This window comes from Akebia trifoliata, chromosome 5 (genome assembly GCF_017979445.1).
Source record: "Akebia trifoliata isolate Shusen 1 chromosome 5, ASM1797944v1, whole genome shotgun sequence".
Lineage (NCBI taxonomy): Eukaryota > Viridiplantae > Streptophyta > Magnoliopsida > Ranunculales > Lardizabalaceae > Akebia > Akebia trifoliata.
The window spans coordinates 30,677,925-30,750,013 of record NC_141379.1 but is presented as its reverse complement, the minus strand read 5'-3'; the positions used below and the strand labels follow the sequence as shown (position 1 = coordinate 30,750,013).

Sequence of the window (72,089 nt, the reverse complement as noted above, 5' to 3'; positions counted from 1 at the left end):
ACCAAGTCAGGTTCATGAAGTCATAAAATTCCCTCAAAACAGAGGTATCAATCAAGATAATAAAAGGGCACGGTAAAACTTTCATTTTGATAGGTGGTTGGTTAAGTGTAAGATGAGGTTTTGATCCCAGGTCTGGAATTGCTGCACACAGTTTCAGATCAATATGACCCATACCTGTAGCTGGAAAGCTAGCTCTAGCCCTTTCTCTTGCGAGGACTCCCCTTGTTGAATGCAATTCCTATTTTACATATTTCAATAGAACCGGTTCAATACGAATCAAAACTAAAACAATATGAGCTACTAATTCAAACCTAGTTACAAGAAGGGCAGATAAGAATGTGAACAGTGGCACACCTTTTGAGTATCATCCATAACTGCCTTGAGGAAAGCCACATCATGTTCAAGTCGTACATTGTCAGAGTGAACGATATTTGATAGGCTGTTGGCCTTTTCTTGTGTAAGCTCTACGCTTGCCATCTTCTCTTTCAGCAACTCCATTTCCTTCACTGGTCATACTTCCAGCAATATCAGTATGAATTCATCTAGTGATTTCGTTCTCTGCTCCATTGCTTGAAAATATCAAATTTGGTTTTACTAGCAGAGACGATATAACCCATGTCATTATACATTGGTATATCCCGAGGTAATTCAACAATGGTTTCACACATGCTCAATATATATATTTTTTGTTAAATTTTCTAAACAATCACTGATTCAACTTATGACAGCAGAAATACTCAGCCCGCACATAGTTTTAGAATCAGGGTCAAGTAAGGTGTGTCCTGTTCCTATAGAATAGGAACAGTGTCTATGTGGCACATCTTGGTTGGAGTTTAAAGCACATCGGCTCCTAACCAAACCATTTTCTACTTTGCACGCAGCCCTATGTGTTTTATCTATATATATATATAAAGAGTTCCTCGAGTAGGTGAAAGAATTTAAAGACTGCTTTGGAAATAAATAGTTCCAAACACGCGCAAGCAAACAGAGAAACAGATTTATAAGCATTTTTTTAGCATGGGAACACTCCAAACTGTTACATAAAACACGAAGACAGGCAGAAGAACTCAAAGGATGCATCATGACTACCCATGCCCTTTGAAAAATATTCCTTATAAACAAGGAAACAATTTACACTTTACACGCATTTTTTCACGAAATAGAAGTTCACAAAATCAACCATAAATAAAAAATTTGATCTCAAAGTTCACAAAATCTAGAGTGTTTTGGGGCATCAATCATGCATCCATTGAAATTGATGCAGCTTCCCATTCAATAGAAAATTTTATAATCAGATTAGGCACTTAAGAAGTGAATTGAGTTTACTAAAGGATATCAAACTTGCAAGAATAAGTTGTATTCCAATATTCCCAGGTTTACAATAACAGCTGTTGCTTCTGTCCAATTGAGAAGGACAGCATATGTTTATGGAAGGCACATTATTTTTGCACCTAAATTACGTTCAAGTATCAGTAAGTGAAAGTAGATATGGACACTTGATTTAATAGGAGCCATGACTTCAAGTAGAATTGAATGAAGGGACCCAAATTTTTGGGGGATGATGGTGGTGATGATTTAAGCATGTGTTGCTTCACAAATCTCCAAGCCCATTTGACAGGCATGGCCTGGTTGGGGTAATGGAATTTTGCATCCCAACCAAAGAAGAGTTGATTGGAAAATTGGTACTCACCAAATTAACTACATGCAAGATCCATCCAGCCGTCTATAATTCCCAAGTTTGACCTCAGCCATTACTTCACCCACACCACCGAACACTGAAAAATCACGAGCTTTAACGACACGAACATACAAATACTGCATTTGTTCAACCAAATCATAAGTCGAACTGGTTTTATCTTTGTTCATTGGTCCACCGCCAAGGTGGGGATTAGTTTCTTTAAGTAAAAACTCATTAGAACCACTAAACCCATTAAACCCAGCACCATAACACCAGAAACAGAAACAGAACCAGAACCAGTCAAGGATCATATCTATGAATTGTTATAAAAGGAATTTCATAGAGATTCGGTAGAGATGATTAATCTAGCGAATCTCTATTTATAACTTTCACCAGCGAGTTAGGGCATATCTACGAATTCAAAGATATTAAAATGGAGGAAGCAACAAATGAATCAAATAAACTGCATATTACATTCAAGGATCCAACCAACCTACCAGTGGAATCCAGAAGCAAAGCCCTAATGTTATCTGTATGTCCTCTTAGCTTCATAGTTTTTGAACAAGTTCTTGGATCCCAAACACGAACAACCTACAGAGTGATTTTCGAAACCATTAACAACTCTTCTAACCAAAAGCTATAGTCGAGCAAAGCCAACCTGAATATAAAAACAATTATAGTTTGACTAATACATATAATAATACACAAATATAGAAAGGTTGGACATAGGAAACTAAACGTAAGCATCACATTATACCTTCTCAGTTCCACCAGAAACAAGTAAAGCGTTACTATCATTCATTGCCAACACATATACTGATTCTTTATGACGTTTGGCAGCAATGGTGCTACATCCGTGTGGCCGTGGTGTGTGCGGAGAAATACTGCTGCTTGAACTAATAGAGTTTAGACCTGTATTGGGCAACCCAGAGTTGCTAGAACTAATTGTACCATTTTAGCTATCACCCTCCATCACATCAGCTGGCTTTGAAACTGGAACAAGAGCAATGAAGTGTACGTTTTACAAGTATACATAGCATACTAACCTGAATCTTTAGCAATGAAATGCAATACTCGATTAATAAAATTGCCCAAGTTATAGAGCAACTTGCTGTTATGTTTTGCTTGCAAGTCTACCAATGTAAATAATGTGTCTGATACCTAAGTTGCACAAAAAAAAAAAAAAATTACAAATCGAACTCCATCTAAAGAGTGTCTTCAAATAAAACCCCAACTGTATGCAATTCATATGTTACAAATTTACAAATACACTTGTATGCACCACACAATATCTACACCTCAGAACAATCATAGACATTTGTGCATAAATGAGGTTTGATAATTAATAACTAAGGGAAAAAAAAGAATCAACCAAGCATTGGAAAAGGTCATAGACTAAAGAGGGTTCGCAGTGAAAAATTCTCTGTTCCCACAAGAAGCATGCTCTATAAATAAATTTCATTTGAATCCATTAAAATTAAAATGAGAAAAAAAAAACAGATTTGAAACCAAAAACTAATTATGATTATGATGCAAAGAACTGGATTGAAGTAGTTTTTCTAAAACATTTATCATCATCTAAAATGATTATGATGCAATTCCAACAAAGCAAAAACAAAAAACAAAAAACAAACAGAGGGAGTGAGATGAAAAGATATTTGTAACTTACAAGTTGTTGCCTAGTGAACTTCCAAACAAGTTTCTGAAGAAAATTGTGCAGAAAAAAGTTGTGTTAAAATAAGATAGTTAACCAAATGAAGCTAGAAACTAGAAAGAAGCCAAAATGTAACAAATGAGCATGATAAGGCATATTTACATATCATACAAGTGATTTGGTTAGGGCATTTCAATTAAACACACGATACAAACTTAATGCTCCCAAACCAACCAAATATAAAATCGCACAAGGAAACACACAATCTACACCATACTATAGAATTTAAGAGGTGCAGATGCTGGAAACCGAGTGAAAAAAATGTTAGCTTCCCTTCACAGTACTAATATGGACATAAATCAGTCCTTATATATGAGATTTCTATAGTTAGTTTGCCTAAAATAAATGAGATTGAGCCTTCACTACTAACCTGCAAGGGTAAGATGAAAATTAAGCATTATGGAAGAGGAACTCACATTCCTTCTCCTTTCTTCAACATCCAATCAGGAACAGGTCCAGTCAACAAATTGCTAGTCAGGTACGTAAGCCATCTCATTAGTTCTGTTTGATTGCCAACTTTTTGTTACATACTAACATACTAATCAGATCACTTACATGAAATCTATCTTTGACAGACTATCAAAGCTACTTGGAATTTGTCCTGCTAGCTTTTTAAAGCTGAGATCTTCGTGGAAAACATATCATCACAAAACATTTAAGGAAAAGTTTGCAGCCCAAAAGAACATGTTCAACAACAATGTTTAGTAGTACTCTATATAAGCATTCAACTCACAGGCTAGTCATGTTTAACAAGTTACTTAGTGGTGGTAAAGCATTTCTTGTGCCATTTATGTCACTAATCCTCCTACATAAAGAAATTCAACCAAGCATTAACTACTATAATGAATTGCTTAGTCAAAGATCACCAAAAAACATTTACAAAATAATTAAGAGAACATGATATACGAAAGGATTACTCACAACCTATATAATTTGGTCAAAAGAGAAATGTAGATGGGATAATTTAGTTTACAAATGTTATAAGTTCTAGTACTACCTCTAGCTTACCTCCCAAAGCCCAAGGATTATCCATTTCAACCATGGAATTGAATTTTTAAATATTTCTATAAAACATATAAGAAAAATATTTTTCATTAGAGCTCGATTAGGGTGTAAGATATGCTATATGAAATCTTAATTGACTGTAAATTTACATTGATTCACTGTTGTAAGCTAAACTCCAATCTATAACATATCTAGGGCTCAAGCTTAATAATCCATCAAAAATAAATTGAGAAAAAGAAATGAACAGCTTGAATTGGAAAAAATTACAGATTCTAGGGTTTCAAATCAAACAAAAACCACAAATTAAATTACTTGAATCAATAAAAAAACTAAAGAACTAGGGTTTATCATGATGGGATTGAAGAAAACTAATGTTTCTTCTTAAGGACTTACAAATTTGAAATTCTTTTATAGATCTTCTATCATTATCTTCCATTTGACTTCAATCGTTCTCGAAATCAACCAAAGAGAATGAAATCCCTCTACCGCCCCTTTTTCTTCTTCTTCTGGTGAAACAAAGATCAGAAGCCAGCTTTCAAAGCAAATGTGAGAGACAAATAGGGTTTTGTGAGAATAGGAGAAGCACAACTTTGAAATCGACTATGGTGAGTAACCGAGGATGGGAGACATTGTTTTAAAATTGAAGATTTGAAGAAATCGAAGATCAGAAATTGATTTACAGTCGGATATTTAGGGAAATCAGAGATGAGAGATCAATTTACAATCGAAGGTTAAGAGAAATAGATGACGAGAGATCAATTTTCAATTGAAGATTTAAACAAATCGAAGGAGAGAGATCGATTTACAATATAAAAAAATTTAGAGAAATCAAACGTTTCTTAGAGGAGGACGAGTTTTGATTTCGTAAAAAATTGATATTAGAGAAAGAGACGATTTACAGAGTAAGCAACCACGATCAAAGAGTGAGAGCCGGGAGAGAGTGAGAGCCGAGGGAGAGAGAGGAAGAGCCCTTCTTCCTTACTTCCATATATAAGGTCACATTTTTCTGTTACTACAGATGGGTATAACGAGGGTTTAAATGTGACCGTCGCTGCAAGTCGTTGCGATAGAACTAATTTCCTGTAGTGGTAGTTGTGCATCCCGAGGAAAAGATCTATGGTTCCATGCCCGTGCCACATCAATCGAGTGAAAACTTTTTTGTTAGAAAATCAACACTCCTATTATATAGATGTGTCCAAATCGTTTGCACCAAGAGTGGAGGATTGAAATCCTCCTACACATCAATACATGCCATGTAAGCCACAATCTAAGGGATGGATGCGTATAATAGAAGTGTGTATCACATGCACCTAGGGTGGAGGATTGAAGCCCTCCTCCCACACCCCAATACATACCACGTAAGCTGTAATTCAAGGAAATTTTTAAAAGGAGATATTTTATGTGTTAATTCCGTAGATTATGGCTTATGTGACATGTATTGGGGTGTAGGAGGACTTTGGTCCTTCACCCCGAGGGCATACAATCCGCACTATTATACTATCTCATTTTTAAAATTTTCTTGGATTATGACTTATGTGGCATGTGTTGAGGAGTGGGAGGAGTGTTCAATCCTCTAGAGTCCGGACTCTATCTAACTTGGCCTAATATTACGTGTAAGAAGCTATGAATTAAAGCTGACCAGGAAGGAATTAGGAAGATTGCTCTGATCATCCGTCACCGACAAGCAAAAGTTAATGATAGGTTTTAATTACCTTACGTTACGTGTAACATTGTATCTGAAACCCTTACAAATCTCCATTCCATGACAAAACATCTTAAACAAGCGTTTCAACTCCAAACTTTAATTATTTCTATAAATACCCTCATAACTTCACATCACTGTTGTCTAATTTTACGCACGCAAGTATACGTATCGAAACAAGTAATAAAGTGATAAGAAAGTATCGTTCCCACGGAGACTAAATACCAATCTATTGCTAATTACCAATTTATCTCACTCTAATTTTATCCAAACAAAAGTAAAAATAGGAATTAAAACTAAACAAGAAAACTAATAGAGAAAATAAACTTGCAGATTTAAAATCAATGAGTGATAAAATCTAGGTTTATAATTTCCCCCAAACAATCTACTTGATTTAATTCTCCTTCCCTCTATGATAAATTAATCCACTATGGTTGTCATCCAAGAACACTAAATTCTCTACAAGCCTCTTCCGATGGTCATGTAAAAATACCCTTCTAGACTAATTCCCTATATGCCTATGAGAATCAAATCAAGAAGAATTCATTAAGAATAAGTTCTCATAAGGAATGCACATGCAACCTGAGTATATTCCTATCTCAAATTAGCATATGTTAATCTATCTAGGTCATGAACACAAAATAACTCTGCCGATATTATTAGGGTTCACCAAATCAATTCAATTAATGATCAGTTAATCAAATCGCATTAAACATTAGATAGAATAAACAATCACATGTGGGATCATAGAGGAAAGAAAGAAAACTAATCAAATATCATGAATGGATTCCATTATAACCCTAGAATAGAAATTAGTTCTTCATTGAAAAGAAAACAAAATCACAAAAGTATTTAGCCATTCTTAGATTACAAAATTAAGAGAAGAGTTAAAGTTAAAGAAGATAAAACTCAAGAGCCGATCTCCAATTCCCGTCCTCCTTCTCAATCTTCTGCCTCCAAGAAAAACCCCAAAACTTCTGTCTCCAATTAAGGGTTAAACTTTCCTATTTATAGATATAGAATCATTAGGGTTTAAGAGTCCCAAAAATCCGTCTCTAATTCGGTCACCACAAATTAACGTGTAAAGCTGGAAACGTAAGCAGGCCATGGCCTCCCAATATATCATGCCGCGGCTTGTACTTTTATATTTCTGTTATGCCATTCTTGAATTCCCGTCGCGGCCTCATTTTCTATCAAGCTGCGGCTTGAAGACTTTTTAGCTTGTATGCTTAGCTTCCTTCTTCCGAGAGTGAACCAATTTGGAGTCAGAATTTCTCCTAAACGTATGCACTTATCCTAATGTTCCATATTGTTCCTAATCTGTAAAATAAGCATAAAAATCAAATAAAAACATATAATCACATAAAAAGTATAAAACTAACTAAACTTAAATAAAAACAACTAAAAGACTCTAAAATTAACAAAATATTATATTTAAAAGTGGTTAATTCGTAGGTATAAAACCTACTCATCAAATACCCCCAAACTTAACATTTTGCTAGTCCTCGAGCAAAACAAAAACAAAGAAAAACCTAACTAAGGGAAAGAAATCTAAAATAAAGAAAACGCAAGTGATGATAATAGCTTGCTTCTCCACACTTGCCTCAAAGATTGTACAAATTTCACAATTCAAAAGAAAACTTTAGAAATTGTTACAGTCTAGATTTTCAACCCAAATGTCATTCAACCTCACCTTGAACCATCCACATATGTGCAAACAACCCCTTTTCACTTAATCAGTTTTCAACTCAAATTAGTTTATGCAATCAAGAGTAAACACAGATGATCTCTAGGTATTGACATTGATGAACTCCATAGGCTTACTTTTCATGCTATTCTCCACTAATGTAGGTTGTCACTCAATCAAGAATCAAGAGGACTTTAATTCAGCTTGTAATGTGTGGCTGGGTTAAAGGTAGGATAAAAGGAAATTTTCTAGCTCAGATCACCCCTTAGACACATCAATCTCTTAGGATTCTCACAGAGCGCAAACTTACATTTCAACATCAAGTCACTCCGCATTCTCACTTTTGTTTCACTTCATTCCCTTGACAACCTTTTATTCACCATTTTTTTTTTACTTCTTTTTTTTTTTTTTTTTATAGCCCACTGCACCCCTAAACTTATCTGATTCAATGCATTCTTTTACAAGAAGGGATGTAGTAATAAGATTTTTTTTTTTTCAACATAAGTACTTTCCAAACCCTCAACTAAATATTCTTGAAACTTTGCCTTCCACATTCCATGAACTTCACCTTCAACCCTTATTTGCATAGCTCAAAATTATCCAGTAGCAATCAATATGCCTAAGAGGTGATGGGTCAAATCTTGGAAAAATTAGACAAAAAGGCTTGGTTAGAGTTGTGGGTGCCAAAGAAAATTAGAAACAAGGTTCAATGGGGAAGACTAGTGATAAAATCAACATAGGTAAGCTTAAAAGGCTCAATCGATCCAAGAATGGCCTAAATCATGTCCCTAATCAAGTGCAACCTAGGATTTCGCCTCGAGTAACAATCAAATAAGTTCTAGAGTTCATTGAGATCATGGATCACACTCAAAAGTATAAACATTCTCCAAGTGTATCAAACAACCAAGTGCATCAAGATTATAAACTCAATGTAAAAGAGTTCAAAACAAGGATGAAATTCATCAGAGTTAAACACACAGACAAGTTCAACCTCCATCATTTTCTAAGAATCATGTATGTATTCAATCAAAATCATTATCATTGGCTGCAGATTATCAAGCAAAAGTCATCACAAAACACAATTTTTTTTTTTAAATACTAACTTAAACACATCAAGACCTAAACTTAACGCATGAAAGCAAACACAAAAAATAAAAAAAAAATAGTTTTCAGAAAAATACTACTCCCACCCCCAAACTTAGTTATTGCATTGTCCCCAATGTAATCAATTAAAATTAAAGGTAGGTGAAAGAACTTCCCTGAAATATTTATTGGTGGTCAGGAGTCATCAGCATCATCCGCGCCATCTTCATTGTTGTTATCATTCAGTCCTGGTGGTAGTGATGAAATGTTGAAGTTCGTGTTCTGTTACTTTTCACAATCGGTGGTTAAAAATCACGACTCCATAATAAGTAATAGTAACCCAATCACCCACAGTCAAAGTGACAAGTATAGTAACTACACTCAATTATATCCAGCAAGCACCATGTATATCAAACAACCCCCAAAATTTGCAACAGCTTAACCTTCCCAACCTCTCTCAGTATCATTGAACTTTTCACAAACACTTGGTGTGCACAAAAAATTAATGATCTCCCCAAAATTTAGTAATACCAGCTACTGTCACAAAAGACCGTACATATTGCAGCACATAGTACTCCACCAATCAAACAATCCACACACCCATTCCAACATCAATCACTCCATCAATTACTCAACATCAATCACCGATTAAATCCATCAAACACTCTCAAACAACCACAAGTGTAATCAAAACTCGAATTTTTCAATCCAAATAATCAAATATTTATTCACAATATGCAATATAGGTTAATTGAATGTAAGACTTACAGACAAAACCTGATGGTGCTTCACTTGATTTGGTCAAATTGGCAAAGAGAGTAGTTGGAAGATCCATTCAAATTTGGTGAAGTGGTACTCATGGATTTGATCTCTCTTTAGCCACCCTTGGATATTGAGAAGGAGATATAAGAATAATGCTGGAGAAGAGAGAGAGAGATGAAGAGTTTTCTATCGTTGAGGCACGAAGAGACTGTTGGTTGTGAAATTGTGTAACAATAGAAATAGTAGGGCAGGTGTAATCCTTTTCTAAGTGGGTACGAGTTCGGGCCGAGGCCTGTTAGAATATCATGCTATGGCCCGCATTTTTATGTTTCTGATCAGTTCTGTCACGGACTCGGGCCTTAGCCTAAGAAGAGTTAAGCCATGGCCTCCATTTTAATATTTCTGATCAGTTCTACCACGGACTAATGCCTTGACCTGAAAAGAGTTAAGGCATGGCATCTTCGAACTGTGAGAACAGGACCTGCTGATTTTGTTAGATGCTACGGCTGTAAATGAATAGATGCCACGGCCTCTTCAATTTGTACTTCCACAGCCTTGCATCATGTTGCTAATGCCCTTGAATTGCTTAGAGACTCCCAACATGTTTCAACACAACATAATTAAATAAAATTAAGAAGAATTCTAAATATTTTAATAAAAGCAAACTAAATAAAAATTTTTTTTCTTTTTTTTTTAGAAATAAAAAAAAAATAACGAAGAATAATGAAAATCAACATAAACAAAGAGAGAGTTTAGAACACTTGGGTTGCCTCCCAAGAAGCGCTTGTTTTAAAGTCTTCAGCCTGACTTTCTCTGAAATCACGTCGGGTCTGCTAGAGTGATGGTGGGTTTTTGATGGTCAATTCCCCACACATCAAAGATCTCCACCTCCTTCATGATTGGGTTATGCCGACATTGGTACTCAATAAAGGGCTTATGATATTCATCCATACGGATTTTCTGCATGCTGGTAGAAGGACAAATCCCCATAATATCCGTTATGGACCATCCCAATGCTTTCTTGTAATCTCTCAACTTCCTCAAATGACTAGGAAGAAACTTGAGCTCTAATGAGGACAATTCTTGAGTTGACAACTTCAAATGAGAACTTAATGGTGGTACTTCTAATAACTCAAATTTTGGTTTAGAACGAGAGAATTTTGATGCAGTCTCCAAGGATTTTACCAACTCAAAACACTTAAAATCTTTCTCATTGTAAGTATTAATGATTGCTAATTCAAGCTGGTTAAATGGGAGTGTTTCTTCATGGTCATGTCGAACACATGTGTCCACTGCATCAATTCTATAGCAATCTTCAGGCTCTTCAGTGGGGAACTTCGTAGCTTTGAAAACATTAAACGTCACCTCTTGATCTTGAACTCTCATAGTAAGCTCCCCTTTTTGCACATCAATAAGAGTTCTACCTGTGGCTAAGAATGGTCTACCAAGAATGATTGGAACATCCTTATCTTCCTCCATATCAAGAACAATAAAATCCACAGGGAATATAAATTTGTCAACCTTAACAAGCACATCTTCAATTTTTCCCCTTGGATACTTTAGTGATCTATCCGCTAACTGGAGTGTCACAGTAGTAGGCCAAGCTTCTCCCAATCCCAATTTTTGAAATATAGACAGTGGCATTAGATTAATACTAGCCCCCAAATCACACAAAGCTCTACCAGAGAATTGGTTACCTATTGTGCATGGTATAGTGAAGCTCCCTGGATCCGTAAGTTTTGCTGGAAGTTTCCTTTGACTGATAGCACTGCACTCTTCAGTTAAACCCACTGTTTCAAATTCACTCAATTGCCTCTTTTTAGTCAAGATATCTTTCAAAAACTTGGCATTTGCTCTAAAGCTTCAGCGAATGGGATATTAATATGCAACTTCTTGAAGATATTTAAAAATTTTGCAAACTGCTCGTCATGTTTTTGTTTCTTGAAACGTTGAGGAAATGGTGGGGGTGGGTTGTAATGAGTAATATTTTCTAAGCTCGGCGTGTTATGCTCCTGGTTTGTAGTTTCTTTCTCTTGCTCACCCTTCTCTTTATAAATTGTTTCATCTGCCACTAAAACATCCGGTTCCTTAACAACATCATTCAACTCTTTTCCACTCCTCAATGTGATAGCATTGCAGTGCTCCTTACCATCTCTTTTTGGATTAGTCTCTGTATTGCTAGGCAAGGTTCCTTGAGGACGGTTGTTAATTGTTGAAGCAAGTTGACCCAATTGAATTTCCATATTGTGAATAAAAGCTGCTTGGCTTTGGAGTTGAGTTCTAGTCTCTGTCATGAACTGATTAGTGTTTGTCATGAACTGCTTAGTATCTGTCATGAACTGATTAGTGTTGGTTCCCATCTGATGTACTAGATCTTCCAAAGAAGGCTTCTTTTCTCTAGGGGGAGCTTGAGAATGATAGCCCGATTGAAACATGGGTTTTGTAGATGAAGAGGCCTCAACTTGATTGTTGTTACTCCAAGAGAAGTTCGGATGATTTTTCCAGCTCGGATTGTAGAAGTTAGAATATGGATTATTTTGTCTGTTACCAATAAAATTTAGAGACTCTGGATTATTAGGGCACATATTTCCTGAATGATTGTCTCCACAAATCTCGCATGTAACAATAGGAGTTTGAATGACATGAACTCCAAATGAATCCAACTTCTTAGATAAAGAGGCCACTTGAGCAGTCAAAGCAGTTAAAGTATCTAATTCATGCACTCCTACTGTTCTTCTTGGATTCATCATCTCTGTATGGTACTGGAAGTTGTTAGAAGCCATCTCCTCTAATAAATTATACCCATCCTCAAATGTCTTCGCCATAAGAGATCCACCTGCTGCAGCATCAACAATCGTTTTAATAGATCCAACCAATCCATTGTAGAAAATTTGGATGATCAACCATTCCGGTAAAGCATGATGAGGACATCTCCGAAGTAAATCTTTGTACCTCTCCCAAGCTTCATAGAGAGATTCACTGTCTAACTGCACGAAAGTAGTAATATCATTCCTCAACTTTGCAGTTTTTGATGGTGGAAAATATTTAGCTAGGAACTTTTTCGCTAAGTCATCCCAAGTGGTAATAGATTCCCTTGGCAATGAATTCAACCAATTCTTCGCCATGTCCCTCAATGAGAATGGAAATAGTCGCAGCCGGATGGCATCATCATCAACACCGTTATACTTAAACGTAGCACATATCTCTAGAAAATTAGCTAAATGTGCATTAGGATCTTCGACATGTGAACCCCCAAACTGAAATGCTTGTATCATCTGAATAGTAGCCGGTTTGAGTTCAAAATTGTTGGCTTGTATCGTTGGACGACGAATACTAGTGTGAATCCCATCTACCAATGGAACAACATAGTCCCGCATAGGCTTAGGACCTTCATTACCATTAGTTTGATCGGCCATTGTATGGTGTTGAGAAGCTTCTCGCTTATTCTTTCTATTTCTTCGACAAGTTTTCTCAATCTCAAGATCAAAAGGAACAAGCTCCGAATTTCCCGTACTACGCATACACTAGCCAAACACCTACAAAATAAAGAAAAGTTTGGTTTAAAATCAAATATGATTGAATTAATATTAACAAAAAGATTAATAAATTAGTCCCCGGCAGCGGCGCCAAAAACTTGTTGTCTAATTTTACGCACGCAAGTATACGTATCGAAACAAGTAATAAAGTGATAAGAAAGTATCGTTTCCACGGAGACTAAATACCAATCTATTGCTAATTACCAATTTATCTCACTCTAATTTTATCCAAACAAAAATAAAAATAGGAATTAAAACTAAACAAGAAAACTAATAGAGAAAATAAACTTGCAGATTTAAAATCAATGAGTGATAAAATCTAGGTTTATAATTTCCCCCAAACAATCCACTTGATTTAATTCTCCTTCCCTCTATGATAAATTAATCCACTATGGCTGTCATCCAAGAACACTAAATTCTCTACAAGCCTCTTCCGATGGTCATGTAAAAATACCCTTCTAGACTAATTCCCTATATGCCTATGAGAATCAAATCAAGAAGAATTCATTAAGAATAAGTTCTCATAAGGAATGCACATGCAACCTGAGTATATTCCTATCTCAAATTAGCATATGTTAATCTATCTAGGTCATGAACACAAAATAACTCTGTCGATATTATTAGGGTTCACCAAATCAATTCAATTAATGATCAGTTAATCAAATCGCATTAAACATTGGATAGAATAAACAATCACATGTGGGATCATAGAGGAAAGAAAGAAAACTAATCAAATATCATGAATGAGTTCCATTATAACCCTAGAATAGAAATTAGTTCTTCATTGAAAAGAAAACAAAATCACAAAAGTATTTAGCCATTCTTAGATTACAAAATTAAGAGAAGAGTTAAAGTTAAAGAAGATAAAACTCAAGAGCCGATCTCCAATTCCCGTCCTCCTTCTCAATCTTCTGCCTCCAAGAAAAACCCCAAAACTTCTGTCTCCAATTAAGGGTTAAACTTTCCTATTTATAGATATGGAATCATTAGGGTTTAAGAGTCCCAAAAATCCGTCTCTAATTCGATCACCACAAATTAACGTGTAAAGCTGGAAACGTAAGCCGGCCATGGCCTCCCAATATATCATGCCGCGGCTTGTACTTTTATATTTCTGTTATGCCATTCTTGAATTCCCATCGCGGCCTCATTTTCTATCAAGCTGCGGCTTGAAGACTTTTTAGCTTGTATGCTTAGCTTCCTTCTTCCGAGAGTGAACCAATTTGGAGTCAGAATTTCTCCTAAACGTATGCACTTATCCTAATGTTCCATATTGTTCCTAATCTGTAAAATAAGCATAAAAATCAAATAAAAACTTATAATCACATAAAAAGTATAAAACTAACTAAACTTAAATAAAAACAACTAAAAGACTCTAAAATTAACAAAATATTATATTTAAAAGTGGTTAATTCGTAGGTATAAAACCTACTCATCAATCACCAACCATCTCCCAACCTCAAGCTTACTTGTATTTGCTTGTAGTATGGTATTGCGATGGCTGTCTACTGTTCTGGTGATCTCTCTCTCTCTCATACACTCTATCCTATTGACCAAGCTAACTTACAAACATGTATTCTAAATTTGTGCATAAAAAAATTGGTGCACTGTTTGGTGGATCTATGCTCCAAAAATCATCCAAATTATGGTCTCTAGTCGTTGGACACATGGCTCCTTCATCAAGACCATAGAGCCACCCCATGGGCTGTTCATTAAAACCCATTCTCACAAATGACTCAAAAATCACTCAGATCCAAGAGATCAGAATCACTGATCACTCTACTTTTTTGGTGCATCAAAGGGTAGACCAAACAATTCATAGTTCAATGGGCCCTAAGTATATAACATGACATGCAAAGCAAGTTCATGAAAATAAATAAACTAAGAAAAGTAGTATTTGTTCTTTTTTTTTATATAATTGTTACTTGTTTTTTATTTTCCATTTGTTATGAAAATGATAGAGAGACTGTTTAATGGTGGGTTTTGCAGGGAAGCAAGAATGGCCTGAATTGTTGGGTGCAAAAGCTGAAGTTGCACAAAAGGTTATAGAGATACAGAATCCTGGAGTGAAAGTGCTTTTAATTAAGCGAGGCATGTACAGAATTCATGATTTTCGCTGCGATAGGGTGTGGGTTTGGACTTCTGAGTACAATTCTGGCATAGTTGTAGAAGTGCCAAGAGTTGGATAGCCAAGAAGTGCGTAAAGAAAATAATGAAAGTTTGGTAATTAAGAGAGATGGTTTATTGTTTAAATTTAATAAAATTAAGGATATCTGCAAACTTATGGACGAGTGTTTTATTGTAATATTTTATTTAGAGTCATATTATAAGGATTCGCCAAGTGGCACATTCAAAGATTTTATGACGTGGATAAATTTGGGAATAGTAGATCTTTATGCCTTGGGATACACGGATCCCTTGAGATACACTTTTTAAAAGAAGTGCAATCATGTATCCTAGGAGATTCAAATCTATAGTACCTAAACTTGTCAGGTCATAGAGTCATTTAAGTATGTCACCTGCCAAGTTATATTATCACGATTCTTTTATTTACTGTTGTAACTTGTAATCTGTGGAAGGATAAAATCGTCTTATATCTGGATCGTCCACTCACACCATCTATGCGCATCTCGAGGTGGACACGTGGCATCATATAAAGAGAATTCTATCTTATTAGGGAATATTCCATATTTAAAAGGATTATTCTCTTTTTTATGTAATTGATATTTTAAATAAGGGGCAAGGTGGTAAATTATAATTAATTAGGGTTAAGACTATAATTAGGGTTTCTCTATTTAAAGAGTTTGAGGCTATTGTAGGAGAGGGGGAGAAAATAAGGGGGGGGGGGAGAAAAAGAGAGAGGAGGCTATGTAACTAGAGATCTATAGTGAAATGGCTCCCCGAGCTCGTGGGGTAGGCACGTTTGCCAAATCACGTAAAAAATCTCTTTGTGTTCTTTCTCTTTTTCTTTATTTTTTCTATTATTTATATGATCTATAGGAATTTGATCTGGCTAAACATTAAATCTCGAGATCAATCACAAAAATGACCTTCACATAATCCACTAGCTCATGAGTGAGATTTTATTGTAACATTTAATTTAGTGCTGTGGTAATTGTTTATTTCTCTTAAAATCATAATCTAACACTAACATTTATGGTAATTTAGATGACAAAATAAGAAACTGATGTGCAGTTACATTATGAGTTTATAAAAATCAAATTGAACCAGTGGTCTAACTGGGTTATGCTAGATTTCGTAATATAGTTGGTTCAACTAATTATTGGGCAGTTTTTGAGTATTAATTTGAAATAGAGAAATTGCATTAACCCGTGATCTATTTCAGTTTCAAATTGAATTAAATCATTATTCAATTGCAACAATATATATATATGGGTCCCATTCGGCACCCAACCGTTTACCTAACAATTTGCCCAATCATTTTTGTCTTACATGGGTTAGAAGTTTTGGAAGATCCTCACCAAAAATCAGCCCATTCCAAAACTTCTAACCCCATGTTTACAAGTTGAAAAATCGTGGACCGTCCATTTTTTGTAAAGCATTTGTGATGGGGTTAGAAGTTTTGGAATGAGCTGATTTTTGGTGAGGATGATCTCCTCAACATAGAGATCATCCTCACCAAAAATCAGTCCATTCCAAAACCCATGTAAAACAAAAATGGTTGGGTGTTGAACATTTTCATATATATATATATATTCCTTTTGTCGTCATTTTATCATGTCTGAAGGTCATGTCCATTGGCTTATGATTGAAGAGTTTGTGTCATCAAAAGAAATTCTAGATTTTTTTTGTTTCAGTTTACCAATTTCAATATAATTAAACAAAACTCTAGGTTTTTCAAAACTTTTGATTTCTTGGTGAATAAATATTTTGGATTGTTGTTAAGTCTTCAATTATTGGTAATAGACAAAAAAGAAAAATTCGTTTGGATAGGTTTCATTTGGCACACAAAGGTTATGTACCTCTGAAGTATCAATCAAGGGCTTGGATTTTTTCTGATTCGACAATGCTTGTTTGAGTTCAAATCCTTGGATTTGTTATCATTGGAACGAATTGATTTTTGAAAGTTACAACAAAAAAGAAAAAGTGACTTACCAATCATGAGAAGTTTAGTTTTCAAGAAGATAATCTTAGAATTACATCAAATAATTAGCAAATAATCAAGTTTTTGAGGACTATCTATCAATAAGGCTTGATAGTTTCCTTGGTGACATGCGATAATTTTAACTCAAACATGTGCATTAAAATGTTGTTCATCAAGAAAACACTAATTAGGATTTGGTTCATCGCAACTTGGTATAAATTATCGATGATGAGAAACCCATTTACCCCTGGCCCTAGCCTCTTTGACCTTATCATTGTTGGTGGATCATAGTAGAGACTCACTTCCAAGTCGGGTGATACCTAATACCTTCAATGAGTTAATTCAATTAACTTAGTTTCGTTAATGAACAAGACAAGACGTCAAACTGAGATCTAAAATCATGATTGTAACTGGTGATGATGAGGTAGACAATCATCGTTGAAAACATGTTCTTCAAAATTAACCCTTAGTTGTGATTCGAAAACTCAGCCAATTAGTTGTTTATACTTGATTGAATTTTGAGTTGACTTGATGGTACTCAATATTTTGGACACAACTAAGCTTTTGAGATGGATTAGAAACTTTGACGAAATTACAATTTTGGCTAATTATTCATTTTAATTCCCAAAATGTGAACGCATGAAATCACAGGTTTAAAGTGACAAACTTGTTGGTTCCCCACCCCCCAGTAACTGGGTTTGTATAGTGATGATTTCACTAAAAGTAGTGAAATCTGCAAGATTGTCACTTTAAACTTGCGAAACTATTACCTTAAAAACTTTGGTATAGTTATCGTTCACGTTTTGGTTAGTAAAATGAACAGTGAGCCGGAATTGTAATTTTGTCCAAAGTTGGCCACATTTTTCTATTATAAGAAGAAGAGGAAAAGGAGTGCAATATTTCTATTATTTTTGGAGTGTAATCCTCCAAATGGAGTGCAAAGGGGAATTTTTAAGTGATGGAGTGAAATTGGTAATGGGTGGTGTGCAACTAGTCAGTCCCTTATATAATTGTAAAGTTTAAATTCTAAAATATAATTGATGAAAGTTTAATATATTTAATTGTTTGAGTTAAAAATCTAAGCTGGCCAACTTAGTAAGAAAAACTCTCTTACTAACGATCCAATATGACGATAATTTGATTCATTGAAATTCTGCATCGCTGCTTTTATGTTTATTTGATGGAGGAAGGTGAGAAACTCACAAGAAAACATATACAAGAAATAAATATAATAAGTATTATACTTCTAAAAAGTTTCCATATTATCCTGAACTTTAAAATACAACTTTACTAGTAAAATGAATTACATAATTTTTTATTTATTTTATTTATTTATTTATTTATTTTTTGGCTTTTAGCATCAATTGCAATGGGTCACAATATATAATTCAAAAAAAAAAAAAAAAAAATCAACAATAATAGTGTTCTTGAACTTTGTTCACTTTAAAATGGAGATTGAAATCATTCTACAGAGAAGATAAAGACATCAAGCAGTGTTAGAGCTAATGACGATGGTTTCGAAAAGGGCGATGATGCCACATGGGCGTGACCTGCAAAGTTCTTTGAGCCAAGTGGGCAGTGACCACCATTATTATTGGGTAAGTGAGAGCAAGGTGAGGGTCCAGAAGGAGGCACATCACCTCTTTCAAGGGATTCAATCACAATATTGTGATTTTTCTTCAACCACTGATGCCAATCCAATGGTCTTGATGCTTCAAGTGGTTCAAAACAGGACATAAAGACTACCAAAATGATGCATATTGAAACTGTGAAGAGATTTCCACTGTATGAACCCATTTGCTATGGACCAAAAAATAGCTGTTTCTTTGGTGTGGGTTTTGAGGTTTTGAAATTTTATGTAAGAAATATGTATTTTGAGTTTGGGGTCTTATAGTTATAGAGAAGAGTAGGGTTTCAGGTTTTGATGCTATAAGAAGTTTATATATAGATTTATGGAATTTTATTAAGTCGTATTTCAAACAATATAGAGTTGACCACAGAATTTGACTACTTAAAAGAAAGAAAATTTGACCGGAATGTCTTTGTCATTCGTGATACATAACGAAACTTTGGACTAGGGATTTGCTGTTATCGAATGATGGTATTTAGCTGTAATTCAATATAGCGCTACCACGTGTCCAACAAGAAGTTAATTGGTTGCCAGGAGAATTATTGGACACGTGGAAAATTTCCATTGATAACTCAGATTAAGACATTAACACCTCATTTGACTGACACGTGTTAATGTAGGCCGTTAGAGGTACATGCTCAACTCATCACGGTTTACAAGTCACGAGTCACAACTCACAACCAACATGAGGTGGATTGGCGTTTTGCTGCTGAAGGAAAACAGCAAACTTGATATTAATACCATCTAAATTCCAACATGTGACACGTATGAATTAATTTTTATGGCGCCAACTTTCGGTGAAGCAACTTCACTTTACATCAATGGATCTGCTCGCATTGGGACCCATACAATTGTAAAATTTATACTCCTCAATTGAAAAATGAATGTGAACCCTTTGAAGTAACATTAATTGAACAATTTTTATCTCAAGTGTCTTGTTTTGGAGCCGCGTGAGAAATTATGCAATCCCACGAGATGTATACGTAGTCGTGATAGTAGTTAGGTGTTAACGTGTATCATGTGTGAGTCCATCTGAACCTCTTTGTTCTTTGGTTTTGTCGGCTGAAAGCTAAACTTGATATATTTGTATGTGAAATTAAAAGTATATATGATGCGACAGAAGTTGCTAATATATATTGGTCCATGGATCTATGTGAAATTCAACCAAATCACCCATTCAAGAATCCGTTCCACATGCATCTCTATTTCAAAGAAATAGTTTAATTTCAAACTTAAATACAGTGGACCAAGTTTGATGCAAAGGTTGAACATAATAATACAGGTTATATGAAGTCATGCATGCGACATGAACATTTGAAACTATTGCTTCACAATATGAAGAATAATTGAGATACTCTAACAAAATAATGATCAAAATATCCTCCCAATTCTACTTTTAGATAAAAACTCTGATTTTTATTTTCTACATTTAAATTAATCGTCTTCAACTCTTAATTTTTCATCTTCAAAACCAGCATAGTTAGCTTTGAGAATTTGTCTACTTCAACGTTTAAAGTACAAATCTCAATGCAAGATAAGCTTTTTGGGGAATTGATAATAATAATTGGATCTCGTGTTGGAAAATGTCTAGCGTATTACACTGAATATTAAAGCTAGAATTGAAATAATGGTAGAAGAAAAAGTTGATTAGACTAAAAATAATTTACTATAGTGATCAAAGTACATTCAAAGATGATTGATTTTTAATAAAATAATGAAATAAGATTATCAAAGAAGTAGAAAATTATGAAATTATTTTATAGAATACTCAAATAAGATATTCTATGAAAGATTAAAGTTGAGTTGAAAATAATGAATTCAAGATAAAGTTGATTAGATAAAAAAGAAAAATTATAAATGATTTTGAAAATGAGGGGATTTAAGTCATTTAAATTAACATGCAGGAGAAAACCCCAAAAAGTGGCTGATGTGGCATGCATGTGTAGCTTAGCAACACGTCTTCTATGCCAAATCAAGGCATATAATTACTTGAGTAGTGCTGGAGTGATACAAACGAAGATAAAAAGGTGACAAAAATGATGTGGTGGCACCCACATAATTGTAAATGCTTTTTATCTACGATTATATGCATGCCACCACATCATTTTTTTCACTTTTGTGTCTCTATTTGTGACATTCCAGCATTTTCCTAATTACTTTCATTTCGTAATATCTTTCTTCTTTAATTTTAGGTTTCAAATTTCCTTTTAAAGCTGCATCAAAGCCACATTTAGACTTTTCTATTGGCAATTCACCTGATTTATCCAACCCAAAGTTCCTCGCACATCTTTTTAGATTTTTGCAAAAATAGTTTTCAAATAGCATAATTGCTATTGACTTTATAAGTCATGGGTAGACCCCAGGTGACATCACAGTCTGACGTTAAAAGTCAAGGGGTTAACTTGAGCCCACATGACAATGATACCCTATCATGTTTCGTCCTTGACCTCTTCGTTTTAAAACTTGAAAATTTTTATTGGACTTGGCTAAATTCGTCCTTCGAGTTCAGTCAACTTAACTCGGCCAAATTCCAAGTCATTCGATAGAGAGTTTTAGTTCTAGCCCAGTCGAAACTCCTGTCTAAATAAATTTTATAACAAACCTTGCCCATTCAACAGCTTATAAACATTATCAAATGTTAACAGCAAATCCATTCCCTTCCCTTCTCTTCAACAGTGGCCATTGTTATCTGAACACGTGGCATTCATCATTACTATTGAATGTTCAACTCAACTCTATGGACGAGTTGCCTAGTGAGTTGAACAATTTCATAAAATTTAAGGTACGTTGAAGTTGAAGTCGATTGATTTTACACTATTGGAAAGAAGGAAAATTGAGAAAAAGTTGATTACGATCTTGTCTTTCGTCATCCGTGACAACTGAGCAAATGTGCGACAATAAAACAACGTCACGCAGCAATGGACTATTGAATTATAAAGTCAACTCTCATGACCTGAGGTGCCATTTTTCTTAGGTACCGTGTCGTACAAAATTTTGTCCTCATGTATTCACAAATGGATCCGGCTTTACTTTATTATGTGTTTTAAAATTTAGTTGATCTGATTCAATTGAATGAGTTGACTCATCCATAAAATTTGAGCAACCATTCAATTCAGAAATGCAGTCTAATTAGAGATCTATATTATTTATTTTTCTTTATTTTCTATTTTTTATATCACATAATATCCCAACACCTTTTTGGGACAAGACTATAGTCCTTTCCCAACATGCAATAAGCTCAGCCATGACATCACAATTTCGAACATTCAGAGGGAGTAAATTCATGTCGCTAATTTTTATCTTTGAAACTTGATCGAAATATTTGTTTATACTTAATTTTTTTAAAAATAAAATATAAATATTACTTTTAATTTTGTACTTGATTCTTATTAATAAATAAATTAAAAATATTATTTTTAATTTTTTATATTAAAATTAATTTTAAATCTTTAATTATTAATATATTCACTTAGGGACAATGCCATCCTACATTTAATAAAGGATAAATGACCATTATGTGTGCTGAGTATGGGAGAATTTCCATTCCAATACATTGTTCATTTTAATTCTCAAAATATGTTAGTTTTTATTTTTTATTTTTTTTATAACAAGATTGTAACTTATATAAATCCATTGAGAGCGTCACTTTAGAATAAATAGCAACGATCTTGCTACCTTCCACACAATGTGAAAAAAAAACTATTATATTTAATGGTCCAAGTCTGTCGAATTTTGTGAAATTTGAAGGACCAAGGCATCACATTTTTTATTGTCATTTTTTTTTACGAACTAAAACCGTTAAATTAATGTAGGATGAGAGAAATTTGTTGGTTCTAAACTGTCAAATTGGGGAACATAAAAAATTTCAACGGCCATGGGACGTCAAAATTTGATTTCTAAAATTTGTGTGCTTTGGCCCGTCGAATTTCCTTGTCAAAATTTGTAGATCGTCATTTTTATAAACCAATGAGATTATCACTTTTCGAATAAATACCAATGATCTTGCTACCTTTTATTAGTGGGAATGTCAAACAAAAATCACTGCAAGCTTTAGAATAAAAATGAACAGTGTACTGGAACGAGAATTTAACCGAAGTTGTGCTGAAGTATGACTCCAAACATATTCGGTCTGATCTAAGTATGTTTGGTTTTAGATCAGGCCAAGATCATTTGGGTCTAGTTTGTAACATGTAAGTGACCTATTTATGTGGTGTTTCTAAAATTGGGTTTTAGTTTTCTTTTGATTGTAAGTCTAATACTATGTCTAAGTCTTTTTTTAGAGGAGAGTAAAGAAAAAAAAAACCTAAGAGAAGAGATGTTTGGGAATATTAAGATCTAGAAAAAGGTGAAGCTAAGTGATAGAGGTGATTTGTATCAATTTGCCCCATTTTCTTTATGGTGAAATCAAGCTCTTACGCTAATACCTCTGTGAACATAACCTTTAGGGGAATCACATAAAATTTCATGTTGTGGGTATTATGTTCTTACTCTTTGTTTGTGTGGTTGTTTATCTTCTTTGTATTTATTACTATTAGTTGGATTTGTCCTTCATTGTCATTACAATGGTGTGGCATATAAGGTGTTTGATAAAATACCTAATAAATGTTTAATCAAATTACTAAGTGAGTTTCACAAAGGTGTTTACATACACGATAAGTTGCCCATGTTTTTATAAATTTCTCTTTAATAAACCTACATTATTAAAACCAAATTCAACCAGCATCTTATCACGGTCCGACCCGTATTTAATTGTTAAAACATTGGTTTAATTTGAGCCTTTTCATGGATGATTTATAATCATTTGAGTTTCTAAACTATTTTTTTGGGTGCTTAGGCCACAATTCAATGGAGTTATCAATAATTCCATAAAGTGTGCTACAGAGCATTTTACAAATGGCATAAAGGATTTAATCTGTGTTCTACACCATCGGGAAAGTACAAGCTCTTCCCCACCTTTGGAATTTTTTATCATGAAGCTCTCTAAATAAATTTTTATATAATACAAGAATAAGAAGCAGCAAGAATAAATTCAATTAGCGTAAAATTCTCTTCTATACTACTGCAAAAAAAAATTGCTGGATAAACACGAGTCAGCAAGGCCGCACAACATAACATGAAAGAATTATTCTAGTCCATTCAAGGAGATGTATAATTCTAATAATTCTTGTATCTCAGGTACAAGGTACCATTTCAATAGTCACCAAAATTTATTGATTAAGAAACTTACAAATAAACCCTATACAAGAAAGCAATGGTACTTTTCATTGAATGGGTTGAAGGTACCCCTACCTTTATTTCGAACTTTCATACATTATTAATGATTTCAAGTAATTAAATACCCCTATAAAAAAAAATTACAAACCAAATATTTTATCATCAATTCCAAGGGTTCTCAACAATGGTGCAACCATTGACCAATGACAACCAATTTAAATACTGCTATTGAACTTTTTTATATTTTTGAAACAGACTGAACTCATCCCACAAAAAAGATCAAGACATCAAACAGTGCTAGAGTCGAAGTTGATGTAGGGAAAGGGTGGTGATGTAACAAGGGTGTGACCTGCAAAGTTCTTGGTGCTAAGTGATGGGCAACTACCATCACGATTGGTGTGTATGTGGGAGCACGGTGACGGTAATGAAGGTGGCACAGGACCTCTTTGGAGGGATTGAATCACAATATCATCCTTGATAGAGAAGGGTCTCGATGCTTCTAGGGTTTGGAAACATGACACAAAAATCGCAAAAATGATTGACACTGTGAAGAGATTTCTTACACAATTCAAAAAGAGAGGAAAAAAGGCTTCTTTGGTGTGGAATTTCAGGTTTTGGAATTTGATGAACGATGTATGTTTTGATGCTATAAAGCAGTGAAGGGACATATATATAGGCTTATTCTCTTTACCAAGTCATGGTTCAAAGTTCAAAGTTACAATATAAGGCTGAACATATAGTTTGACAACTAATAAACCGGGCAAAGACCCCAGACCATTGTAGCTAGAATTTCAACTTTTCCTCATATGGGAAAACTTGAATATTCAGCTTTAAAATGAAAATCAAAATTAAATGAGAAAAAAGTTTCAAAATTACAACTGTAGTTAACATTCTAATTATGCTTTTATTTATGTTAGAAAACTCTTTTTCCAAAAAAAAAATAAATAAATAAAATTTGTGTACAACAGATTTTAGATATTGACATTCTCGAATTTTGAGACAACTTGCATTGGGTTCCTGTTAAGGAACGTTGATGCTAAGTTGTTAAATTATCATCATGGGATATAGTTTTAAAATTGAATCGATGATAAGACAAAATATTTATTAAAGGGTTGGGATCCATAGACTCATGAACGTGAACTCATATGTACACACACAATCACGACCATGTATTTATGAGATCCAACGGTTGCAATGTATCTTAGAGATCCATAATATATTCTTGGGATACATCTTTTGTCCCAACAGTTGGATCTCACATATACATGGCCGGGATTATGTGTGAACATATGAGTTCACGTGTGACGCATCTATGAATCACGACCCTCTATTAAATTGGTAAAACCATATGGTCCTACTCTGGTTCAATTCAGTTGGACCAATGTATGCTTACTAAATAAAATAAAAAAAACCTAAATAATAAGTATATAGTTTCCTGAAATGCCTTTATTTATAGTCATAAAAGAATAATTACTAATCAAAAGAGGCACGGTCCATTAACTTTATGGATTTTATTATAAAATCTGGGCGGACCACCAATTCAATCTGATTTTTAGAACACTAATCATGCAACCAAGTGAACGTCCAGATACATTTTGGAACATCTTAATATTTGCATTTTAATCCTCCGAATTTATAAGAAAACTTTGATATAATTCTAATACTAAGTTTATTCCCAATTTCAACACTGGGTCTCAGTGTTTAAGAAATTTGATTGCATTTCAAAATTGATTTTAAAGAGACTGAAGTCTTAATGATGAAGCAGCAATTTAAGAAGATCGATTAATCGAATTTGGATCTATCTAAGAGGTTTTCCGATTTAGATGAATTTTTCTTCATCATCGAGAATTAGACGTAGAACCGTTGGATGCTTTTATCTCATATCTAAAGGAAAGCATTTTTGGTTCCGTTTCCGTGCACAACTCCATGTCAGCTGAGTGTCAAAAGCAGTGTTTATAGTCAACTTAGCATTTTCCTAAGACGTAAATTATGATTTTAATTTAATTTTTAAATAAAACTAAAATTAAGGAGCAATCGTCGGAATATAACTAACATTCTTTCAGTGTCTTGGTCTAACGCTTGACTTAGTAGGATGGGAAAGGGTGACCCACAGTCACGAATGCCATGTGGAGTCAACCTATGTAATCTTTTTCAAGATAGAAATTCTTATATATATATATATATATATATATATAATAAACTCATGAAAAAAAAACACTTATAAATTACACATAATCACGTATTCCTAAGTAAATTCTAATTGTTGGATTTCGTGTTTTAATTGTGGGGATTAGTTATTTCTTTATGATTTTTTTTAATCGGGAAGCCGAGGTTATGATTTTTTTTTAATTAAATATGTAACTTCCTCATTTTATCATAGATCTGTATTGGTGCCCCAACTCTTACTTATTACACCCGAATTAAAATTAAAGAAAATAAATGAATAGTTTAGAATAAGTAAAAATTGGAGTGCTAATAGAAGCTCTCTCAGGTTTTTTTTTGGGTGCTAGATTTCTCTAAAATTATTTGAATGAGTGTTATAATATTTTGTAATGTTGAGATTATAATTTGATCGCCAAACCTTTGTATTGTTTGAAGAGTGTAATTTAACGTTTAATTGAGATGTGATAAATAATTTAAGAAATTGAGGTGTAATAAGTGAAAGTTGGGATACTAATAGCAGCTCTCTTTTATCATGATGGAGTTTTATAGGAGTAGATCGGTCATACGTTCTTTTTAGTAGTTTGCTAACTTAAATTCATTATTGACTACCCAAACTTAAAATTAAAATTCAATGGCAAAAAAACAGGTTTTTTTTTTTTTTTTTAATATGATGAGTTTTTTTATAAAATCTAGAAGGCTGTGGTGTTAGATATCCTTGATGCATAATTAGTTATATTATTTTAAGTAATTTATCATATAATTCTATTTTTTTACTAGGCAAACAAGGTGGTTAGTTAACGTGAGAGTAGGTTAAATAGGCTTTGAACTTAAGTCGTGGGATAAATACTCCACACACCTTTACCATCTTAGCTGAGTGGGCTCCTTCAATTTAGCTTATAATTCATTGGACTTTTCTAGTGTTAAAATCGTTAAACCTTCTTACTTACTAGGTGAAATTAAATGCGGATGGTGCAATTAAGAGTAACCCAGGCCTCGCAGGGGCTGGGAGTATCCTAAGAGGGAGTGAAGGTGAATTCCTAACTTCGGTTTTTACTACAAGAGTTGCAGAATATTCTTATGATGAAATATGTAATTTGTACTTATTTTCATGGTTAATTTCTCGGGGGTGGCGGCCCTAATTTAGAGTTTTGGCAGATGCTTTGGAAATTTTAAACCAAATGGCCCTTATTTTTGTTGCTTGTGGCCAATGGCTTAAGGAGTGCCTCTATCCCTTCAAGTTAAGAGTTATATGGATTCAAATAATTTGTAATTCTTTAATTATAAAAAATCTCTTGGAAAGTTTAGCATTTTTGGAGAGAAAGAAATTCCTTTTGGAGTTAGAACTTAGAAGTACTGCTTCTTTTTCTCTAGAGCGAATGACCTTCTTTTGATTGAAAGAAAAAAAAAAATTACGGGCGATAGACTTCAACTACCTCGAATCAGATTTGTAATTCTTTAATATACTCATTGCCTATTTAGCTAATAAAAGAAATAATAAAGGCGTATGGTATACATTGAATCACGCTTGATGTTAAGTAGGACTCCATCAGGTTAGTAAGATAATTGTGTGCTTAGGAAATTAGATGTACCTACCCATTCTCTATTTTATGGAATCTCACTGGAGATCGTCAAGAACACCCAATGACAGTATTTAGTTTGTCACAAACTATTTCAAAATGAACTCTTATTAGAATATAAAATAGTTAGTTTAATATTTTTAAGATTAGAACATTGATGGACTTTATTCTTAGGTTTCCTTCTTATATTTCCTATTCATGAAATCTTTTCTAGGGTGATTGTAATTAGTTCTATCATTATTATATTTATTTGTTTCATACTTTTATTAACCCTTGGCAAAATCAAGTTTGAAACTCTCAATCTCTTAATAGAGGCTCTCACAATCATGTAAATATTTTATTGGTAAGTTGCCATTATAGAGAGAGAGAGAGAGTATACAAGGATGGAAACTTTAGAACTACCATCTTTGGCCTATTTAACAAACTTCTAAGTTCTAACATTCTAGTAAACAATATAAAAGAAACATATTCAATGATTTAAAAATAATACATCAAAATTTATTGCAAGGGTTGACAAGCGTGATAAATGGGGGAAAAAATAAAAATAAAAAACCTAAGCCCACCAATTGTTCGAGAAGATCAAGACATCAACCAGTGTTAGACCCAGAGATGGTGTTGGATAAGGGTGACGATGCAACATGGGAGTGACCTGCAAAGTACTTAGAGCTAGTGCAGTGACCACCATTGTTGTTGGGTAAGTTGGTGCAAGTTGACGGTCCAGATGAAGGCACTTCACCTCTATGGAGTGATTGAATCAAAATATGATCCTTCTTCGACAACAATTCCAATGATCTAGATGATGCCAGTGGTTGGAAACATAACGTAAAAACCATCCAAATGATTGAAATTGTGAAGAGATATCCTATGGAAGAACCCATTTGCTATGAAAGAAAAAACAGTTTCTTTCGTGTGGGATTGCAGATTCAGAAGTTTGATGAAAGAAGATGCGACTTGAAGTGTGGGTAATACAGAGAAGATTATGTTTTCAGGTTTTTTATACTAAAGAAGTTGATTGAAGAGGCTTATATATAGTTTTATGGGTTATGAAAGTTAGGATTCAACAAACACAAGGTTGAACAAATTAAGATTGACCACCAAGTCGTCCATGTGTTGTAAATTTCAGCAGTACACCAACATTCCACATTTGCTAAAAACACAGTGTGTGTGTGATGGCATGTTGATATATTCAAGACAGTTGAAAAGGAGTCATTTTTTTGCGCACAACTCCTCAGCGTAGTTTTGTAACTAACGAGGGTACTTTTGTAAATTATGAATGCCATTTAATATATGTGATATTTGGTGGATTCCAGATTTCAAATATTGACACGGTTTCTGAGTTTCAAAATTCCATAATATCCATGGACGCCCTGTTATTGGGCTCTGCCTACGGTTATAAATCGTTAATCACATTGACTCATCTGATATTCAAGATGACTCGTCAAATATTTAGAAAAGTATGGCCGAGTCTTACAAAATTAGGCTTCAATCAATTGTGAGTTTCTCTGATAAAAGAAGAATAGTTTTAGTGACCTTAAGATTGACTTCAGTTCACATTTTGCTGATGAGGAGTCAAAGTATCTATGGTTGGGTACACACCTCCACGTCAGCAAAGTGTGAATGAAGGTCAAACAAACATTATTCATTGTAAAATAGTCAATTTTCAAAAAAGAGTGGTGCTATATTGACTTCAATTCACACTTTGCTGATGCGGAGGAGAGCACAAAACCATAATAATTTTCACTCAAATCTCAATGCAAAGCATCTATGTACACACTTCCACGTCAGCCAAGTGTGCATTGAAGTCGATCTTGAGTCACTCCAACACTATTGTTTTAATAATTTAAGAGTCGTGCTTGGGAGACACAGTATTTACTGTGATTCTCACAATTCTGACGTGGAGATGCATATATAATCATAGATGATTTTTACTCGTATCGCAAGGAAACACATCAATGGTTATATGCACATCCCACGTCAGACTTGTGAGAATCGCAGTAAATACATTTTGTCATTTCAGCATTTTTCATAATTTAAACAATATTTATGATGAATACAAAATAGAACTCTGATTCTCTAACTCAATTTGATAGGGTAACTCAAAAACTCACTGATGTGGCAGGTGTAAGAATTCTAGATTTCTTTGGGATACATAATTGCATCTATTTTATGGGGATGTGCAATTGTGTATCCTGAGGGAAATATAAAAAAAAACAATATTAACAATAAAATATTATTTTTAATTTTATATTAAAATTAATTTTTAATTATTGATGTATTTATTTAGGGACAACGCCTTCCTACATTTAATAAAGGATAAATTACCATTTCGTGTGAGTTTTAGAATAAATAGCTATGATCTCTCTACCTTCCCGAGAGATTGGACTATTTCATAGATGATTTATATTAATTTGAGTTTTTAAACTATTTTTGGATGTTTAGGCCAGAAATCAATGGAGTAATCTACAACATCAGGAAAGTACATTAAGCTCTCCCCCGCCTTTGGAATTTATTTTCATGAATCTCTTTAGATAAAGTTTTATACAATACAAGAATAATAAGAAAGAAAGAATAAATTCAATTAACATAAAATTCTCTACTATACCATTGCAAATGTTTTAGTTGGATAAGCACATGTCAGCAACACCACACATTAACATAATTTGTAAGAATTATTCTAGTCCGTTCAACTTTTAAAGAGATGTATAATTCTAATAATTCTTGTATCTCAGGTTTAGGTTACTATCATGGATTAGTTGAGATGATAAGGGTGCTTGGGTTTACTCCCCTGATTATACCTTCGAATCTTTATATGCCCCTCCACATAAAAGTAAATACATTTAAATGTTGAACATGTGCTAGGGTGATTGGTACGTGCGGCATGCCAAAGCAAAATAATAATAATAAAAAGTTACTTGTCTCCATTTCAATAGAGTCACCAAATTTTTTGATTAAGAAACTTACAAATAAACCCTATACAAGAAAGCAATAGTACTCTTATTTTTGGATGGGGTTGAAGGAACCCCTACCTTTATTCCGAACCTTCATACATTATAAATGAGTTCAAGTAATTAAATACCCTTATAAAAATAATTACACACCAAATATTTTAGCATCAATTGCAAGGGTCCTCAACAATGGTGCAACCATTTTAGGAAGCCATTGTGTTGTTCCCATTAAATTAATGATAAAAAAAAGATCAATGACCACCAATTTAAATAGTGGTATTGAACTTTTGTTTATTTTTGAAAGAGACTGAACTCATCCCACAAAGAAGATTAAGACGTCAAGCATTCTTAGAGTTGAAGAGGATTTAGGGAAAGGGTGGTGATCCAACATGGGGGTGATCTGCAAAGTTCTTGGGTCTAGGTGATGGGCAGCTACCATCACCACTGGGGTGTTTGGGGTGGCACGGTGATGGTAATGAGGGTGGCACAGGATCTCTTTGGAGAGGGAAAGATCTTGATGCTTCTAGGGTTTGGAAACATGACACAACAATCGCAAAAATGATTGACACTGTGAAAAGATTTCTTATGCAAGAACCCATTTCAAAAGGAGGAAAAAGGGCCTTTTTGGTGCGGGATTTCAGGTTTTGGAGTTTGATGAACGAAGTGTGGTTTGATGCTATAAAGCAGTGAAGGTATATATATATATGTTTATGATCTTTACCAAGTCATGGTTCAAACGTATAATATAAGTTTGAGCATACATTTGGTTTGACCACTAATAAACGGGGCAAAGACCAAAGCATTCTAGAATTTCAACTTTTCCTCGTATGGGAAAACTTGAATATTCAGCTTTAAAATGAAAATCAAAATTAAATGAGAAAAAGGCTTACAAAATTACAAGTTTAGTTAACATTCTAATTATCCTATTGAGTCGTAATAATCTGACTACCCCACATGGCACACTGAATTGACTCTCCTGACGTGATAAGTTCGGAACCATAGAATTGTATGCCCTGGGATATATGGTTCCCTCGTGATTCACATTTTTATGGGGAAGTACAATTTTGTATCTCGACGTGTACAGAACTACGGTTCCAAAACTTGTCACATAAGGAAAGTCGATTGACTGTGCCACATGGGGTGGTCAGATTATCACCATTTTATACTTTTATTTAAGTTTGAAAACTATTTTTCCAAAACAAAAAATTTGTGCGCAACATAAACATATTTTAGATATGATCATTCTTGACTTTTGAACGCTTCAAGTTTCCAATTAAGGAACATGATTCTAAGTTTTGGTTTTGCTAATCAAGTGAACTTAATTTCCTTAATAGAAAATAAAATTTACAATTTTACAAATGTCTAGGAGATGAAAGATTCATCCGATCACCCATAAAAGCTTGTCGAGCTATAGAAAGAAGACTCTCAACATTAGAAAAAGGCTCGTTACACTTAGAGTTTGAAGCAAAGGAAGCTAAGGCAGCTACCACATGATTTGCCTCTCTAAACACTTGCTTAACTTCCAATTGAATGTCCTTCAGCAAATGTAAACTCCTTACCACCAAGTTTTTAATTCTCCAAGGGAAAGCAGTTCCTTGTAATGTTTTGAAAAAGTTGACTTGAATTTAAGAGCTATTCATTTTTTTGGTGGGGACTAGTTATTTTTTTATGAGTTTTTCTTTATTATTATCGGGAAGTTGAGGTTATGAATTTTTTCTTTATTGGATCTAGAGCTACCTCATTTTATTAGAGACCTGCTATTGGCACTTCCAACTTTTACTAATTACACCCCAATTAAAAATAAATAAAATAAAGGAATGGTTTCAAATAAGTAAAATTGGGGTGCCAATAGAAACTCTCTCGGTTTTTTTTTTTTTTTTTTGTGCTAAATTTCTATTTTTTGGGTTAGGATTTTATTTGAGTGTAATTGTAATTGCAAATATCTGCTAAAATTGTTTGGATGAATGTTATATTATTTTGTAATGTTGAGTTTATAATTTAATCGCCAAACCTTTGTAATGTTTGAAGATTGTGTTTTTATCTTTAATTGAGGTGTGATAAATAAGAGTCGTGATGAATGCACACACGGTTTTGATACGCGACTGACTTGGCAAGGGCACAAAATCATAGATCTTCTTCATCGGGATACACAAGCAAAATATGTGCAGTTCTCAGCTGCATACCAAAGCCGCATGCATTCATTATTATTTGATACATAATTTAAGAAATTAAGGTGTAATAACTAAAAGTTGAGGTTCTTAGCAGCTCTCTTTTATTGGGATGGAGTTGGAGGAGAAGATCTGTCATCTGTTTTTCCGAGTAGTTTACCAACTCAAAAACATGAGGGGTAGTTATAGTATTCTAGCTGAAAAAGACTAATTATTCTTTTGGCTTTGAGAATAGTGAAATCAGTGTGACTCCATGATTTTTTATTTGTTTTGGGTTTTTAACAAAAATTTTGATTTTTTTTTTCCGCTTTTCTCTTTTGTAAGAATCATAAATCTTCCCTGAGATACACAATTGCATCTATTTTTTTGATAGATCATTTTTTGTAAATCATTTTTGATGGGGTTAGAAGTTTTGGAATGTGCTGATTTTTGGTGATGATGATCTCCTCACCGTAAAGATCATCCTCACCAAAAATCAGGTTCAAGGGACATATGAGAAAACATATGTAAAAACAATGCAACATTAATAAAACTTCAAAATATGGGTTAGAAGTTTTTGATTGAGCTGATTTTTTGTGAGGATGATCTCTATGATGGGAAGATCATCCGAAAAAAAAAATCAGTCCAATCTGAAACTTCTAACCTATATTTTCAAAAACCATTGTTTTTTCATATGTTTTTACATATGGCCCTTGAACCGCCCCCACATATATATGTATGGGGCGGTTCAAGGGCCATATGTAAAAACATATGAAAAAACAATAATTTTTCAAAATATAGGTTAGAGGTTTTGGGTTAGAAGTTTCAGATTGGACTGATTTTTTTTTTAGATGATCCTCCCATCATAGAGATCATCCTCACAAAAAATCAGCTCAATCCAAAACTTCTAACCCATATTTTTAAAATTTATTAATGTTACATTGTTTTTACAAATGTTTTCTCATATGTCCCTTGAACCTGACCCATATATATATATGGGTCCCGTTCAGCAACAAACATTTTGACAAATATTTTGGCAAATTTTTTTTCAAAACATGGTTTAGAAGTTTTAGAATGGGCTGATTTTTTATGAGGATGATCTCTACGGTGGGGAGATCATCCTCACCAATAATCAGCTCATTCCAAAACTTCTAGCTCCAGTTTACAAGTTGAAAAATCGTGGACCTTCAATTTTTTGTAAACCATTTTTTATGGGGTTAGAAGTTTTGGAATGGGCTGATTTTTGGTGAAGATGATCTCTACGATGGGGAGATCATCGTTACCAAAAATCAGCTCATTCCAAAACTTCTAACCCATGTTTACAAGTTGAAAAATCGTGGACCGTCCATTTTTTGTAAACTATTTTTGATGCGGTTAAAAGTTTTGGAATGGGCTGATATTTGTTGATGATGATCTCCTCATCGTAGAGATCATCCTCACCAAAAATCAACCCATTCCAAAACTTCTAACTCATGTTTTGAAAAATGTTTTGCCAAAAAGTTAGCCATTGAACGGGATCCATATATATATATAGGGTCGGTTCCATAGACAAATAAAGCTACAACGTTTTTGTCTTATATGGTTAAAAAGGTTTGGAATGGGCTGATTTTTTGTGAGAATGATCTTTGTGGTGAGGGAATCATCCTTGCAAAAAATCATTCCATTCCAAAACTTCCAACCCCATCAAAAGTGATTTAAGAAAATTGGACGATCTAAAAATTTTCAACTTGTAAACATGGGGCTTAAAGTTTCATAATGGGATGATTTTTGGCAAGGATGATCTCCTCACCATAGGGATCACCCTCACAAAAATTCAGCCCATTCCAAATATTTTTGCCCATATAAGACAAAACACGTTGTAGTTTTATGAGTAGCTTTATGTGTATACGGATCCTAATCCATATATAGCTACTCATAAAACTACAACGTGTTTTATCTTATATGGGTAAAAATGTTTGGAATGGGCTATTTTTTGTGAGGGTGATCCCTATGGTGAGGAGATCATCTTTGCTAAAAATCATCCCATTATGAAACTTCTAGCCCCATGTTTACAAGTTGAAAAATTTTAGACCGTCCAATTTTTATAAATCAGTTTTGATGGGGTTAGAAGTTTTGGAATGGGATGGTTTTTTACAAGGATGATCCCCTCACCATAGAGATCATCCTCACAAAAAAATCAGCCTATTCTGAATCTTTTTAACTATATAAGACAAAAACATTGTAGCTTTATGTGTCTATGGAACCCATCCGATTTAACGTAGATTTGCGGTCCAGATCTATTGTAATTAAAATTATTTTTACATCCCTGTAAAAACAAATCTGCTCTTCTCATTCTTCGTCTTCTTCCTCATCTCTCTCTCCCCCTAACTCGCATTCCTGCTCTGTTTCTCTCGACAGCAGACGGCGACTCACTGACAATTTGTGATAGCGACGATGATTTGCTGAAAGATTTGCGTTGGAACCAGCTCTTACACTTCGTCTTCTTCCTTCCACTATTGGAAGATTTGGGCGACTACACAGAATTAAAAAAAAAATCAAATAGAGAGTTATCTTTCTCTTTCTCTGAACTCCTATCTTCTCCATGTTAATTAACGTGTTCTTTTCCACGTTAATGAATATAGATAAGGAAAAACTGGGAATTTTTTGGGTTTTTTTTCTGTCATTATAGCTATGAAATTATCACCTTTAAACATCTATTGTTTATTTTTTTCCATCATCGTTTATATTTTTAATGTATTTTCTATGCCTTTTTATTAATATTTACGATTTTATTTATGTTTATTTGAAGAAGGAAAAACAGATTTATTGTGTAGAAACTTATTCACTTTGTGTTTGAAGAAAAAGCTCAAAGGTGTTACATGTTAAGCATCTGTTGCTTACAACCCAATAAAATAAATAGGCTTGTTCACTGGATGTTTGAAGAAAATCCCCAAAGGGATTTCTTGTTAAGCCTTCCAAAGTTCTAACCATGAAGAAGGGGCTAACAAAACTTACAAAGAGATTTACGAAGTTTGTTACCCACCAAATCTTATTTTATTAAGTTGGTTACCCAACAAACCTTAGAGTGGGGATCCACGTCATAAAACTCAGCTTGATACAATTATTTTGTGATTTAACATACTGGTCTTAACTGTATCAATTGTTGACATCGAAAAACATGATCATGTCATAGGATTATAAATAAAAAAAATTCTAAGAACTCTGGAAAAAAAAATTCCAAAAAAAAATGTTAACTCTCATTGTCGAATTTTAATTTTTAATTTGGGAGTTCGACCACCATCCATTTTCAACACCTTTGATCAAAATAAAAAGGATTTTTTTTTTCCTTGAATCTGAGTATTTCCATTAAATCTAGAAGACTGTGATGTTGGATTGCCAAGTTGATAATCCATGGAGCCAACGACTCTTAGTAAGATTTGAAATCTTATTAAGTTGATATTGTTAGTCTGATTCATTAAGTAAGGTTTGCTTAGTAACAAATTTGATCAAGTAAGGGAGTTTTTGTAATAAAACTGCTATATATTGGTCTGTCCGGCAAATCTCTCTAAATTATATACGTGCCCCATGTAGGTACGTGGAGTAAGTCTGAAACAACATTTGAGACTCAACGAACATGGATTCCTAATAGAGAAATCCCATCTCAACCGTAGAATGTTTGACGAAGAGTATCAAATGTCTTTTCCAACAACACTTGTCAAAGAAGAAATTGTTGAACGATGGTTATGCTGTAGTGAAAATTATTTGAGCCAAACCTTTGTAACGTTTGAATAGTGTAATGTAATCTTTAATTGGAATGATAAATAATTCAAGAAATTGGAGTGTAATAAGTAAAAGTTGGTGTGCCAATAGCAGTTCTCTTCATTTAAGGTAGGTGGAGAATGCTTCAAATTTTCTAGAAAAAGGAAAAAAAAAAGCGAAATGTAAAGAAAGGAGTACACCTTTTGAAAGTGTAATGTAATCTTGAAACTTTTCTAGTCTCCTTCAACATGACTATTAAGATTTGAAGGAAAAATACAGGTTCTGTAGCAATCAATTTCGATGTTCTAAGTATGAACACACAATTTCTTAGGGATTCATATTTCTTAGGAATCTCTAACATCCCAATGGTCATGTTGATATGGGGAGCCTAAACCCATGGGTTGAGGCTTGCATGTTCCTTTACTCTCATGGTCAAGACTTATTCCCTACGTCCATGAGTTCCACGTGGAATGTTTTGGGTCCATGTCCATACTTAGGTGGTCTTGTTTGACGATAAGGGAATAAAAATTCAACAACTAACATTTTTTATTCCATGTTAGGTTCATAATGTACTCTGTTGAATTGATGTGTGACAGATTTTCAGTTTTTAAAAAATATTAAGATTCATATTCTATTGTAACAGATAACAAAAGTGAAAAATAAAATCCATGCCCCCGCCTAGACAAGATCCTAGCTCCATGATGTAATTCGTTGAGAGCCCAATATAAATCCAACAGTAACTGTTTTTAAATTTTATTTTGTTAAAGTTCTCAAAATTTTCTGCTCCACATCAAGTCATGTTGTTATGGGGAGACTAAAATGCATTTTTTTTTTTCTGCTTTTGTAACAAAATGCACATTTTTTTCTCTTCTACACCGGGAATTCAATTCAGTGGTTAGTGATTAGTAGGTGATCAATCAGGTTTTGCGTCTAATATCCTCTTTTGGTCTATAAACCCATATCAACCGGGAATCTTATTTTCTTTGTTTTTTTATTTTATTTTATGGACAAGAGCTTGGACTTGAACGTATGACCTCAGTTTCTTTGCAACATGTCAAATCAATTGAGCTAAGGGTCTAAGCCCAACCAATCAATTAGGGATAAGTTTGCGCATCATTTCCTATATGTTAATTTGATTGCAAAAGGGGTGGAAGAAGTTTACAAATGAACCATATCAAAGAAATTTAGCAATACAATCCTTATAAAAATTCCTAAAAGTTCTACCGTGGAACCTTCAAACATCATCCAACATATCTTTTCTTTATTGAAAAAAATAATAAAAAAATACACACATCAAATAAATTGAAAGGGATCGCAACAATGGTGCAATCCATTGGAACGCCATTGTGTTTTCCCATCAAATGCAAGGATAAAAAACAAAACCATACCCACAAATTATATAGTCCATGTTACTGAACTTGTTCACTACTTTTGAAATGGAAACTGAACTCATATATCCCACAAAGAAGATCATGAAATCAAGCAGTGCTAGAGTTGACAACGGTGTCCGAAAAGGGCGATGATGCAACATGGGCTTGACCTACAGATTTCTTTGAGCCAATTAGTGATTGGCAGGGACCATCATTGTGTTTTATGTAAGAGCATGGTGACGGTCCAGGAGGTGGCACGGGAACTCTATTGAGGGATTGAATCTCAATATCATCCTATTTCAGCAATATATCTCCATCTAATAAAGATTTTGATGACGTGGCAAAAGGTTTGAAGCTGGCAAAATATTTTGAATTAAGTGATGGACAGTTACCACCACCACTTTTGGGAATATTGGTGCACTCCGATGGTCTAGAAGGTGGCAACCCCCAAATATTGTGTCTTGGGCATGGCGAGGTATTTTAAATGAGAGAGAATTTGTTAGAAAGCACGTCCGATTTTTAATTGGAAATGGGGAAGACACGTACATATGGAAGGATCCATGGTTACAAGAAAAGAGCATTATTTCCAAATTTGGCAACCGAGTTATAAATCAGTTCGATAGTGACTTAAATGTAGTTCTTCGTAATTTTATTGTGGACGGAAGGTAGGTGTTTCCAAAACCATATAATGATCGCATGCAAACAATTATTGATATCATATCAGAGAGACCAATCCCTAAGATGTTGATGAGGGATAGAACAATTTGGAAACTTACATCAAATGGCCAATTCTCGTCTAAATCAGCTCACAAGGCGCTATGTGAAAGGCAAGAGTCAATTGGTTGGAAGAAAATTATTTGGAGTAATTGTATTCCAAGATTTTCTTTTATTGCATGATTAGTGGTTCCGAAGAGGCTTTTTACAGTGGAAAATATAAATAAGAGGGGATTCAAATGGGTGTCTCGATGCTATTTGTGTTATAGCCATCAAAAGACAAATGATCATTTGTTCTTTCGATGTCCATATACTAGATGGATCTGAATTCAGTGTTTGAAGAAGTTTGAAATTTTTCGAGTAGGAGTGGACTCAATAGAGGCAGAAATTCAGGTGATTAAGAGTGTGAGATTTTAATGCAAACAGATAAAACAATTACTTTATACTTCTTTTTGTATAGTGATTTACTACTATTGGAAGAAAAGAAATCAGAGAGTGTTTGTAGAAATTAATTACCCAAAGGAAGTTGTTTTGAAACAGATTGGAGAGGTGATACAAAATTGGTTTGATGGCTTATCGATTGAGGAAAGATTTAGTCATGTATATGGGCAGATTTTAAACAATTGGAGTTGTTGTTACTCCATTGTTAATTCAGATTTAAAGCTCATTTCTTGATCGAAACCAGAGGTGGATGTGGTGAAAATTAATACTAATGGAGCTCGATCAGTGCAAGGCTCGAGTTTGGGGTTTATTGGCAGAAATAGCGATGCTACATTACTTTTTGTAGGCTGGAGAAATATTTCTGCGGATGACATTATCCAAATTGAGTTGCAAGCAATTTTAGAAGCTATGAGATATACAAAGGCGAGGGGACTAAATCGTATTCTGATTTCCTCCGATTCGTTATATTCTATTAAATGCATAAAGAATGAAATCGTTTCATCATGAAAATATGAGAAAATCTGCTGGAAATTGCAGAACAGAGCGAAAATTTTGTGAGTTATTAGTTTGATTTTTTGTGGAGAGAAACAAATCGGACAACGGATTATTTATCAAAATTGAGTACTTATTCAGAGGGTTTTTTCGTTATTGAAGATATATGTAATGTTCCTCATGAACTTTTGAGAATTGTTGAGAAAGACTTAATCTATACCTACACTCGCTAGTAGTGTTTTAGGGTGGGATCCCTTTAACCCCAGTTTATCAATAAATAAATAAATAAATAAAACTTCATTATTCATCAACCATTGATCTCCATCGAAACTAAAAGGCCTTGAAGACACAAGTGGTTGGAAAAATAACATAACAATCGTCAAAATGATTGAAACTGTAAAGGGAATTCTTCTGCAAGAACCCATTTTGTTATCGAATAAAGAAAGATCGTTTCTTTGGTGTGGTGATTTCTAGTTTTGAAGTTTGATGAGAGATGATGTGTTTATGAATATGGGGTTTCAAAGAGAAGAGTAAGGTTTCAAGGTTTGATGCTAAAGAAGTTGAGCGAAGAGACTTATATATAAATTTACGAAAGAATGAATTACCAAAAGGGATATAAAGTTTCATGAATTGACATATCTAAATTCCAAAAACCTTCATTTTATTTACTGAAAATGACAACTCATCCCTTTACAAAAATTAAGCAACACGTGGGAAATGTCTTGAATTCAAGCCCTTTAGTTGGCCACTCTTAGGGATTTATCACCCCTTACTTGGCATATGTGGTTTGTGGGCTTTGTACGGTGCTCTAACATGCCAGTTGTCTTGTCCCTGCTAGTCAATCCTACCGGTATGGACACCTCTATAATCAAATAAGGACAATAATAAGAGTAAAAATGGTAATAATTTACAAAATGAAACTAAATCATAGTTTATAATTCTACACCAAAATAATTTAAATTAAAAATAAATAAATAAAAAACATCATATTAGATGAATACCTTTACTCTAGCCTTTAACAATTACCATTATTTATCAAATAATTATGAGAATACTAGTGTAAATGATATTTTTTTTAATTTAAAATTAAAATAATAATCATTTACCCGAATATTCTAATTATACCAAAGGAGTATAAAAACAAATTTATATTTATTGCATCCAATCTATATTTGTTTTTCGTCAATAATTTATTTCCCAAAATACATAAATGCCTTATTTTGTAAATAATTTCATGAGGGATAATTCCTCTTTATTTTTAACAACTATATCGTTTGTGGTTAAAGTTTATACACCCTTTATTTTTTAAGTCACAATTCAAAGTTGAAACTATAGAAGGATGAAGTTTGACTTCTGAAATACGAGACATGTAGTCTCTTAAAGGCCGTGTTGATTGATTTTACACAGTCGTAAAGAAGGAAAATTTAAGGTAATTTGACAAAGATCTTCTCTTGTCATCTTCAAAGCAGAGGCAAATTTTTTACAAGAAAACGGTGGGCCCCACTATGAACTCATAGGGTTTATTCTAGGGGTGCAACTCGGTTTAGTTTGGTTCGGTTTGTGGCTAAATTGGAATCGAACCAACATAAGTTGGTTCCACTAAATAAGAATCAGAACCTAACTAAAATGCCAATAGAACCGAACCAATCCAAACCAAATTAAAGTCGGTTTGGCTTGGTTCGATTCCATGGGTTGTCAATATCCTATAACTTTAATTGAAAATGACATATTTCTAATAGAAAATATAAACAATAAAAAAAATTATATAAAAAAATTTACGTTTCCGTGCACAACTCCATGTCAGCTGAGTGTCAAAAGCAGTGTTTATAGTCAACTTAGTATTTTCCTTAAGACGTAAATTATGATTTTAATTAATTTTTAAATAAAACTAAAATTAAGGAGCAATCGTCCAAATATAACTAACATTCTTTCAGTGTCTTGGTCTAACGCTTGACTTTAGTAGGATGGGAAAGGGTGACCCACAGTCACGAATGCCATGTGGAGTCAACCTATGTAACCTTTTTCAAGATAGAAATTCTTTTATATATATATATATAAATAAATGTTCAAATACCCTACACTTTACCAAACGTGTTTTGTCCTACATGAGTTCGAAGTTTTGGAATGGGCTGATTTTTGGTGAGAATGATCTCTATTGTTAGAAGATCCTCCTCTCGCCAAAAATCAGCCCATTCCAAAATTTCTAACCTCATGTTTACAAGTTGAAAAATCGTGGACCGTCCATTTTTTGTAAACCATTTTTATGGGGTTAGAAGTTTTGGAATGGGCTGATTTTTGGTGAGGATGATCTCCTCACCAAAGAGATCATCCTCACCAAAAATCAGCCTATTCCAAAACTTCTAACCCATGTAGGACAAAACACGTAGGGTAAATATATCTATATATATATATATATATATATATATATATATATATATATATATATATATATATATATATATATATATATATATATATATATATATATATATATATATATATATATATATAATAAACTCATTAAAAAAAAACACTCATAAATTACACATAATCACGTATTCCTAAGTAAATTCTGATTGTTGGATTTCGTGTTTTAATTGTGGGGATTAGTTATTTCTTTACGATTTTTTTTAATCGGGAAGCCGAGGTTATGATTTTTTTTTAATTAAATATGTAACTTCCTCATTTTATTAGGGATCTGTATTGGCACCCCAACTTTTACTTATTACACCCGAATTAAATTAAATTAAAGAAAATAAATGAACAGTTTAGAATAAGTAAAAATTGGAGTGCTAATAGAAGCTCTCTCAGGTTTTTTTTTGGGTGCTAGATTTCTATTTTTTGGGTCTAAGATAATATATGATTGTAATTGCAAACAAACTCTAAAATTATTTGAACGAGTGTTATAATATTTTGTAATGTTGAGATTATAATTTGATCGCCAAACCTTTGTATTGTTTGAAGAGTGTAATTTAATGTTTAATTGAGATGTGATAAATAATTTAAGAAATTGAGATGTAATAAGTAAAAGTTGGGATACTAATAGCAGCTCTCTTTTATCATGATGGAGTTTTGTAGGAGTAGATCGATCATACATTCTTTTTAGTAGTTTGCTAACTTAAATTCAATATTGACTACCCAAACTTAAAATTAAAATTCAATGGCAAAAAAACAGGTTTTTTTTTTTTTTTTAAATATGATGAGTTTTTTTATAAAATCTAGAAGGCTGTGGTGTTAGATATCCTTGATGCATAATTAGTTATATTATTTTAAGTAATTTATCATGTAATTCTATTTTTTTGCTAGGCAAACAAGGTGGTTAGTTAACGTGAAAGTAAAGTAGGTTCAATAGGCTTTGAACTTAAGTCATGGGATAAATACTCCACGCACCTTTACCATCTTAGCTGAGTGGGCTCCTTCAATTTAGCTTATAATTCATTGGACTTGTCTAGTGTTAAAATCGTTAAACCTTCTTACTTACTAGGTGAAATTAAATGCGGACGGTGCAATTAAGAGTAACCCAGGCCTCACAGGGGCTGGGAGTATCCTAAGAGGGAGTGAAGGTGAATTCCTATCTTCTGTTTATACTACAAGAGTTGCAGAATATTCTTATGATGAAATATGTAATTTGTACTTATTTTCGTGGTTAAATTCTCGGGGGTGGCGGCCATAATTTAGAGTTTTGGCAGATGCTTTGGAAATTTTAAACCTAAATGGCCCTTATTTTTGTTGCTTGTGGCCAATGGCTTAAGGAGTGCCTCTATCCCTTCAAGTTAAGAGTTATATGGATCCAAATAATTTGTAATTTTTTAATTATAAAAAATCTCTTGGAAAGTTTAGCATTTTTGGAGAGAAAGAAATTCCTTTGGAGTTAGAACTTAGAAGTACTGCTTCTTTTTCTCTAGAGCTAATGACCTTCTTTTGATTGAAAGAAAAAAATAATTACGGGCAATAGACTTCAACTACCTCAAATCAGATTTGTAATTCTTTAATATACTCATTGCCTATTTAGCTAATAAAAGAAATAATAAAGGCGTATGGTATACATTGAATCACGCTTGATGTTAAGTAGGACTCCATCAAGTTAGTAAGATAATTGTGTGCTTAGGAAACTAGATGTACCTATCGTTTCTCTATTTTATGGAATCTCACTGGAGATCGTCAAGAACACCCAATGACAGTATTTAGTTTATCACAAACTATTTCAAAATGAACTCTTATTAGAATATAAAATAGTTAGTTTAATATTTTTAAGATTAGAACATTGATGGACTTTATTCTTAGGTTTGCTTCTTATATTTCCTATTCATGAAATCTTTTCTAGGGTGATTGTTATTAGTTCTATCATCATTATATTTATTTGTTTTATACTTTTATTTACCCTTGGCAAAATCAAGTTTGAAACTCTCAATCTCTTAATAGAGGCTCTCACAATCATGTAAATATTTCATTGGTAAGTTGTCATTAGAGAGAGAGAGAGAGAGAGAGAGAGAGTATACAAGGATGGAAACTTTAGAACTACCATCTTTGGCCTATTTAACAAACTTCTAAGTTCTAACATCACTACAACAAATATGGAAATTAGGAACGGTTTATTACCGTTCCTAAGCCACTATGAAACGGCTTGCAGACCGTCTTTAATCGAGGCGTCGTTAATGAGGTTAAACGGCTGAAAGCCGTTCTATATTTCATGATTTGGAACGGTTAAAAACCGTTCCATATCTATGAATTTGGAACGGCTTAAAACCCTTCCTAATTTGCGTCTTTTATTCACAGTAAAAAAAGATTTGAGACATCGGATTTTATAGAACTGATGTCCTAGGTCTGCGACTTTAGACATCGGTTATAAACCGATATCTAAAATTATTATAAATTGATATCTAAAATTAATATATATTCTATTTGCCTAATTACCCACGGTTAAAATAGATCCAAATAAAGAACATCAAGGTTCTCTATCACATTAATTTATACACAAAAAGAGTTGCAATGACTCATAACTTACAAATCCAAAATTACAATGCATCGATAAACCCTATTCACAATTATTACACAAGCACAAGTGCTTACAAGGAAGCAATGCCAGCACTCCCATCCCTCCCTATCTTCTTTAAGATCCCCACAATGCTCGAAACTACCAATAAAAGAATTATTTCGTGTCACCACATTGTATACTCTCACGATGAACTTCCGCACCTTCAAAGGAGTATCCGAGAAGCAAATGCTCCTGATCAACCAAAGAACCAAAGACTATAAGGTGAGAAACTTTCATGTCCACTAGTTCATAAAAGCCACCGATTTAGAATGAGTGTACTAGAGAGTTGTATGTAAAAACTAAAACAAAATGGATATAATTTCATAAAAGCCAGCTCTTATAGTGCAAGAAAGCAAAGAAAAACATAGAGAGAGAGAGAGAGAGAGAGAGAGAGAGAGAGGGAGAAGATGAGAGGAAGTAATCATTTAATAGGTTTTATAAACTTTGCAACATTATTAGAAAAAAAAAAAAAACAGAATTGATTATCTTAAAATGGATATCAAAGATATCAGACACAATAAATTTCCACATCTGAAAATATAGATAAGGATCCAAAGGGTAGACTACAATTTTAATTGTCACAGAAATGTTTGTGAAGCAGATTTTCCAATTTAATAAAATTCCGAAGTCATACTACAGAAAAAAATTCAAGTGGGTAAAAAATTCAACAGCTTCAAATGTATTAAAGATTAAATGCATATTCAGCAATGATAACCTCAAATTATACACACACACGCGCGCCCGCGCGGACAAAAGAAATTAAGAAATGAATGTTAATCACGGAAAAGAAAAAAAAAAAGCTAAATTAATGGGGTGTAGAGTTTAAGATAATTACACATCCTTGTAAAGCTCATAAGTGTTGAATAAATGCCAGAAGATAGACCAGGCAAAAGAAACATGGGCAGAACTCAAAGGGCCCTCATCTTCCAGTTTAAATGGACGGATCTAGTAGTCATGATGGCATAACCCACTGCAATAGCCTGAAAATATTAACAACCCAACTTGGAGTTAAAAAGAAAATCTTATATGCCCAAGAATGTGTAAACAATTGAAACAATGACTACAAATGAAAGTAACTTTTTTCTTTCATATCCAGAATCTCAGGAACCAGATGATATGAGAAATCACAGTGTTGACAGGTTTTATATATTTATTTATTTATTCGATAGATAAGCAGTGAAGAGTTATGTCTGTGGCATATTGGCATGACTAGTCACGTGGAAGTATGTACAAATGAAATAATAAGGTCATTGGATCTGGATTCAGGAAAGAAACAAACAATGTTGTTGGAAATTGGAAGATGGAAATTGGAAAGAAAGACTCACTTCTAGAATGACAGAAAAAATGATAAGATTCCTAGCCATTCTTGTCCACGTTAAACCCAGGTTGATTACAACCTCATTTGGATACATTTTCTTCCTTCTCATGCTGCAATTCCACAAGCTTGATCTATTTTGTTGAGTAAACACACTTCCTATCAAATACAAAAACAGATGTATATTTGCTCAGATGATATAATTCCCTATAATAACATTATTCGACAAAAAGAAGATCTATTATTTTCAAATAAGATGGATATAATATAAAAAAAAATTGAAAAATCTATAAGAATTAAAAAAAATCTCATCTTCATTTGGTTTGGTTTGAGTAGTTATTTTAAGCACATTCAAATTTCAGTTGAATAGATTTTGGAGTGGTACCACTGCTCAATGATGAGAAGTCTGCACAAAATCATAAGAACACAATGCGCACGTGTTAGTTGCACGAATCCCTCCATCTTAATTGTTTTTAAGACAAATGAGCATAAACACAAGTGGAGGGACGACAGCCGACAATGATCATGAGCAACCACAAAATCTGCTTTCAACAGAGGTGCTTCTACAAAATCACTTCCCTTCTCTTGTAATCACTAATATAAGAATCGTAATCGCCAACTGGATATCTATCTCCATATGGGATATCTTAATACCATAATTAATAGTCTACACAACTCAAGACTTCAGATTTTTCCCTACTAATTAGGATAAAATGTGGATTGCTATATAAGACACAATACAGAAAAAAAAAAATAGTTGAAAGATTAAAAGGCCTACCAACCATGGACACACAACAAATCAGAACTTCTGAAGATGTTTCGCCAAAATCTTCCTAAAAGTAATGCTAATTATTCGTTTTGAGATACAAGAAAATCTATGTTCCTAATGGTTTGATCATTAGTCAAGTGAGGCCTTGCATTCATTCCTCTAGCAAACATAACAGGGCAGAGTATGTGTGGACTCCAGTAGCTATAACAATGGCCTCGATCATGGATTTGTCCACAGTAAGCTTGTTGTGGGTCAAAGTCCCAGTCTTTGACATGCTGATAATGTCTCCTGGTACCAAGATACAAATTTGTTTTGTTAATGGCTAAGATACCCCTGCATATTTCTACTATTAACTCTTACTCTTGTTTAAGGGACAGTATGGTCAATAAAAACACAATTAAGAATGTATAAGCTATTTTTCACCCAAACCCTCGTGGCTTTTGGAAGTGCTTTTACACTCCAAAAAATACTTCTTGTATATCTTCACCAAAAAATTGATATTGCAATCATGATTCTTATAGAAGTGATTCAAAGAATTTGAGGCTGATAGAGAATAATATTTCTGTTAAAGACTACCCTTGGGCTCCTCCGACGAATTACTGATCTATTTGTGTTTGGCAAGAGGTTCTTACCTTTGGAAGTCAACGGAGATCGATCGGACCTCGAACAGAGCAAACAGGTACAGTATATTGGTTGCCTTGGAAGGAGATGGTGAAATCCCTCAGTCTTGTTTGCATTGCCTATAAAACAGCTACGAGTTTCATTTGTAGAGTACATCGTCTCCTAATGGTAATAATAAAATCAATTATTATATGTTAAAATTTTATACTTCAAATATATATGCTACAAAAAAAAAAAAAATCAAAATTAATCAATACTCACAGTTACTGAATTACCAAACTCTGTGGTTGAAATATCGTCGTAGGTGAGCACCTTCTCCATTGATTTCAAAAGGAGATGAAGTTGCTTAAGATGTCCCCATTTTGGTTAATTTAAGTTGCCCATATGATTCATTATTGGCTAATTAAGTATATAATTTACAAAATAATTTTTTATTTCATTTTATATATATAAATTTTGGTGAATATTAACCATGTAATAATTTTGGAAAGTGCCTCCAAACTGAAAGAAACGAGCAACGACAAATGCAAGATCTTCAGCAGTTTTGTGTGGATCTTTACCACCCCAATTCTTATACCTGAACTAAAAAAAAAAAAACCCCATTTTAAAATACCAATTTATTTATGATAATAAAATAAGTAAAAATAAATCAAAATAATAATAAACTCACCAGCCAGTCCAATTCTCAGTCCACATCTTTGGACTATTTGGATTATTAGGCTCAAAACCATCACGGTACCATCCATTGCAAGTGTTGATCTGTTTAGAAATATTAACATAATTTATATAACCTCTATGAGTAAATATAAATATAATTAATTGTGAAAATATGCAAAGAAATGGTAATTAGTGATTATTTAGACTAAAATAATAATAAAATAAGTACCATTGGCTGAGGGGGCATCTTCCTGTTGGCACATAATCCATGGGACACTGATGGATATTTTTATGCACGAGTCCCTCCGTCTTAATTATTTTTAAGACAAATGAGCATAAACACAAGTGGAGGGACGACAGCCGACAACGATCATGAGCAACCAGCCACACGTGTTAGTTATTCCATACCCTGCACAAGGCCATGTGATGCCTCTCATGAAACTCTCATGTTGCTTGGCTGATAGAGGGTTCAAGATCACATTTGTGAACACTAATGGCATCCATGCTAGAGTCATCATGGCAGCTTCACCAGTGAAGGAAAACGTGGTTGGAAAGATATGTTTAGTTTCCATTCCAGATGGGCTTACACCAGAAGAACGGAGTGATTCCTTGAAGAAATTTGACACCATCCCTAAAACCATGCCGGCCCAATTAGAGAAACTTATTAGGAAGATCATCAAATCTAGTAGAAGTGAGAAGATTGCATGTGTCATCGCCGACACAACCGTAGGATGGGCGACCCCAAATAGCATTTTCCAAATAAAAATAACATTGTCCAAATTTGATGGACTTATATCCTCATGATTGTGTATACAAGGTAAGCATCATCTTTATGCAAATAACATTGTTACTAGTGGTAATAGCATGACATGCATTGAGATTACTTTAGAGGCTTCTAACAATGAAGTAATGACACTCATTCCATACCCACAGCTCCTCACCCAATTTTCAAGCCTCAATACATTGGGATCTAGACAGTCTTAAGGTTTTCAAATTAGTTTCAAGCTTTCAAGGCAACAGCCTAACATATTGAATCAGCAATCTGAAAATTTTCGTTAAGCGTTAAGCACAACTTTAATGCAACTATAAGATAATGGGATATATATATATATATATATATATATATATATTTTAATTAATTATTTAATTTATCTACTTGCAAACTAAAATATGGGATTTTATACTCGAACACTTACCTCACTTTTGAGAGCAGCAGTGGCAGTGCACTGTACCTGGATGCTGTAACCAGTGCAGCCACAATATAGTTTTTCATTTGAGATGGCAAGGCACTTAACATGTTTGTTGAAGTTTATGTTCTTTGGAACTCCACCCCACTTATATACCTGCAAACAAAGAATTTGATTAAGGAAGCGTACTTGTTTCAATTGTTCAAACATCATCCAGACCATTGATGACTAACCTTAATCCAGTTCCTTGAGAAGCAAAGCATGCAAAGCTGGTATTGGCGACCAACTCGTATACTGCCTCTTTCACATCGTAAATCTGAACACAATGAATTCCTTCTGGTTTGATTTCCCAAACCTATAAATGGTTAAAAATAATAATTATTATTTAGTCCTTTGACAACCAATTATTATCCCATAACTTTACTATCCATCTCATTACATAGCAAGGATTCAAGATTTGCAGATTGATATAGGAAATAAACTCAACAACATCAGTCAGTAGAAAAATGGAAATTGCGTGACTGTCTTTATAGTGCTGATGGACAAGTAATGTGATAAGGACAATTGGCCATCTCCAAAGATATGGATAGTAGCACAAATATAATACGACAACAAAAACAATAAAGCCTTATCCCAAGGATTTGGGGTCTGCTATCTCCATCCATTTTCCTTTTTGGTCTTCCTCCCGCTCTTTTAGTATCTTCAATTTGAATATTTCTTCAAACTAGGGATGTAATAGGCCTTCGTTGGACATACCCAAACCGTTTAAGTCGACTTTCTGTAGTTTAGTCAGTATAGCTACATTTTGCAATCAAAAATGTGATAAAAATAAAGTAGGGAGGCAGTTGATAAAAGAAAATTACAGAAAATCTTATTTACATGCTCAAGCAAGTTAGAACACAATGGTAACAAACTACAACTCCCACCCTATGACAAAATTAGCATCTCCCATTAAGGATATGGAAGAAGCCGAACCAGATGTCTTACATTCTTTTCCAGAAGCCTGAGAAGAAGCCATATCTTAAGACTATGGGTTGCAATAAAAGAAGTAAATCGATTTAATAAATTTGATGATTGATTGTTGGTATATTAGCAATCAGGCATAAGCCTTAAGACCTCATAAATGAAAAAGAATAAGAAATGCATAAGCCTTAAGATCTCATAGATGAAAAATATCAAAATGGTCACTTACCACATCTTGTTCCTCCAAATTAGCCAAGGGTGTTGATTTCAAGCTTGAGTCTGCCTTCTCCCTAACTGATTAAAATATAGTTAAGTGAAAAATAACACAATGTCTCATCACCCAAATGAAAAAAGAAAAGACCAAGATAAACAGAACAACAACAAACATTAACATCTATTTTTCATTAGATCAGCCATGCTATATATAATGAGTATGCTAATTAGTTATACATGCTATTGAATTGCTTCCAAGAAAATAATATACTAAGAGTTGCAAGAACTTGAGCAAACTTGGGCCTCTACCTTAAATTTGGTACAAACTTGGGCCTCTATCTTAAATCTGGTAAACAAGATCATCAATCTAAAAACTATCATACCCATAACCACCTCCTGGATTTGATTAATCAGAAAATAAACCTATAAGACATTCTCAGTGGCTACTTTTGCTCACCCTATAGACTCATAAAAAATATTCTAGAAGGAGTCAAATTCATCAAATAGGATCTTCAATCCATGTGACTTTTCGGGCACTCGCAATAAAGTAGGAAGCCCAACTTTTACTAATTACTCCCCAATTTCTTAAATTATTATCACCCCCCAATTAAAGATTAAAACACAATATTCAAACATTGCAAAGGTTTGGCTCAAGTTATTATCTCAACATTATAACACATTCAAACAATTTCAGTAGTTGTTTACAATTAGGATTAAGCCCATATAAAATCCAATACTCAAATATAGAAATCTAACAAAACAAATAAGAGAGCTACTAATGGCACCCCAACTTTTACTTGTCCTCAACCATTCATTTATTTTTTATATTTTTAATTGGGGTGTAGTAAGTAAAAAAATTGTTAGATGAATTCTGTATTCCATGTGAACTGGATATTAGAACAAAGCCATACCTTCCACGAATAGAATTAAAATCCCCACAAACTAACATTGGAATGTCTGCACTAACATCAATTTTTCTAATCCTTTCAAGAGAGTATGGACCTGATACAATAAAAAGGAAACATCTAAGGACACATATTTAAGTTGAAATATAAGATCCATAAGAAAATATGGACTTCACAGTAGAAAATGTTCAGCTAAGAACCTGCCAAAGCTTAACATCCTTGAGATCTTGATGAACATTTACATGTGTATTCGCCTTAAATATAATGCCGCAAGGAAAATACCAGAAATGGTTACACCATGTTCAGCACTAACAGTGGTCCACTGTACTCATTACTGCTGGTTGGCTTAAAGTCAAAGTATGCACCTTGAGAGGAATGTCCTCAGTCAATCAACTGAGATAAGGGACAACACCTTCCCCTTTAGTCCCTAGCAGGCATGGGTAAGAAACTGGTTCTCAGATTTTGGAGGCATTTTTATTGTCAAAACTAAATAACTTTGACAAATCCCCCTTCATATCCACCATCCTGAACACACATGAGATCCTACCCTTTGCAGCCAAAACACACTTGTATCCCTAACTAATAACAGAAAAACTAGAATTATATGTTCCCAAATAGTACATCCGGTGCTTCAAATATTTATTAACAATCGTATGGCCACTTACAGAAATCCATAGCTCTGAAAATATAGATTCGATATATCTTAATCCCTTGTAATATCTAAAAGATAAACTTCTTATATAAATAGGGATATCGATGTCAAGAGAAAACCTAATAGTTAATAAGAAAATAATCCATTTTCAGAGATGGAACTATAGGTTTATGAAATAGTTTCAATCAAATTATCACTCAAAGAACTACTACAAATCCAGAGAACCACAACATCAATAGATAAATCCTAATTTCAGATTCTATAGTAATTGAAGAATACATAACCAAAAGCCTTACAAAAACTAATAGATCTGGATTCAAGTCACACAAAAAACACATAAATCACTGCATTCATCAATATCTCAAGCATCTCAAGCATTTAAGATCTAAATTAAAAAAAATACACAAAAACAACAAATTTCATCGAATCTGTGACTATTAAAACCTCAGATTTCTCACAGGAACACTCAAATCTGATAATCCCTAATAAAAAATGCACCTACCTTTACCAACTGTGCAGAGAGGTTTCAAAGAGCTCATAAGCTCTCATTAATGGCGACTGCCGCTCAAAACCTAGAAACAAAATCATCCCAATCCAACTGAGAGAGAGAGAGAGAGAGAGAGAGAGAGATGAGATCGAGGGGGATGAGATCGAGGGAGCGACTGAGAGAGAGAGAGATGAGATCGAGAGGTCGATCAAGGGAGAGATTGAGAGAGCGACTGAGAGAGAGAGACTGAGAGGTCGATTGAAGGAGCGACTGAGAGGTCAATTGAAAGGTCGATCGAGGGAGAGACTGAGAGAGAGAGAGATGAGATAGAGAGGAGATCGAAAGATCGATTGAGCGAGCGACTGTGAGAGAGAGAGAGATCCGTTCTCATATACTGAGACGGGAAATTGGGACATTTAAAATCTGATTAAAACGGTTTTAATAGGTAAAACGGTTTAAATCCGTTTTTAATTAGAAACGGATAAAATCCGTTTTATAATTCGGTTCCTGATTCGCTATTTTCTTGTAGTGCATTCTAGTAAACAATATAAAAGAAACATATTCAATGATTTAAAAATAATACATCCAAATCTTTTTGCATCTATTGCAAGGGTTGACAAGCGTGATATATGGGGGAAAAAATAAAAATAAAAATCCTAAGCCCACCAATTGTTCGAGAAGATCAAGACATCAACCAGTGTTAGACCCAGAGATGGTGTTGGATAAGGGTGACGATGCAACATGGGAATGACCTGCAAAGTACTTAGAGCTAGTGCAGTGACCACCATTGTTGTTGGGTAAGTTGGTGCAAGTTGACGGTCCAGATGAAGGCACTTCACCTCTATGGAGTGATTGAATCAAAATATGATCCTTCTTCGAAAACTGATCCAATGATCTAGACGATGCCAGTGGTTGGAAACATAACGTAAAAACCATCCAAATGATTGAAATTGTGAAGAGATATCCTATGGAAGAACCCATTTGCTATGAAAGAAAAAACAGTTTCTTTCGTGTGGGATTTCAGATTCAGAAGTTTGATGAAAGAAGATGCGACTTGAAGTGTGGGTAATACATAGAAGATTAGGTTTTCAGGTTTTTGATGCTAAAGAAGTTGATTGAAGAGGCTTATATATAGTTTTATGGGGTTTATGAAAGTTAGGATTCAACAAACACCAAGTCGTCGATGTGTTGTAAATTTCACAATTGTTGAACAAATTAAGATTGACCACCAAGTCGTCCATGTGTTGTAAATTTCAGCAGTACACCAACATTCCACATTTGCTAAAAACACAGTGTGTGTGTGTGTGTGATGGCATGTTGATATATTCAAGACAGTTGGAAAGGAGTCATTTTTTTGCGCACAAGTCCTCAGCGTAGTTTTGTAACTAACGAGGGTACTTTTGTAAATTATGAATGCCATTCAATATATGTGATATTTGGTGGATTCCAGATTTCTGTAACTTTCGTTGAAAAGAATGACAAATATTGACACGGTTTCTGAGTTTCAAAATTCCATAATATCCATGGACGCCCTGTTATTGGGCTCTGCCTACGGTTATAAATCGTTAATCACATTGACTCATCTGATATTCAAGATGACTCGTCAAATATTTAGAAAAGTATGGCCGAGTCTTATAAAATTAGGCTTCAATCAATTGTGAGTTTCTCTGATAAAAGAAGAATAGTGTTAGTGACCTTAAGATTGACTTCAGTTCACATGTTGCTGATGTGGAGTCAAAGTATCTATGGTTAGGTACACACCTCCACGTCAGCAAAGTGTGAATGAAGGTCAAACAAACATTATTCGTTGTAAAATAGTCAATTTTCAAAAAAAGAGTGGTGCTATATTGACATCAATTCACACTTTGCTGATGCGGAGGAGAGCACAAAACCATAATACTTTTCACTCAAATCTCAATGCAAAGCATCTATGATTCTGTACACACTTCCACGTCAGCCAAGTGTGCATTGAGGTCGATCTTGAGTCACTCCAACACTATTGTTTTAATAATTTAAGAGTCGTGCTTGGGAGACACAGTATTTACTGTGATTCTCACAATTCTGACATGGAGATGCATATATAATCATAGATGATTTTTACTCGTATCGCAAGGAAACACATCAATGGTTATATGCACATCCCACGTCAGACTTGTGAGAATCGCAGTAAATACATTTTGTCATTTCAGCATTTTTCATAATTTAAACAATATTTATGATGAATACAAAATAGAACTCTCATTCTCTAACTCAATTTGATAGGGTAACTCAAAAACTTACTGATGTGGCAGGTGTAAGAATTCTAGATTTCTTTAGGATACACAATTGCATCTATTTTATGGGGATGTGCAATTGTGTATCCTGAGGGAAATATAAAAAAAACAATATTAACAATAAAATATTATTTTTAATTTTATATTAAAATTAATTTTTAATTATTGATGTATTTATTTAGGGACAACGCCTTCCTACATTTAATAAAGGATAAATTACCATTTCGTGTGAGTTTTAGAATAAATAGCTATGATCTCTCTACCTTCCCGAGAGATTGGAATGTTTCATAGATGATTTATATTAATTTGAGATTTTAAACTATTTTTGGGTGTTTAGGCCAGAAATCAATGGAGTAATCTACAACATCAGGAAAGTACATTAAGCTCTCCCCCGCCTTTGGAATGTATTTTCATGAATCTCTCTAGATAAAGTTTTATACAATACAAGAATAATAAGAAAGAAAGAATAAATTCAATTAACGTAAAATTCTCTAGTATACCATTGCAAATGTTTTAGTTGGATAAACACATGTCAGCAACACCACACATTAACATAATTTGTAAGAATTATTCTAGTCCGTTCAACTTTTAAGGAGATGTATAATTCTAATAATTCTTGTATCTCAGGTTTAGGTTACTATCATGGGTTAGTTGAGATGATAAGGGTGCCTGGGTTTGCTCCCCTGATTATACTTTCGAATCTTGATATGCCCCTCCACATAAAAGTAAATACATTTAAATGTTGAACATGTGCTAGAGTGATTGGTACGTGCGGCATGCCAAAGCAAAATAATAATAATAAAAAGTTACAAGTCTCCATTTCAATAGAGTCACCAAATTTATTGATTAAGAAACTTACAAATAAACCCTATACAAGAAAGCAATAGTACTCTTATTTTTGGATGGGGTTGAAGGAACCCCTACCTTTATTCCGAACCTTCATACATTATAAATGACTTCAAGTAATTAAATACCCTTATAAAAATAATTACACACCAAATATTTTAGCATCAATTGCAAGGGTCTTCAACAATGGTGCAACCATTTTAGGAAGCCATTGTGTTGTTCCCAGTAAATTAATGATAAAAAAAGGCCAATGACCACCAATTTAAATAGTGGTATTGAACTTTTGTTTATTTTTGAAAGAGACTGAACTCATCCCACAAAGAAGATTAAGACATCAAGCATTCTTAGAGTTGAAGAGGATTTAGGGAAAGGGTGGTGATCCAACATGGGGGTGATCTGCAAAGTTCTTGGGTCTAGGTGATGGGCAGCTACCATCACCAATGGGGTGATTGGGGTGGCACGGTGATGGTAATGAGGGTGGCACAGGACCTCTTTGGAGAGGGAAAGATCTTGATGCTTCTAGGGTTTGGAAACATGACACAACAATCGCAAAAATGATTGACACTGTGAAAAGATTTCTTATGCAAGAACCCATTTCAAAAGGAGGAAAAAGGGTTTCTTTGGTGCGGGATTTCAGGTTTTGGAGTTTGATGAACGAAGTGTTGTTTGATGCTATAAAGCAGTGAAGGTATATATATATTTATGATCTTTACCAAGTCATGGTTCAAACGTATAATATAAGTTTGAACATACATATGGTTTGACAACTAATAAACGGGGCAAAGACCAAAGCATTCTAGAATTTCAACTTTTCCTCGTATGGGAAAACTTGAATATTCAGCTTTAAAATGAAAATCAAAATTAAATGAGAAAAAGGTTTACAAAATTACAAGTTTAGTTAACATTCTAATTATACTATTGAGTCGTAATAATCTGACTACCCCACATGGCACACTGAATTGACTCTCCTGACGTGATAAGTTCGGAACCATAGAATTGTATGCCCTGGGATATATGGTTCCCTCGTGATTCACATTTTTATGGGGAAGTACAATTTTGTATTTCGACGTGTACAGAACTACGGTTCCAGAACTTGTCACATCAGGAAAGTCGATTGAGTGTGCCACATGGGGTGGTCAGATTATCACCATTTTATACTTTTATTTAAGTTTGAAAGCTATTTTTCCAAAACAAAAAATTTGTGCGCAACATAAACATATTTTAGATATGATCATTCTTGACTTTTGAACCCTTCAAGTTTCCAATTAAGGAACATGATTCTAAGTTTTGGTTTTGCTAATCAAGTGAACTTTCCTTAATAGAAAATAAAATTTACAATTTTACAAATGTCTAGGAGATGAAAGATTCATCCGATCACCCATAAAAGCTTGTCGAGCTATAGAAAGAAGACTCTCAACATTAGCAAAAGGCTTTGAAGCAAAGGAAGCTAAGGCAGCTACCACATGATTTGCCTCTCTAAACACTTGCTTAACTTCCAATTGAATGTCCTCCAGCAAATGTAAACTCCTTACCACCAAGTTTTTAATTCTCCAAGGGAAAGCAGTTCCTTGTAATGTTTTGAAAAAGTTGACTTGAATTTAAGAGCTATTCATTTTTTAGGTGGGGACTAGTTATTTTTTTATGAGTTTTTTTTTTTATCATCGGGAAGTTGAGGTTATGAATTTTTTCTTTATTGGATCTAGAGCTACCTCATTTTATTAGAGACCTGCTATTGGCACTCCCAACTTTTACTAATTACACCCCAATTAAAAATAAATAAAATAAAGGAATGGTTTCAAATAAGTAAAATTGGGGTGCCAATAGAAACTCTCTCAGTTTTTTTTTTTTTTGTGCTAAATTTCTATTTTTTGGGTTAGGATTTTATTTGAGTGTAATTGTAATTGCAAATATCTGCTAAAATTGTTTGGATGAATGTTATATTATTTTGTAATGTTGAGTTTATAATTTAATCGCCAAACCTTTGTAATGTTTGAAGATTGTGTTTTTATCTTTAATTGAGGTGTGATAAATAAGAGTCGTGATGAATGCACACACGGTTTTGATACGCGACTGACTTGGCAAGGGCACAAAATCATAGATCTTCTTCATCGGGATACACAAGCAAAATATGTGCAGTTCTCAGCTGCATACCAAAGCCGCATGCATTCATTATTATTTGATAAATAATTTAAGAAATTAAGGTGTAATAACTAAAAGTTGAGGTTCTTAGCAGCTCTCTTTTATTGGGATGGAGTTGGAGGAGAAGATCTGTCATCTGTTTTTCCGAGTAGTTTACCAACTCAAAAACATGAGGGGTAGTAGTTATAGTATTCTAGCTGAAAAAGACTAATTATTCTTTTGGCTTTGAGAATAGTGAAATCAGTGTGACTCCATGATTTTTTATTTGTTTTGGGTTTTTAACAAAAATTTTGATTTTTTTTTTCCGCTTTTCTCTTTTGTAAGAATCATAAATCTTCCTTGAGATACACAATTGCATCTATTTTTTTGATAGATCATTTTTTGTAAATCATTTTTGATGGGGTTAGAAGTTTTGGAATGGGCTGATTTTTGGTAATGATGATCTCCTCACCGTAGAGATCATCCTCACCAAAAATCAGGTTCAAGAGACATATGAGAAAACATATGTAAAAACAATGTAACATTAATAAATTTTGAAAATATGGGTTAGAAGTTTTTGATTGAGCTGATTTTTTGTGAGGATGATCTCTATGATGGGAAAATCATCCAAAAAAAAAATCAGTCCAATCTGAAACTTCTAACCTATATTTTGAAAAACCATTGTTTTTTCATATGTCTTTACATATGGCCCTTGAACCGCCCCCATATATATATGTATGGGGCGGTTCAAGGGCCATATGTAAAAACATATGAAAAAACAATAATTTTTCAAAATATGGGTTAGAGGTTTTGGATTGAGCTTATTCAGGTATTGAGAGTTTGCCGGAAGAAATTGGTAATCTCACTAGTCTAAGGTGCTTAGATTTGACAGGGACGATGTGGTTGTCAAGAGTTGCACCAAATGTTTTGTCAAGGCTGACTAAGTTGGAAGAATTGTACATGGGGAGAAGCTTTAAGAAATGGGACATGGAAGAGGAATGTTCAGGTAGTAGTGGAGGCCAAAAGAATGCTAGCCTTGCAGAGGTAGCATCATTGGCAAATCTGGTGGAACTAAAAATCGACCTAACAATAGAGGGAGTTGCGTCTGCAGAAATATCCTGCTCATGGAAAAATATAAACAGCTATCTTGTATGTGTTGCTCCCATGGAAGAAGCCTATTTCCAGAGTGGACACTCTTGGAACTTTACGAGAACGAGGGACCAGAGGGTATTCGAAATCTATAAAGGGAATCCGATTCGAGAGAGCCACTTCTTTAATCTTAGAATCTTGCTATGGTTTCAACAGTGTTACAGACTTGGATGCAGTAAGGGGGGGTTCCAGCCACTTGGAAGTTCTTGTTATTCATAGATGTGATGAGATAGAGAATCTAATAAGGATCGCGAGGAGACTCCACAAGATTCATTTATATGTTTGAAGGAATTAATTATTAGAGAGATGGGAAACATGAAGAAAATTTTGCATGGGTTATCATCCCCCAAAACCTTTGGAAATTTGGAAGTTTTGAAAATTAGAAAATGCAATAAATTGAAGAGTCTCTTCTCATTCCGCTTAGCACGCTATCTCCAACAACGAAATCATTTGGCAGTAGAGTTCTGTAAAGATTTGGTGGAAATAATTACAATAGAAGATGATGAGGAAGAGGAAGCAGTGGATCATCGGGAAGGTTTGCTACCTCGGTTAAATTTTGTTCTACTGCTTGAGTTAAATTGTCTAACAAGCATCTGCCGAGGAAGTTTTCTTCAACATTGTCATGTGAAGCACTTTAAAGTGGTTGGATGTCCAAATTTGAAGAGGCCTGTTTTCAGATCAGAATTAAAGGTTTCAGCCAATAACTCAACTTCTTTTATAGCTGATTCGGAAGATGGAGAAGATTAGATTATAAATTCTCTCAAGTAAAATAATGTGAGAGCAAAGATCCCTTAATAAATAATTCTTTCTTTTGGTTTCTATTATAATATTTTACTAATTTTATGAGAATCTGATTCAGTGCCAATTTTTTTTTTTTTTGATACAGGTGGATCCGCGTTAGACGGTTAAAGTGCTTCTCTTAGTAATTCATCGTTTCTCACAAGATTTTGCTCCATTTAGGTTTGCCTTGCTAAAATGGAGGAAAACATTAATTTCAGCTTGTGTTCATATTTAAGAAGGTGAGTCAGACCCACTATTTAATGCGTCATCGAAACTTTTTTTTCCTCCATCTTAACTTCTAAATTATTATGTTAATTGCAAAATTAACTTCATAATAAATTTTTTAGGATATTTAATTATTTATCAAAAAAACAAAATTAATGGTATGATTTTGCTCAAAATTTTCTTGGTAATATATATATTTTAATTATTTACCCTTAACACTGGTGATTAGGGAATAATCATTTTGTAGTTTCTACCAACTTACATTTATGTAGCAAAAGACTTGCGAATCGGGAACTAATTTTGCAATTTTAACCAAATAAAAAAGCCTTAATTTGATTTAAGTGAAATATTTTCTTAATGTTCAATAAGAAATTACCATTATTAAAACTTTATCAAAAAAATTTTGGGATCGGCTGAACAACTCTTGTTCCTCTAATCAACTTTGTCTAACGTCGTATCTTATGTTAATTCAAATATCTTCGTACCCACTTTTATTACCTTGAACCCAGATCAATATCCTTTTTTTTTTTTTTCTCATTCTTCAGAACATTCTAGTTACAAGTTCCTTCTGTTAATATTTATAACATGTACCAAATATTTTTTACATGAATCCTGATTTGTTGTTTAAAACAGAAGTCTTGGAGGTCTAACCAATGACAACACGGGTTAGAGTAAATTTGGGTGCAGATTGATATAATTTTGGAATCTTTGTGGTTGTTTTAGTTTCAAAAAATGTAGATATCAATCATGGGTAAGACATATTCAAAGATAACAAAGAAAATGCTCGAGACCTCTAATTCCCATAAACAGAACATGTTTTTTTTTTTATATTTACATTTTCATCTAAAGGTTGGTATAATTGTTTGGTGAAGGATATTGCACTTACAATTGGTTTCTATCCACAGGCCAACTTGTTGATGCATCAGATTCTTCATTCGATGGCGCGCAATGGGTATTGCAAGAGTTGGGACGGATCTCAAAATGGCTGAGAAAAAATTACCAAAATCAATTGTTTCCCATTTTAGAGGTGAATTGCTCCCTAATGTAATACTTTGTTTCGTGGACATCTTTTAGTGACATTTTGCGCTTAACGGATGTAGAAGTTAGCTTTTTGCAAAATACAATTAAGTGTATTAAAACCCTTGTGAAATTAAGTTGTTTTCATTTCAAGTGTGGTTTACTTAGATAATCATTTTGATTGTTTAGTTCTCTAGAAAATAGATGGTGATGGGCCTCCTTCCAAACCATCTATATGTCATTCCATTGAGTTAAATCAATATTCATTTACAAACAAAGAGTATTTTCATAACTCACCGGGGGGTATAGTTAAGATGGTAAGAAAGGATTAGGATTACTCCTCAAGTCTTGACTTCGAATCTTTTTATGCCCTTCCACATGTGACTAGTTAAATGATGTCACGTGATAAGGTGTTGGATATGATGTGACCTCAAGAATTAGTTTTGAGATATCATGTTTAAAAAAAAAAAAAGTATTTTGATACAAATTGAAGGTTCTCTTAAAATGTTATGGACGAAAATAAAAAAGAAAGAAAGAAGACATCATACAATGAAAAGTAATATAACTCTGGATAGAGTTGAGTGGCGAAGTAGGATTTGTGTCACTTACCATGACATTTGGGTAGTATGTAGATGATAAATGAGTTTTTGTTCTCGATGTTGTAGTCATAGTAACAAAAACTCCGTTTTTTTAATTTAAAAAGTCTTGCTTGAAACGTGTTTCAAACTTTTATTGATTAAAATAATAAAAAAGAATCAATTTTTTCCTTTTTAATAAAAAAAAAGAAAACATGTCTTAATGTTTTAAACACGACTTTGGACTAGTATTTTGAGGCTTTATTGGAATAGGCCATAAAAAAATGTCCCTGTAAACTTGAACATTTGGCTTAGTTGTAAAATTCTTATCGTGTGTGCTTTAGGTCTCAAGTTTGAGTCTTAAAATTATAATTAGATAGAATGCTCTCAAAACATTAAATTTGGAGAGCCAAGCTCTGAACATAACAATTTATCATTCGGCTTGGTAAGGTTTGATCTGACCATTAGACTGGCCAAAGTTTGGAATTGGATTTGGAAGCCTCAGCTAGTTAAAGCCCTGACAGCCCTATCCCTTGGTCTGTAAGAAGGAATATATTGTTTTGAATAATGATGAATGTATGGGATTTTTGTACATAGCTGACGTGGCAAGGGCACAGATCCGCACTTATTTTTTTCTTGTGTATCCGATCAAAAAGATCTATGTTCTTTCCCCTTACTGCGTGCATTCATCACAACTCTATTTTACAGAGAGAGAGAGAGAGAGAACTTTTAATTAGAGAACTGCTATTGGCACTCCATTTTTACTTGTTACACTCCAATTAAAATTAAAATAAATCAATGTTTGAGATTAAGTAAACATTGGGACGCCAATATAAATGCTCTCTCTATTTTTGGTTAGATTTCTATAGATATTTTTTTTTTCAAAATGTGCATCTTTTACAAAAGTTCCAATTTCAATACACTGTTCATTTTAACTCCCAAAACATGTTTTTAAGTGAGTTCGTTGGTAGGTATTTTAAATTAAATTGATGATCTTGTTGATAATAAAGTGACTTACTTGCTGGTAAATTTAAAGAATAAATTTCGTTGATAAAAGTGACGATCTCGCTCACAAATTTAAAGACAAATATCCTTATTTTTTTTAAACGGCAAGGTCACTAGCAATTGTCATCAAGTTCATTATTTCTTATTAATGAGATTATCACTTCAAATTAGAATACCTACCAATGAATTCGCTAGAAAACATGTTTTGAGAATTGTAATGTTTTTGGTAATGTTGAGGTAACAACTTGAACCAAACTTGTGTAATGTTCTGATGGTGTGCTTTAATCTTTAATTAATTAGAGTATGAAAAAATAATTTAAGAAATTGGAATGTAATAAGTAAAAGTTAGGGTGTTTGTATTGAAGATTTGGATTAGGTCAGAAGAAGAACTTCATGTTCACCAAATTTCCACTCTTTTTTTCGAAGGTTTAAAATGTTAAAATGTATGTCAAGAAGTCCAAAACTCCAAATATAAATGGAAAGAACCTGGAAAGTAAGAGGCAACCCCCTTCTTTTTTACTCTGATAAAAGTTATGAAGTTATATGAGATAACCTCCTCTGTTTTCAAATTGAACCACCTCCATTCGGCCTTCTCTCGTGTAATAGTAAAGATTTAGTTATTAAATGCTAGTCCTACCAGTATATCCCAATTTATATTTATCTTGTTTTTAAAAAGCTATGTAGTTTGAACATCTGAAAGGCCTTGAAAGCAAAATTTAGCACGGACAGAACCCACCCACAAACTGGCACGAATGACATGAAATCCATCTGTAAAAAATGTGTTGTAGAAAATCAATAATCTAATTATCCTACCAGTTATCTCTATCAATAAACCAGACATAAAGAGTGCTTAGTCTCAAGAGTGGTAATAAGCCAAGATAGAAGCATTGTAATAAATACCCATTTTATATCAGTGGACCTGGTATTGGCCTGGCCTGTGGTGTAGTACAATTAGGCCTATGTAGTTTAAGCTGGGTCAGGAAAGGCCCAATTTATTTTTAGGATTGGAAGGTTGGAGCATTTGACAGCTCTAAGTTGGTGAGAGGAATTGAGTATTTTGTAGGGAGGCTCTGACTTTATTTTGGGTCAAAAGCTAAATTTCACACTTCTCTCCTTTCAAGAAGGCCAAATATGACTCTCATAGGATATAGGTGAGAAACTATGGGCTCGAATTTAAAGCTTATCGTTATCTACGAGAATACCACTGTATTAAAAGAAAAAATAAAAAAATACTTGTGGCCTTGGCCAACCTCAAATAATTTAATAATGGGAAGAAGATCATGATGATTGAACTTAATTCAAACTTTGCACATAGAAAAAATATTGTTGGTCAAAGTACTCCAACCATTAGCTCTCACAATGCAATTCTATAAATACCCATCTCCTCCTCCAAATTAAGAATTCACATCTTAAATTAAATCACAAGAAAGAGTAAAGCAAACCAAATGGCATCCAAATGTGTTGGTGGTAAGATCTATGATTTTAATAATTTAATTTGTATTATGGGAGTATGGTATAAGAATTAATATTAATTTGTTTTCTGGTGTTATGTGTTAATGGTAGATGGTAAGGGTGCATGGCCAGAACTGGTTGGGGTGAAAGGAAAGATTGCTGAAGCGACGATCGAGAGAGAGAATCCATCTGTGAATGCTATCATTGTAAAAGAAGGACAGAGTGTTATTCTTGATTTCCGTTGTGATAGGGTTTGGGTTTGGGTTAATGCGCATGGCATTGTCACTCGAACGCCCATTATTGGTTAATTAGCAATAATTAAGTGTATGTTTAAAGTAATTATTTACCATTATTATTTGTAATGTTGTAATACTATTAAAGCTTTAAGGGTGCCCCCTGAAAAACTGGAGCTCATAAGTATGTACTGTAACTTATATAATAAGAGTGGGCTTTAATAAAATATTGTGATTGATCTCTTTTATATGATATTAAGTCTCTCTCTCTCTCTCTCTCTCTCTCTCTCTCAAATCAAGCGTATGACATCTATACCCATGATAATTGGAAGATTTCGTGGCCAGATCAGATTTTCAAAATCAAAATCAGCCCCTACCCCCTCCAAAAAAAGAAAAAAAAGAAAGAGGTTTGGTCCATGGCTTTTAAATTGGATGACGACCTCTAAAATTTCAAATTCAGATTTAACCATGAAAAGTTTAAGAGAGAATTTCAGAAGTTGTAATAATTCACATCAGATAAAATCCTATAGTTTTGAAACTCGTGGGCATGGTAACAAGTTTGGATTCGGTGAGGGGTTCAATTTGATTAATTAAGGAAAGTTTCATATAATAAAATCGGAATATTTTTTGAGATTATATAAAATATTTTATTGGATTTGTTACCAAAACCAACCATCTTCAATCTCTTTCTAAATCCTATTTTCTTTTTGATGTTTGAATGTTGAAAAAACTAATGAATCACTTGAGGGATTGCCAATTTGCCAAATTAATTGACTTAACATTAAATTTGGAGAATTTTACTATTTTTTGAAAAATTCAGAGAATTTTGTGACTATGCTCATGGGTCGATTCAAAACTCAAAGTCGACTTGATTGGATTTTGTTGTGGCCAATTAGCCATCTTTGATGATGGAACCAATAACTCACCAAATGAACTGGGAAAATTAACGAATCACTTGTCAACTTTGCCTGAATGAGCTTGAAAATTAACCATCAGAGTTAGAAAACTCGGCTAAGTATTCAACTATAATAATATTTTGGTGGAGAACAAAAATAAATATTTTTAATAATATTGAAATATAAAAACTAATTTTTAAATTTTATAAATATAACATATTCTTGCATAAGTAAGAGGATGAGCATCGTTCAAATTTATAGATTTTCTTAAAGTTCTAAAATTTATTATGGAAGGTTTAAGATGAGAGTTACAAACATCAAAGGATGGGGAGAGTCACCTGATCAGCCCTCAGATTACTTTGGCACATATACCTCGAGCATTGCTTCTAATTCAATTCCATTGGTTACACGTGTACTAAAAAAATAAAAAAAACTGGTGGAAAGAAATTTCTGAGCGGTCTAACAGATCGGATTTTATTTTATATATTTTTCTTCAAGACACCATGCCATTGGTGACACAGCTTAATTAGCACATAAATTTCGAAACCTCAGATCTCTGTTCACATCATAAGTAACTATTCTTAACCCAACTTTCTTTACTATAATCAAATTGTTTAAGACCACTTAAGGAGATGGTTTAGAAAAGTATTTTCTTTTTAATTTTTTTTTGTTAAAAGTCATGCCAATATCATGTTTGACAGTTTGAACTACTACACCATTTATTCTATTTAATTCTCAAAATAGTAGAAGATTTGGCTTTGGATAGATTGAAATGATAAAAAAATAGGCTTAATTAGTCGAACCAAAATCTTTGGGATAAGGATTTATTGACTTTATAGATATGACTTACACTTCCACTTTTTGTTTTGCTTGGTGGGTCGTACGCACCATCCCACCCTGTCATGCGACAACAGGTAAATAGTCACCGTTTTGGTTCTGCGATATATAGAAATTCAACGGTGAGACCTGAAAAGCAAACCCAATCACCCTTACTATCTCAGCTAACCCTGGTGGGTATGTACACTTCCACTTACACACTTGTATTTCATACTAAATTTTCTCTTAACAATGTGTTCTAGATAAGATTATCCATTAACAATTATTACTCTTCATAATGCAAATGAGAAAATGTCACATATCTACCACTTTATATTTAAAATATTATTGAAGGTTGGTAATTAGAGTGTACAAAGCTTAAGTAAAATCCCAAAAATTCAACCTGTTTAATTCAAATGAGAAAATGTCACATTTACCTCTTTATATTTAAAATATTGAAGGTTGGTACTTAGTGTGTACGACCCAGCATTCAGTCTGTTCAGATTGAAATCGAACAATATATTAGAAATTCCTGTAAGTCAAAAAAAAGGTGCTTGGTAATAAATTTGAGGGTGATTTAGGTTATACCCCCTACACGTTTTGCTCAATATTTGAGATGCCCCTGACTTTCAGACAATGATATGCCCCTTGAAAATGACCTACATACACTTATTTCAATTTAATTATTAAATCTTCAGTCACTAAGGTAAATATTTTTTACCATTCGACCTTAAGATTCTATCTCTTTAAACCTTACTTCAAGGACAAGTAATTTGGTGAAAATCTAAGATTTTCTACAAGAGGTTATGATGAGGTCCAAAATGAGGGATTAAATATAACTTTTAACAGAGGTTGAAGAGCCTATTTAGCTAGGAAAAAATGTTTAGGAGCATCAAGAAGATGGAATTTCAGGAAAAAAAAACTCTTAAGAGTTTTTGGCAAGAGATTCAAGGAGAGGGTATTTAAGTCATTTTCTTTCAGCCTTCAAGAATAGACCGAGATCAAGGGACATGTTGTCAGTTTTGATAATACAGGGTTATGTTTAAATATGCCTAAATCTTTTAAAAGGTGAGATGGGAAGGGGATCCACGTTTCGTACAGCCCAAATAATTGGAAAAAAAAACATAATAATAAAGAGAAGCAGTAGGTGAGGATGGACTACAAAATTTGAACTCCAAATCGGTTTGTTGGTCAAAATACGCTAACCATAAGCCCTCACAATACTGTTCTATAAATACCCATACCCTTTCAAGAACTCTCAAATCACAAGGAAGAGCAAAGCCAAAGAGAAGAAGAGAAAAAATGGCATCTGAATGTGGTGGTGGTAAGATTGAGATCAAGTTTTAGTTTATATATATAGGGAAGCGTTTAGTAGCCCTAAAAAAATCAAATATTGTGCTCAATATTTGAAATGGACTGATTTTTTGTGAGGGTGATTTCTATGGTGAAGAGATCATTTTCATAAAAAATCAGCTCATTTTAAAACCTCTAACCCTAATTTACATGTTAAAGAATCGTGGATTGCCTGATTTTTGTAAATCACTTTTTATGCGGTTAAAAGTTTCGAAATAACTAATTTCAATGAGGATGATATCCTCATCATAGAGATCTTCTTCACAAAAAAATCAGCTCATTCCAAAACTTCTAACCTATAAATTGAAAAAATGTTTGATTCTCTTTAGGATCTCCAAATGCCATCTATATATAATTATATATAGATGTGTGGTGTAAGAATACGTGTTTAAATATATGTTAATTAATTGCAGATGGTAAGAGCGCATGGCCAGAATTGGTTGGAGAGCAAGGGACTTTCGCTGAAGCAACGATCGAGAGAGAGAACTCGTCTGTTAATGCGATTATTGTGTTAGAAGGATCGTTTGTTACTCCAGATATCCGTTGCGATAGGGTTAGGGTTTGGGTTAATAGCAATGGCATAGTAACACGAGTGCCCGTGATCGGTTAATTAAGGTTTTACAAGCTTATGGTAAAATTAATAAAAAATAGTTTTTAATGTAATATTATTGTTAAAGAGTATTGCCCCATGAATGTACTATGTACTCCATTTAAATAAATGTGGCTTTAATAAAATAGATAAGTGGTCTTTTACTTATATGGTGCACTATGGTAGTAAGACCAATAAATCATAGATTTCATTTTTAGTATCACCATTTGGTGGATATAACCAAGTACATAATTTAGGATGAAATTACTTTTAAGTTTTTTAATAAATGTAAATCGATCCAACCAAATTGAACCAGGGTCCATTGTGCGACCAATATGTCATGTTCTTTGTCCGATTTATGTATTCAATTTTAAAACATTAATATGTTCATCCCCCAAGAAGGATAGAGAGGATAGACGCCATAGAATGAGGACATTGAAGCTAAAATCTAGTGGTGTCAATAGGTAGGTTGTTATGGTTTGCGGAGCTTGATAGTACTAGTCAATAAGGAGGTATTGTTAATGAAGTCATGTGTTCCCGCCAATCAAGCTTGGCACGGAGCTTACTAGTTAGGGGGTGCGCGCGGGCTTGCCATCGAAAGAAATTTTCCCAAGGGTATTTTTGTTATTTCATTAATATTATGTAAAATCCTAATTAGATTTTCTTGGGTATTTATATTTCATGTTTTGGTGAAATGATGTAATCTGTAATCCAAGTTTTCTCTTTATAGCAAAATCATTGTGATTCATGGATGTACCTCAGTCTTGAGAGAACCGCGTAACTCTATGTATTTTTCTGTATGATTTTTGTTTTGTTTCGATTGACCATGTTTTCTTAACACGGGTTTGGCCAGCTCGACCTATAGTGTATGGGGATTGTTCAATAAAGTTAGAGCAAATCATTTTTAGGCCAATAAGAGTTAGTCCCTTTTCTAAGAGGAAATGCTTGAAATAAGGGTGGACCCATAGATCTACCAGCCTGACCTATTTGTAATTTTGTCTTCTATTTTAAAATAGAAAGTTTAAATGGTAGAGGTAGCTTAATTGGGTTCAGCTTTTTATAGAAATGGATTCAGGTTTTCTTAAAGAAAATGAGGAGGGAGGAGGGATCGGGACAGATGATCAAGAAGAGTAGATTTTCATGGCAGAGAACAAAAATAGGATTTTATAGAGAATAAATTATTAGTAGAGACAAATTTCTCCTCCAAACAAATATAATCTGAATTTTTAAATATATAATTAAATCTGTAATTTAAAATGGAGTTTGACTATAAAAGATTCAAGGCTCTCCGGGCCAATAATACTTTGGGCTATTTGAATACAAAAACAATTACATTTTTTTATTTGATTTTTAAGTTTGGTGGCTTTCTTATGCAAATAAAAATGAATAAAGAAGTGGGCTTTGAGTGTATGTTTGGTAACAATACTTCTAAAATTTGAATGGAGGTGGTTCAACTTTAAAATTCAGACTTCAAAAGATTTAATCTCATTTGTTTCGTTTCAGATTCTAGATTTTAGAATAGAATTTCAGATGTTTTGAACCTACGATGGGAGGTGCTGGATGAATCCAGAAGTTCTAAATCAGAAATTAGAAAGAAAAAAAAGCAGTTTGAAACTTCAGACTTCAACCTTCAAAAGTGTTACCAAACACAAACCAAATAATGGTGAGGCTAATGTGCAGTAAGACATGGCGTGTTGCTTGGCATTGATTTAAGAATAATACTAAAATGTTTACATAAACAAAAAGACACTCAATTGTCACGGATTGTACACATAACCATACATTATTTTCCACCAGGTGCACAAGGAAAAAAAATCTAGGGTTTTGTGCACATTCCACTTCAATTGAGTGAATTTGACTGTTTTTAAATCAATTTGGCATGACTCTTGATTTAATTGTTAGATCTATAGTGAATAATACTAAATTGGCTCGAAAAAAAAAATATACTCAAGTGAAGTGGAATTTGCATATAATCAAAGATTTTTTTTTTTATATGTATCTTGAGGAAAATAATAATCTATAATTTTGTGCACATTCCACACCATGGCCTGCTCCCTTTACTTATAGGTTATTCCCATTCATCAACCACGTCTTCTGGATCTTCAGGTTAGTTAATGGAAAGCCCTCTAAAAATAAGAAGTTATATATTTAAGAAAGATAAAGGACGTGATTGACATGGTCAATTATTCTTAGATTATGAGGATACTTTCTCAGTCCACTAAGGAAATAACTGAGCTCGTCCCAAGCATCTACTCTACTATATCACTCCAATAAGCAATCAGCTCAACTCAGCTATGTTGAGCTGATTAATGTTGTCGGTACCACAGGTTTGAACTATGGTGGAATATGGTCCTGCCTAACCTTTCAACCCCTCTCAGATCATATGATACATTTAGCACCAGGGATTTGATCCGAATTCTATCTAATTATACATGTACATATACATATCTCGATAGTATATTTACTGTTGAAACTAATTCCAAGGACAAATCATATGATTGAATTTTGTGTTTTAACATCAGGATCATACATTTTTTCAACTAAATACTAAAATGCGTTGCAGTGATCTCTTGAAGTTTAGAGATTAAGTCTTCAATAGAGAGATGATTAAATTGCTTAGCAAGCAAAAACAAAGAAAAAAAAGAGATGACAAAATTTGGAATGAGATTGGTAATTTGTTTTATCCCTATTTTAATAAATTGGGAAGAGCCCATAACATGGGTACAATGGAGCTAAAGTGAGGGGTTTGAATAGGCCAGTCCATCCCAAAACCTAGCCCCAACTAAAATAAGTTCAAATTACAATTGGAATAGTTTTTCTATGTTAAATCGAAAAATTAAACAATAGTGGTAATTTTGGATTTTTGCCATAAAATGATATTAGTATTATTTGTTTGGATAATATATATTTTTTTCATTAGAAAGAAGTCCATAATGTTTGAATGAAGTAAGAACATATCAAATTAGAAATTGAGGATAAATTACAGGAAATTAATTGATTGATGTCCGGCAGAACTAGAGGCGGGTCGGGCTTGGACACACAATTTTTAGGCCAAGCTTGGATTATGATTTTAAGAAAAAAAGCCCTAGTGTGGATCCTATATTTCAATTCTTGAAACCATGAGAGTGATCATAGTCTTGGCAAATTATATCACATAAGCTTCCTAGTTAATAACATCTATTCAACATTTATCAGTTAAAATACAATTCTTTAATGAATCGTATTGGAGGGACTTTCACTTGACATGGATTCACACTTTGCTGATGTAGAGATGTGTACATGCAGAACCATACATGCTTTTCATCATCTATAATTCCGTGCACACAGCCATGTCAGCAAAGTGTGGATTAATGTCAATTTTAAAGCCACTCCGGTATTATTCTTCTTTAATTTTGGTTAGCCTGACACCAACATTTAGATGTATTTCTTGTTGTGAGACAGAGCGGGTGTAGAGCTAGGATTTTGCCCATGCGGGCAATCGTGAGTAGAAAAAAATTTGTAGGGGCAATTAAGAGTGAAGTTTTTATTTGTGGGAACTGTTAAGAGTGAATTTTTATTTATTTATGAGGGTAATAATTGTAGATTTTCTTATCCATCGCTAAAATCTGTCACAATAGTCGCTAGTCTAAACTTTGAAAATTCTTGTGGGGGCCGGTGCTCTCATTGTAAATCTGCCCCTTTGAGAGAAAGAGAGAGTTTGGAAGCTTAGATTTGGCTTTTTTATTTTTAAATTAAAAAAAAATCTATATATATAATATGTGCGGTTGATATCTTTGAATTTGAAGTTTTGATTTTGACTAGCTCAAGATTAGTCTGAATCCAATATTCCTATATACTTAGGGTGGAGGATTGAAACCCTCCTCCCACACCTCAACACATGCCACGTAAGGCACAATCTTAAAAATTAAAGGCTAAAATATTTCCTTCTCATAATTTTCTTAGATTATGGCTTACGTGGCACGTATTAGAATGTGGGGGCAGGGTTTCAATCTCCACCACAGGTGTACATGATTTGGACTCGAGAAGGATAATTTCATTTTTGCATGAGATGTGCACTATTCAAAGATCATTGTGGAAGGATACGTGAGAAGAAAAGTCTTTGGGTTTGTATCAAAACGTAGATATTAAAATTGGCTTGGCCAAGAATCGAAATTGCAACTTTGGACCAAAGAAAAAACATTTGCAACTTTGGGATTTAAAAATGCTTCTAGAAACTGTAAGATAAGGTATCTGATGAAATGTAGTTTAGGAGTTTTAG

General features: G+C 33.6%; 3 protein-coding genes, 1 long non-coding RNA gene, 1 other non-coding gene and 1 pseudogene across 27 annotated transcripts in view; 3 read left to right on the top strand and 3 right to left on the bottom strand.

Annotated features, from left to right (window-relative positions):
• Window positions 1-5,487, bottom strand: part of LOC147402145 (uncharacterized) — a 6,751-nt gene extending 1,264 nt beyond the window's left edge. The window contains exons 1-7 of one of the 4 annotated variants that reach the window (XM_086443668.1): window positions 4,791-5,487; window positions 3,948-4,197; window positions 3,809-3,862; window positions 2,436-2,671; window positions 2,176-2,269; window positions 355-506; window positions 175-238 (exon numbers count right to left, since the gene is read on the bottom strand). In XM_086443668.1, the coding sequence (XP_086299794.1) occupies window positions 175-238; window positions 355-506; window positions 2,176-2,269; window positions 2,436-2,480 (355 nt within the window). In that variant the 5' untranslated portion in view covers window positions 2,481-2,671; window positions 3,809-3,862; window positions 3,948-4,197; window positions 4,791-5,487. Of the gene's footprint in view, window positions 1-174; window positions 239-354; window positions 507-2,175; window positions 2,270-2,435; window positions 2,672-3,808; window positions 3,894-3,947; window positions 4,198-4,790 lie in introns of all 4 variants that reach the window. The other 3 variants (XM_086443667.1, XM_086443670.1, XM_086443669.1) reach the window with 3 other exon arrangements.
• A 5,979-nt stretch (window positions 5,488-11,466) lies between these two features.
• Window positions 11,467-13,152, bottom strand: LOC147402143 (uncharacterized). Its single transcript, XM_086444478.1, has one exon. It carries the CDS (start codon window positions 13,150-13,152, stop codon window positions 11,467-11,469), a length of 1,686 nt encoding a protein of 561 aa, XP_086300604.1.
• LOC147402144 (small nucleolar RNA R71) lies at window positions 12,545-12,651 on the top strand. Its single transcript, XR_015178976.1, has one exon. It is a non-coding gene; the product is annotated as a small nucleolar RNA R71 (small nucleolar RNA).
• Window positions 13,153-44,628: 31,476 nt separating the features above from the next.
• Window positions 44,629-52,986, bottom strand: LOC147402141 (putative E3 ubiquitin-protein ligase LIN). Of its 20 annotated transcripts, XM_086443654.1 has the most exons (13): window positions 52,520-52,979; window positions 51,372-51,462; window positions 50,477-50,537; window positions 49,518-49,639; window positions 49,294-49,440; window positions 48,327-48,728; window positions 48,111-48,199; window positions 47,452-47,559; window positions 46,969-47,107; window positions 46,436-46,456; window positions 46,061-46,209; window positions 45,571-45,715; window positions 44,629-44,927 (listed from the first exon to the last, which is right to left on the bottom strand). In XM_086443654.1, exons 1-5 carry the CDS (start codon window positions 52,554-52,556, stop codon window positions 49,407-49,409), a joined length of 345 nt encoding a protein of 114 aa, XP_086299780.1. In that variant the 5' UTR covers window positions 52,557-52,979; the 3' UTR covers window positions 44,629-44,927; window positions 45,571-45,715; window positions 46,061-46,209; window positions 46,436-46,456; window positions 46,969-47,107; window positions 47,452-47,559; window positions 48,111-48,199; window positions 48,327-48,728; window positions 49,294-49,406. The 20 variants fall into 20 exon arrangements, with proteins under 20 accessions (XP_086299780.1, XP_086299782.1, XP_086299781.1 ...); XM_086443656.1 differs by lacking the exon at window positions 46,969-47,107 and having other exon boundaries at window positions 47,452-47,602; window positions 48,327-48,506; window positions 52,520-52,986; XM_086443655.1 differs by lacking the exon at window positions 46,969-47,107 and having other exon boundaries at window positions 46,400-46,456; window positions 47,452-47,602.
• On the top strand, window positions 48,470-48,901 carry LOC147402142 (UDP-glycosyltransferase 83A1 pseudogene; annotated as a pseudogene).
• Window positions 52,987-58,569: 5,583 nt separating the features above from the next.
• Window positions 58,570-61,083, top strand: LOC147402140 (uncharacterized). Its single transcript, XR_015178241.1, has 3 exons — window positions 58,570-59,664; window positions 59,777-59,909; window positions 60,801-61,083. It is a non-coding gene; the product is annotated as an uncharacterized LOC147402140 (long non-coding RNA).
• The last annotated feature ends 11,006 nt before the right edge of the window (window positions 61,084-72,089 follow it).

Coding starts and splice junctions, on each gene's coding strand:
- LOC147402143 (XM_086444478.1), bottom strand. CDS start 13,152: ATGCGTAGTACGGGAAATTCGGAGCTTGTTCCTTTTGATCTTGAGATT.
- LOC147402141 (XM_086443645.1), bottom strand. CDS start 47,761: ATGGAGAAGGTGCTCACCTACGACGATATTTCAACCACAGAGTTTGGT. Junction 46,457..47,451: donor ATCTCCGTTGACTTCCAAAG/GTAAGAACCTCT, acceptor GATTTTGTGCAG/ACTTCTCATCATTGAGCAGT. Junction 46,210..46,435: donor CTTCTCATCATTGAGCAGTG/GTACCACTCCAA, acceptor TGTATTTGATAG/GAAGTGTGTTTACTCAACAA.